This window comes from Lipophrys pholis (assembly GCF_963383615.2).
Source record: "Lipophrys pholis genome assembly, chromosome: 20".
NCBI classification, from domain to species: Eukaryota; Metazoa; Chordata; class Actinopteri; order Blenniiformes; family Blenniidae; genus Lipophrys; species Lipophrys pholis.
Genome location: NC_137648.1, coordinates 22,742,848 through 22,803,965, shown reverse-complemented (window position 1 = coordinate 22,803,965; position 61,118 = coordinate 22,742,848). Strand labels below are relative to the sequence as shown.

At 45.1% G+C, this 61,118-nt stretch overlaps 1 protein-coding gene across 1 annotated transcript; it reads right to left on the bottom strand.

Annotated features, from left to right (window-relative positions):
- Positions 1-13,300: 13,300 nt before the first annotated feature.
- On the bottom strand, positions 13,301-32,871 carry LOC308125301 (uncharacterized protein). The gene is made up of 3 exons (XM_080488951.1): positions 32,618-32,871; positions 26,552-26,848; positions 13,301-14,836 (listed from the first exon to the last, which is right to left on the bottom strand). The coding sequence occupies exons 1-3, from the start codon at positions 32,787-32,789 to the stop codon at positions 13,647-13,649; spliced, it is 1,659 nt and encodes a 552-aa protein (XP_080345077.1). The 5' UTR covers positions 32,790-32,871; the 3' UTR covers positions 13,301-13,646.
- Between the last annotated feature and the right edge of the window lie 28,247 nt (positions 32,872-61,118).

Below are 61,118 nucleotides of genomic sequence, written 5' to 3'. Positions count from 1 at the left end.
GAGGCCACCGCGCCCGGACACCGCCACCCCGGCAGACGGAAGCCCCCCAGGCCCGGGGAGACCCCAGCGAACCACCCCAGAGAGCCCCGCCCCCGCCCAAAAAGCACCCGACGGAGAATGCAGAGAGGAATCCCCCCCAGGCAAGAGGGGCCCACAAGAGAAGGACAAAGGGCACAGGGCCCCAGGCCCCGACCCAAGCCGCCAAACCGAGAAAAGGCCGGAGCAGGGCCCCCGGGCCGAGCGGGCCGAGAGCCCCCCCAACCCCGGCGGCGAGTCCCACCGCACCCCCGGGAACAGGCCCACCCACCGCCCCCCCCAACCCGGCAAGACAGAGACGGCCCCAGCCGCCGCGCCCCGGACCAGCCCCGCCCCCAGACCCAGGAAAGCGAAGTCCGGCGCAGGCCCCGGTCGGAGAACAGTCAACTCTACACCCCCAGGAGCCTCATATTCCACCCGCCCCATAACCCCTCCCCCCGGGTCTTGATTGGGAAACCCAACCCATGACCCACCCCGCACACACACACACACACACACACACACACACACACACACACACACACACACACACACACGGAACGGGGGGGGGAGTGATGACTCTCGCACCCTCAGGCCGCCGGCCGGGCCCCCTCCCGGCCACCGCGGTATCCCAACCTCCACCAATCCAACAGCAAGTGGAGAAGGAGCACCGCACCCCAGCCCCCCCACAAGCGCCACGCCCGAGGGAGCGCGCCCCCCGCACTCCAGCCGCACTCACCCCGGGCCGGGGCGGGACCCCAGCGGGAGGTGCTGGGGGGAGCCACGTCTCCCGCCCTTCCCCTGCCCTATATGTGTGTTGGATGTATGTAAGGGTGTGTTTTTGTGTCTTGAAAAGGTGAATGCGATGTGTGTGTCTATGGTGCGGTTTAAAATTGGGGGGTAGCGGTGCCCGGGCGTTCTACCGCTGACAAGCGGCAGAACCCCGAAAGCGGCTTACCCCTTCAAGACCCTGCATGACTAAGTGTGGTTAAAATTGTGGGTGGTGCAAAGTCGGGGGAGGACCCAGACCGCAATTAAGTAGCCTGGACCCCCCACCTAGGCACCGCCCCACTGTTCCCTATTGTGGGGTAATATAAGGTGAGGTAAGGCAGGGAGGGTTCTGAGGGAGGGGGTCCCCCCGTCGCTAGGACCTTGGCCCAGCTGGACCCCCCGCGCTGCCCCACCCCACCCCCCGAGCGGCCGGCCTAGATAAATTTGGTATTTATGTATTAATAATAAATCGGGGCACCACCAGATAAACTGGAAATAGATAATACCAAACTATCAGTCTCGTTTGTAAAAAGTTTATTTAAGTTAGTTAATATTTCTGCATAAAATATAACAATCTTAAATAAATTGGAAGGTGTGAGATCCGAGCACAGACTGTTACAAACCAGTGAATTGTCAACAATAAATACACAATAATCACCAAGAAGCGTTCAATTCAGCTAACAGGCGTTTATTAACAAAATGTATTAATTCATAAATAATTCTGAAATCATTTCATAAATCAACACATTCAAATAGCAAACGACATCTAACACGGAGATCTAATCTATTAAACAGCAAACACTATGTACAAAGAGTGTGTGTGTGTGTGTGTGTGTGTGTGTGTGTGTGTGTGTGTGTGTGTGTGTGGTGTAATGACCTCGAACGTCCACCAGGTGGAGGCAGACGTCCGCGGGTCAAGGTGGTGACTGTGACGACCACTAGGGGCGTGCGGCGGCGCGCAGAGGGAGAGCGCAATGACTCTATGTGTCCACCAGGTGGATGTCAAGAGGGATTGCGATGACCCACGCGACCACTAGAGAAGTTTGACTCGCTCTTTCTGGGGACGCGGCGCAAGTTAGTTCTGAGCACCGGAGTCCTAAGTGGAGGTCGGGACCTGCAATTAGAACTCTTGTGATCAAGGGAGATCTGCCCTTGCAGCAGGTACCACTTAGGCGTTACATGCAGCAGTGTGTGTCTGTGACCTTATCTTGATCGGTTAAGCTGCGGGTTAGTGAAAGAAAGGGGGAGAATGAGTGAGGATGAAGACAAGAGGAAGACAGAGAATTTTGTGAGGCTCGGTTCTGAACCCTGGTTCCTCCACACAGAGCTCCCAGTGGGCCTGGAGCTCACTTGGACCTCTGGTTCTGAGGTGGAAAACCAGAGTCCTGGACTTGGTTGGTGCGCGTGAACGCGCGTACACAAACATATGAGATGCTGCGGCCTTCTGATTAGCACATTGAAACACATTGCATTTTCAACAGAACATCATTCTACCTTTCTCTGCCCAGACAAAAGCTCTTCGTGGTTTGGTGCTGGACAGCACCATCCGTGGTGCTGTTGGTTCTGGGAGGCTGTGGTAACTGGTTGTTACCGGGTCTGAATTCAGCGTCCTGAATTCAGAGGCCTGGCTTCAGCTGCAGGAGTGGACAGCTGGGAGGATGATTTTGGAGAAGAGGAGATGCTGGCTCTGGTCTCCAGAATCCCCCAAAAAAGCGGGCTGGTGTTGGTTCTGTCTCTTTGTTTCTGCTTGGTGCTCTCTAATACCATCCTGAGGAGGGAAAGAGAAGTCTCTCACTCGATGGTCAGATTGAAAAGCAGAGAGTTTTGGTAGAAAGTGATGATTTTGGAGAAGAGGAGACGCTGGCTCTGGTCTCCAGAATCCCCCCAAAACAGGAAAATTATAGGAAACAGAAGATGTGGTCCAAACTGGGTCCTGCTCGTCCAGCTGGCGAGCGTTGATGTTTCTTTTGTTCCTCTTGGGTGCTCTCTATACCATATTGAGGCAGGAGAGACATGTGTCTCCCTCGATGGTCAGATGAGAAGCAGAGAGATTTGGTAGGAGAAGTTTCACCCAGGCTAGAATTTCGGACCCCTGTAGTGTTCGGGTTGGATTCGAGCATCCTCATTGGCCACTTCCGGGGTCTGGCTCGCTCCCCTGCTGTTTAATGGCCTGATTATTGTTGCTGGTGTTTTCCTTCGGGGGAGAAACTTCTTGGAAGAGTTCAATGGAATCTTCAGCCCCAACACCCCCCCTTTTTTCCGAAGAGTGGGATGCTAATCGCAGTCTTTGGAGCAAACCTGGGCCATATAGTCCATATGATCGTGGAGTCCATGTGAACGTCCAAATGTCCTGGAAAACATCATGTCCACAACAATCCAACAGTTCATACAGTTCATGTGCGAGGCTAATGTCTGGGCAGACAGAGAGACCAGTCTGGGCAGACTTTTAACTTCTTTTCTAACTACCTACAACAACAATACTCATTTCGTACAGTTTGCCAAACATGAATGAAAGTGAAGTACCAGAGTTGAAGAAAGGAAAGGGAAAGGGGGACAGGTGGTTAGAAAATAGTTAGTAGGCTCCTCCCACACCTCCCGGAGGATTGGGATTAGCTCACGACATGTTTGTGGACCAGTTCACAAAAGCGGAGGTATCGGATGTAGGGAATCGAGTCTGATCTGTAGTATTTGGAGGTGGTTGCACCTGGCGTGTGCAACGATATCGGCGATGGTTCACCAGTGAGCAAGCGTCCAAGAGCCACCAGCCGTCTGGGAGGTCCTGGTGCACCTGCTCCGGCTAGGAGTGAGAGAGTGAAGTGTGGTGTGTGGAGGTGTACGTGTGTGTTCCCTTCCAAAACCCAACATTCACTACAGAGACTTCAAACTGTACACATTATTTCAATAATGGCTAAGTTCTGAAGAAATCACAACTCTTGGCTCTGTGGGTCCACAGAGGTAAAAATAGCACTTCAGAGACTATGTCAGATGTATCTGTGAAGGTTTATAACCATGGTGGTGTTAGTCTTGAGAAATTGCTCAACCCGGGTTAGTGGAGCTAAGTAAGGTGGTTCTACCTGTACTGAAGCTGCTAACGGAGGAGCTTATCTCCCTATGATCTCCTGTGAGACCTCTGACTACACACAGGGGTTATTTCTCCTAAACAATACTCGACAGAGGCTAAGCCATGCTAAGTGGTGTTAATAGAGCTGGATATGAGTTTACAGTGACTATATTTCCCTGAACGGTTCAACTCAAGCTTTGTAACTGCTCAGGTTGTCTAAGGAGGCGGAGTTAGATTTCTGATGGTGGCAGAGTTAGTACATGCACCTGATGGGATCTGAGCATGCTGTCACTAAACCCTACTGATAAAAAATCTCCTCTGCTCCTGGGGTGGAGGTTCTCCCCCCTCGCTAGAGGAGGAGTTAACCTTACTCCGAGGGAGTAAATGGATTGAATGGCTCTGCTGTGCAGGCCGTGACAACACTGCCCTCTTCTGGTTGGTCCAGAAGGTGCAGTGAAGGGTAATTTCTCTACCAGTCATTCTTTTGATGGGAGTGAAACCTGTGGGGTGGTGCAAGGTGGACCGAATGGTCACCAGCACCCGTTGGAGGTTCACCTCTTCATCTGTACCACTGCTGTTGCCATACCTGAGTATGTGGGTGGTGCTGTGGTTGACTTGGTCAACCTGAGAAGATGACTGGGAGTGGTTTTGGTAAATGGGGGTTGGTCTCCATTACCAAAATGTCGCACAGAGCAGCCATGACACTGGGTGTGACATGAGTGCTTCTGTCTGAGTCGACGGAAGGTGGGAGGCTCCAGTGACTGAACGCTTGGTTCAGACGGATGACAGCAGCCGTGGTGGCCGTATCAAGGTTGTTGACATAAATGTTAAGCAGGCCCTGACAGACATTTTCATCATGATCATGATGACTGAATGGAACGGCCTGAGTCGTGGTGAAGGCTTTCTCGCAGTGGGAGATCTGCATCTCCACACTGTTAAGCAGTCTGCTAGCATAAGCCACAACTTTGTCTGTGTCATGTGCCTGCGCTGGGGCAGCACTGAGACTATGAGTGGGAAAGTCTGTCTGGAGGAGGGACTCTGTGTCCTGGTCTAGGTGGGCCAGACAGGATGCTGAGCAGAGTTTCTCTTTTGTTAGACAGAAAGAAGTTTCTGCAGGAGTTTCCCACTCCAAGGGCTTGTCTTCATTAAGGAGTTCTCTGGGGGGTCCAGCACTCACTGCACAGTCTCTGGTGGACTGTGAGGAGTGGCTGCAGACCACATGGGGGCTCTTAAGTCCTGACACGTTAGTCGGGGCTCTGAGGTTTTTAATGGCGTGAACTCTCCCTGCTCGGGGTTCAATACCATCAGCGCCACCCTGATGTGTTCAACTCTGGTGCGGCACCCCTGAACTTTGCTGAGAGCAAGTCTGGTTCCAGGTACCAGGAGTTGTAAAAGGTTGTGTCGTGTTTCGGCTAAAAGTTCCTCAAAGGTGCAGTGAGGAAGTCGTCCACATAGATGAGATTGCCGTGAGCGGCAGTGTTGCTCATCGTTGTGTGGAGAAGGATGGTAGATGCCGATGATGGGTCTAAGTAGCCGAACTGGCACCGGTTCCAGGCGGACTGGCGGTTGCCAAAGGAAGAAGTTAGCTGGTACTGGTTAGCGGGGTCCACCTTCGTGGTCCAGAACCGCTTTACCACGTATGCAGCTAGAAAAGATCTGTACTGGTGTACAAAAGATGGCGCTGCCTTTGGGTCAGTGGGGACGCGCACCGGGGGGAGGTTTGTGACCCCCCCTTTCATGCGAGTCCTGCGCGTTTGATAATCGCGGAAGACCTCAATGAATGCATCTCCTCGTTTCTGCGGCGTTAAAGCGTTAGCTTTAGCAGAATGTGGCTCAGTCTTGGACTCGAAACCTGAATAAGGTTCTTCTGGTCCAGACGTGGTCTGTTTACCTGAAGTGTCTGTATTCTCTGGTTGAGTCATCGGAGCGTACACAACCATGTCACCTTCGGTGCTCGGTTTTGTACCATTGAGAACCTGTTCGAGGTTAGCATGGCGAGCGCTGGTGATGGTTTTGGTTGTGACAATGAGGAGAGCGGTGTCATGCATGTCGTCACTGGTGAAGGACGACCACAGGTTGTCAATTACAGGCACCATCAGTTCAAGGTCGTGACATGAACTGTCGGTTAACATCTCAAATGATGAAAATGCGGTTACTTTAATCTGACCGTGTGTCAGATTTTGGACCCGCAGGTTGAATGAATGATTGTTCAGCTCAAGAAGAGATGTGTCACAGATCATCTGGTCGAGATCTGGACGATGAGGCGAGGAAGCGCGTGAACCAGGGACCTTGGTTAAGGTCTGCAGTGACTCTGCTGAAAGTGAGCGGTGGCTCGAAACTTTGAGCAGGTCGGCGTTGGTGACAGATTTCTCTGACCAGGGCGCCAAAGGTGCCTCAGGAACCGTGGTTCCATTCATGTGTGCACCCACCACGGTGTGGTGGGCGTGCAAAGAAGTACTCATGTACAAAGAAGAACTCACGTCCTTCAGTGAAACGAGTAAAGAGTGGTATGCTTGAAACGGGTCTTGGCTCGTCACCTGCAGCGGTTGCTGGCTGTCAGGGAGCTTAGGACTGGATCGGTGTGGGTCAGACTTTGGAAGAGACCCAAGTATTGGTGGGGAACCTCTGGACTGGATGGCAGCGACTCTGCTCTTGGAAGCTGGGTGGCCTGGTTCTGGGCCAAAGGGAGTCGGGCTGGTGACTTGGGACCAAAGGCGCCGTTGGTGGCAGTCAATCAGCACAGCCAGTCGGTTCAGGAGGTCCTGACCAAGGTCCTGACCAATAAGCAGTTCTCTGTGTTCAGGGAAGTGACGTAGATGGGGTGCATCACTGATATGTCCTGGAAAGCGACGTCGACCCAGACACGTTTAGTGATGGGTGACTCGTCCTGAGTGAAGCTTCTGATGTTCATGCTACACTCTTCCACCTGAAGTGGCTTTCCGAGGTCACGCATGGTTCTAGCAACCTGCGTGAAGGTGGCTGAACACATGACGGTGATTTCTGACCCAGAATCAACAGGGCGAGGGTGTCGACACCCCCGACCACCACTGAGGTGTATAAGCGGTTGGCATAGCCATCGCGCACAAGATTACCCAAGAATGTCAAAGGCCTCTCTGTTGGTTCTGGGGGCCTCTTTGACTTCCTGGATCTCCTCCTTTTCCTCCTTACAAAGTGGACTTTGTGTGCGGAGGTGAGGGGCATCCGGCCTAGTCATACGGTCAGGGGCTGGGAGTCCGGTTCCTCTGAGGAGCCGGGTCCCTTCTGACCAGGCGGGTTCAGGTCCTGCACCACCTCTTTAATGCAGGTTTTAATCCACTGTGGGACGCCCAGTGGTTTCTGGTCTGACCTCGGCCTCGGTTGTTAGACTCACTACTCCGTTGGGAGTGGTGAGGTCTTGGCCTACCTGATCTCTTACCTCTGTGCGGTTGTCCACCTCGTGGTCGAGGTTGTGGACGTCTAACGGGCCCCCCATCCGCAGCAGGTGCGGGGGAGGGGACCTCGTGACCTACAGGTGTTGGGTTCATGTTTCTAGTCGCCTGCGTTCTCAGGATCCATGTGTCACCATCATGGTTTTCACCTGAACGGTGGCGCAGCTTCCACACCATCTGCGTGTGTTTGCGGAGGTCTTTCATGGTGGGGTTTGTGGTCCTGCAGAACAGGGCAACATCGAACCCCACACTGTTGTGGAGGTTTTTAACGAAGAGGGACTTGAAAGTCTGGTCTTTGTCCAACCCCGGTACATTGCGGTCTTGGAAGTAGGTGGCCCTTAGATGCCTGTAATACTCTCTGGGAGGCTCCGCCTTTTTCTGAGTGATTGCAAGTGCACCAAAAGTTGCAGAGGCAGGATCATTGTACAGAGAATACTCTTCCCTCAGTGCATGACAGAGGGTGGAGTAATGGTCTCTGATGGCAGGCGGGAGGGATTCCATGTAACATGGACGCTCCTGGATGTCGTCTTCCAGAAAAGCTTCAGCTTCTCCCGTGACGAAGGATGAGGCAGGTCGAGGAGGCAGTGTTCAACCTCCCGGAGGTAGTCCTCTATGCCGACCTCTGGGTTGTTAGGGTCGAAGCGCTCTATGTCCTCTGCAAGGGACTCAAGTCGGCGGGTCCGAAGACCGCGTTCCCTTGGGGGACCGGACTGGTCCGAGTCATCTGAGCTGGACCCCCCTGGTTCTCTCCGGCGGAGAGAGTGAGGGTCGCGATGACCATAAGGGTCTCCAGTGAGTGGAGGACCAAAGCTGATAGCACTGTGAGGTGCTGGAAAATAACTCTTTACTTTCTCCTGAAAAGGAGTGAAAGAGCTGTGAGAGCGCATTGTGGTGCGGCTGAGCACCGATGGATGTGTGTCATAGCACACCAGGACCCTGTGGTCCTCAAAGTGAAAAGCTGGAGGGACTGGGTGTCGGTTCAGTGGGATGCAGTCAATTCCCACAACACTGGGCAGGTGTCTTGTGCCACGCCCCCCTGGCTGTGTGTCAAGCCCCCCCCCTCGCCATGGCTGCGGGGAAGCTTGATGCTGTCTGTCCCCCTGACGGGACAGCTTCAAGTCTGTACTCACCTGTGGTGGGCAGTCCACCTGACTGGACCACTTCAGGACTGTATAGACCTGGAGGAGGCTGCCCACTTGATTGGACAGCTCGAAGAATGCGCATGTCTGGGGTAATTTGTCCATCTGACTGGACATTTCCCAGACTGCGGAGATGTGCAGCGTCTCTGCTGAGAGCTGCACCAGGTTTTACCCCAGTGTGGTTTGGCTCAATGTGCTGAGAGCCATAACCGGACTCATCTTCTGATGAACCATCAGATGATGAGTCTGTTTTAACTTCTCTCTCAGAAGTTTGGGTTTGTGACCCAGTAGGTTCTGTGTACGGAGCCTGATCGTCCCTGGCCTGGACTTCCTGTCGCAGGCGGGAGTTCTCCAGCTTCAGCTGGGCATTGTTAATCCTCAGCTGCGAACTGTAAAGTTGCAGCTGGGAGAGCAGCTCCTGGGTTTCAAGAGCTTTCAGCTCGGCCTTGCGCTGGTAGAGCAGTGCAATGAGGCCTAACACATCCGGAATGGTGAGCTCTACCTGACCAACCGGGTTCCTCACATAGCTTAACAGCTGCCTGATCTTTGCTTCACAGGTCTCTGAGCTGTAGCTGTTGAGGTTTCTTCTCTCCTCTGTGGAGAGGCATAGGAGACCAGCGACCACAGTCTGCAGGGCTGGGCCATGTGGCTCCCGAGGAGTCTCTGCTCCGAGCACGCAGTGTCTCTGACTACTCATGGTAGGAGTCACGCGAAAGCTGTGTTTTGAAAAGTGCCAAAATGTTGTTAATGCACAGGCGATAGTTACACCTGTGGCTTACAACTCTATAGATTGCTGCTGATGCACAGGTGACAGCTGAACCTGTGACTTACACACCTACAGTATATGCTAATTGCTCTAACTGTAACCTCTCAAGTTAACAGGGTGTTTTTAGCACCTTGGGGGAGCAATAGCTGTGTTAGTGTACTTTTCTCTACGCCAGAAACAAGAAAAGCATGAAAATGCAAAAAAAAGGCTCTGACCACTTCACAAACACAAGTGACTTTGCTTAGCAGTGCTGTAACGTGTTCTTTGAAAACTAAGTTCTACCAGAAACAAAGTTATCGGTTGGACAACTAAAAAGACAATTCTGGATAAATTATGCAGATATTGTGACAATACTGGTTTTAAAACAGCCTCACACGGGCGGCACCATTATGTGCAGCCCTCGGGGCACCTTTATGTTGGGATTTATGGTTGGTTATTAGCGTTAAATTACTGTAAGTAATAGATTACTGAAAGTAATAAATCACTGGAAGTAATTTATGAAAAATTGAAATTAATAATGGAAGTAAACGGTCATTTACTCATTAACAACTCCTAAAGTAATTGAGTAATTACTTAAAAAACAAAAAAATTTATAAATTATCAAAAATTATTTATTAATGAAAAAAATTATCAATTTGCATACATTTCTTATTTATGTATTAATAATAAATCGGGGCACCACCAGATAAACTGGAAATAGCTATTACCAAAATATCAGTCTCGTTTGTAAAATGTTTATTTAAGTTAGTTAATATTTCTGTGTAAAATATAACAATCTTAAATAGAATGGAAGGTGTGAGATCCGAGCACAGACTGTTACAAACCAGTGAATTGTCAACAATAAATACACAATAATCACCAAGAAGCGTACAATTCAGCTAACAGGCGTTTATTAATAAAAATTTATTCATTCATACGGAAATCATCTCATAAATCAACACAATCAAATAGCAAACGACATCTAACACGGAGATCTAATCTATTAAACAGCAAACACTATGTACAAAGAGTGTGTGTGTGTGTGTGTGTGTGTGTGTGTGCGTGGTCTGGAGTGACGAGGGGGTGTAATGACCTCGAACGTCCACCAGGTGGAGGCAGACGTCGGCGGGTCAATGCGGTGACTGTGACGACCACTAGGGGCGTGCGGCGCCGCGCAGAGGGAGAGCGCAATGACTTGATGTGTCCACCAGGTGGATGTCAAGAGGGATTGCGATGACCCACGCGACCACTAGAGGCGTTTGACTCGCTCTTTCTGGGGACGCGGCGGTTGCTTAGCGGCCAGGTAAACAAGACGTCCGTCGAGCGCGCATGCGCGAGGGCAGTCTCGGAGTGAGGCAGTCTACCGAGGGCGTAACGAACGGGCGGTTCCGTTGGCCCGGTTCTGAGCGCCGGAGTCCTAAGTGGAAGTCGGGACCTGCAGTTAGGACTCTTGTGATCGAAGCAGATCTGCTCTTGCAGCAGATAACACATAGGTGTTTCATGCAGCACTGTGTGTCTGTGAGCTAATCTTGATCAAGTAAGGGGGGCGCATAGCTGCGGGTTAGTGGAAGAGGGGGAGAGAAGAGAAAGACAGAGAATTCTTGCGAGGCTCGGTTCTGAACCCTGGTTCCTCCACACAGAGCTCCCAGTGGGCCTGGAGCTCACTTGGACCTCTGGTTCTGAGGTGGAAAACCAGAGTCCTGGACTTGGTTGGTGCACGTGAACGCGCGTACACAAACATATGAGATGCTGCGGCCTTCTGAGCGGCACATTGAAACACATTGCATTTTCAACAGAACATCATTCTAACTATTCTCCGCCCAGACAAAAGCTCTCTCACCATCTGGTTCTGCTGTTGGTTCTGGGAGGCTGTGGTAACTGGTTGTTACCGGGTCTGAATTCAGCGTCCTGAATTCAGAGGCCTGGCTTCAGCTGCAGGAGTGGACAGCTGGGAGGATGATTTTGGAGAAGAGGAGATGCTGGCTCTGGTCTCCAGAATCCCCCCAAAAGCGGGCTGGTGTTGGTTCTGTCTCTTTGTTTCTGCTTGGTGCTCTCTAATACCATCCTGAGGAGGGAAAGAGAAGTCTCTCACTCGATGGTCAGATTGAAAAGCAGAGAGTTTTGGTAGAAAGTGAGTCTCACCAACTTCAGTTTTGGACACCTGTGGTGTTCGGGTCGGATTCAAGCATCCTCATTGGCCACTTCCGGGGTCTGGCTTGCTCCCCTGCTGTTTTATGGCTTGTTTATTGTTGCTGGTGTTTTTCCCTCGGGGGAGAAACCTCTGAAGGAGTTCATGGAATCTTCAGCCCCAACACTACTATATTACTATATTACTTGTGTTAGCAGAGTCATTTTCTCAGCGTGGCATAAGACACAGCACAGACACGTATTTCCTCTTTTGTGATCACCCACACCGGGCACACACCATATTTATTTACGCATGTGTTGCAAATCAGCAATTAGATCAGCATTAGTCACATGATCGATCAGCGTTGCCATTGACAACTTGTAAACAAAAACTATAATAAAACACATGTAGCATATAGCAAAGAATAACAAAATGAGAGCATAGCTCAACAACTTGCAGTGATTTGCTACTTTCAGTAATCTATTATTTACAGTGATTGAATGCTCATGACCAATCATAAGCTACCAGTGCTGTCTCAGCAGAGCCCCAAACATTCTCAAAGATTCCACACAGCCTCACCCAGGACTGTTCTCCCTGCTCCCCTCTGGAAGGAGCTTCTGCAGCTCCAGAGCTACAACAGACAGGTTGTGCAATAGTTTCATCTCCCAAGACATCAGACTCTTAAACTCCCAAGAATCCTTCTGGCCAAGGCGGTCATGGTTCACTGTGAGATAGAACTGCTGCCAGTGCATCTTCTGTTTGACAATAAGTGGCTCTTCAATTCTATTCAGTGTTGACAGGTAATATTAGCTTTCATTGTATTAACCTTTTACAGATCCAAAATACAACAAGACACATTGTCAACTGTATTTATATGAATGAAAACCTGAATGATACATGAAAGTCATTTATTAAGATGAATGAATTTCTTTAACTCACCAGTGTGAGTGGTTCCATGGTTGTTGTAGGACAGTCTTGAGCGTATTACAAATTAATAAAAGGACCTAGAATATGTTCAGGTGTCTTTGACCAGCAGGGGGGGTTGTGTGCACATGAAGCCTGGAGAAATGAACCTTTTGTCTGGAAGGCTTCAGGGCTTCAAGAAGCTTCATCTGGCCATCGCTACCTGGCGTTCCCCCAGTTTCACTTTAAATGGATCCAACCGGATGTGTTGATAACCGGCTTGGTGAGGAAGTGGAAGTTGAGTGACGTCACTGTGAAAAGGGTCTATTGGGACAATGAGGACCGTTTCTACTGCTGGAAGCTTGGCCTGTTTATTGTTGTGGAGCTTGGACTCATGAGACTCTTGTCCTGAGTGTTTTATATGTGGCTGATTTTAGGGAAGATTTAAACATTTTTGTTACATTGAGCCATAAATCTCTTCTTGTGCTGTGACATCAAGACAAAATGTGAAGAATTGATGAAATGTGAACCTCTCATCCCTTCTCTGAGCACTACTTTGTTTTCAAAACTTAATTGATACAATGGCATTTTTTATCATTCAGTAATGATTTGCCAAATCTTTTATGTCTCTGACTTTCTCACTAAAATTAGTTTCCCTGTTTACAGCACATTTAACACGTTGCAACAAGTTTGACCAGTTTGGATGAAACCATCTTAATGGAGATTTTGTACCATTTACTGTCAGAATAACTTTGATTTGAGGAATGGATGAAATGTAATGTCTGATGTGATGTCATGTGAAGTCCATTCATTGGAACATCTCCTGTTTCAGTATTACAACTGATGAAGGTGTTTGGATGAACATCAAAACATCTTGCTTGTATGTTTTAGTCCATTGTTTCAAATAAACCTTCATGTTAGAACTGGATGACATGTTTTGATGATTGGAATCAGTTCCAAGACATATTATATTCTATACAAGTGTTCAGACATTGTATTTCAGCATCCATGTGTTGCATGGAAGCAAAAAGTATTTTTTCTGTTGTAACATAAAAAGAGTGACAAGTTATATTATAGTTAATTCATGTTGAATAAAAAACACATTGGATTCATTTCAACATTTTATTTACATTTCTTCAAATTTCACATACAGGTTTTGTAAGTCATGTTTTTTCAAAACTCACTAATAAGCAGTCGTGTTAGAAATAAAAATGAAATGTGTTTCTCTAAGATTCATGAAGCAACCAGGGAACCGTTTGTCAGCCTCTGTGAAGTTCAACACAAATAGAAAACACATTTATTTAAATCTTCTCATTTTTGTGACAAAGCAGAAACCAAACATGTTCCTGAAGCACAGTCTCATCAGAGTTTAAATCAGTAAAGTTTCCTTTCAACTGGACGATACCTTGTGATGTTGGGCTCAAGCTGGACTTCCTGAATGAAATCTCCCAGTCTTTCATGACTTCATCTCTTTGTGAACTTTCATGTGGAGCAACAAAGTACTCTTTTGAGTGAAACTTTTTGCACAAGTTTCACAAGAATACGGCTTCTCACCTGTGTGAGTTTTCATGTGGCATAACATAGTACTCTGTTGAGTGAAACGTTTCCCACATGTTTCACAAGAATACGGCTTCTCCCCCGTGTGAATTCTCATGTGGCCCAACAAATGACTCTGTCGACTGAAACTTTTTGCACAAGTTTCACAAGAATACGGCTTCTCACCTGTGTGAGTTCTCATGTGGCATAACAAAGTACTCTGTTCAGTGAAACATTTCCCACATGTTTCACAAGAATACGGCTTCTCACCTGTGTGAGTTCTCATGTGGCGCAACAAACTACTCTGGCAACTGAAACGTTTTGCACAAGTTTCACAAGAATACGGCTTCTCACCTGTGTGAGTTCTCATGTGGACCAACAAATAACTCCGTTGACTGAAATTTTTCTTACATGTTTCACAAGGATATGGCTTCTCAAATGTGTGAGTTCTCACGTGGCGCAACAAAATACTCTGGCAACTGAAACGTTTCCCACATGTTTCACAAACTTTCATCTTCTTACCAGTGACGGTTCCTAAGTTCTGAGACAATTTCCGTTTTTTCGGGACAATTTCATCAGACGTTTCCTCACAAAGAAGCTTTTCCCCTTCAGCCTGCTGCTCTGACACAGGAACGTCGTCCACATGGTCACTATGAAATATGCTGATTTGTTTCTGCTCTGCATTTAGAGTTGATTCTGAGTCTAGATGTTTTGTCACATCGTGGACTTCAGAGTCATGAGAGAAGAACTGCTCAGTGTCTGGTACTTCTTCTGGTTCACTCAGGGAACGTTGCTCCTCAATAAAAGGAACCCTAAAGGAACCACTTTCCACCTTCAGTAGAAGCTGTTCTCCCTCCTGGCTGGTACCGGGTTCTTGTGAAGGTTCTGGTTCTTCTGGTTCCTCTTTGACCTGTGGAGGTTCTGGTTCATCTGGTTCCTCTTTGACCTGTGGAGGTTCTGGTTCATCTGCTTCCTCTTTGACCTGTGGAGGTTCTGGTTCTTCTGGTTCCTCTTTGACCTGTGGAGGTTCTGGTTCTTCCTGCTCTAGACCGTAGTTTGTTTCCTGTGTAAAGAGCTGCTCCTCCCTACAGTCATGGTGCAGTGGGAGCTCTGGAGGGACAAAAAAGTAAAGATAAAAGGTTAGTTACATTACTTCCACAGTTCCAGCTTTAAAAAAACAACAACCTGTGACTCAAGCAGTGAATTTGAAAACTGTTTACCATGCTACCTGAGATGGAGTGATACTGAAATGTCCTGCTTTTAAATGTTCTCAGGAAATGTCTCTTCAGAAAACATCAATGTCCACAACTTTATTGGGCGGTCCATGTGGGGTAAAGTAATTCCATCAGCCTCCCCCAACCCAAGTCGTCACCATGTCATGTCATGGTCAAATCAAATACAACAGAGACACACTGGTGAATATGGGATTATCACCATACTCCCATTTTTGTCCAAAATTTTGGAGAAAATTGTTTTCATTCAGATGAAGTCATTCTTGGATGAACATGAGATCCCAGAGGTTTTTCAGTCTGGTTTTAAGAACCTCCACAGTACTGAGTCAGCTTTATTAAGGGTTTTTAATGACATTTTAATGTTGAATGATTCTGGCCATACTGTGGCTCTGGTGCTGTTGGACCTAACTGCCGCGTTCGATACAGTCGATCATGAAATCCTCCTGTATCGCCTTGAAAATCTGGTTGGCATTCGAGGATGTGCCTTAAAATGGTTCAGATCCTATTTAACAGGGAGGAGTTTCTGTGTTAAAGTTGGGGATTGTGTTTCCTCCACAGCCCCTCTGTCGTATGGAGTACCGCAAGGGTCCATCCTTGGTCCTCTCCTGTTTTCATTGTACCTGCTCCCGCTAGGATCTGTTCTCCGTAGATTTGGGGTGTCATTTCACTTGTATGCGGATGACAGCCAAATCTATGTGCCCCTGAAGCGTGAGAATGCTTTCAGTGCCACTCAACTTTTGGAGTGTATTGAAGCAATCAAATCCTGGATGTCTGCTAACTTTTTACATTTTAATGACAGAAAGACTGAAGTCCTCCTAGTGGGGCCGAGCGCTTCTGGTACTGCCGCCCCGGTGAACCTAGGATCGCTGACACAGTTTGTCAAACCAACTGTTTCTAATCTGGGAGTAATGATGGATCAACATTTTAAATTTGACAAACAGATCAGTGCTGTGGTGAAGGCGAGTTTTTTCCATCTGAGGCAACTCGCAAAGATAAAATCCTCACTTTCAAAACATCATTTTGAAATCCTGATTCATGCTTTTGTCACGACACGGCTGGACTATTGCAACGCCCTGTACACCGGCATCAGTCAGTCCTTACTGACACGCCTGCAGCTGGTTCAGAACGCTGCAGCGCGCCTTTTGACTGGCTCACGAAAGCATGATCACGTTTCACCTATTCTCTCTTCTCTGCACTGGCTCCCAGTACAATTTAGAATTGATTTTAAAATTCTGTTATTTGTTTTCAAATGTCTTAATGACCTTGCCCCTCGTTACCTGTCCGACCTGCTCGTGTCGTACTCCCCAGCACGTTCACTCAGGTCAGCTGACCAAGCGTTGCTTTCGGTCCCCCAGACGCATCGCAAACTAAGAGGAGACCGAGCGTTTTCTGTGGTTGGTCCCAAACTGTGGAATGAGCTTCCTTTGTTCATTAGACAGGCTGACTCCCTTCATGTTTTTAAATCACATCTCAAAACACGCATGTTCTCCTTGGCTTTTAACCAGTGTTGAAGTTGACTTTTACTGCTATAAGTGTATTCTGTGCTGCCACTGTATTGTTGTATTTATAATTGTATTTTTATATTGTTGTACAGCACTTTCAACTGAGTTGTTTTTAATAGTGCTTTATAAATAAATTGGATTGGATTGGATACTACACAACTTGTACTGCCGATACGTCCTGGTCCAGCCAGATCCTGCGGGGGCCTTCCAACAACAACTAAAGACCCCGGCAGCGTAACAGGCCCCGGGGGAAATGAGCAGCCATCAGGAACAGGCTAAGGCTACAGAAACAACCAGCACTGCCAAGCATCCTGCTGGCTAACGTCCAGTCTCTGGACTACAAGCTGGACGAGCTCAGAGCCAGGATAAGGTACCGAAGGGACACAAGAGACTGCAACATCATCTGTCTCACAGAGACATGGCGGACCCCCACGATCCCAGACCACGCCATTCAACCAGCAGAGTTCTTCACAGTTCACCGAATGGACAGAACAGTTGAGTCGGTAAAGTCTAGAGGTGGAGGTTCTATGGGAGCTTGAAGCAAGGCTGATGTTTCTACGTGTAAAAACCAGGAAAGCTGCAGGACCTGATGGTATAACAAGTCTTGTCCTGAAAACCAGAACCAACCAGTTTGCATTGGAGTTCATGGAAATATTCAACCTCTGGCTCTGTAGTGGCTCCACCCACTCACCCCCTCCACAACAGCTGATTTCTCTAGTGGAGAAGAAAAGTAGTCCGTCCAGGTGATACGTGGAGTCCAGCATGTTGTGGTTCAGCAGGTCTCAGCAGTTCCTCATCTCTTTGTAGAAGTTCAGTCTCAGTCTGAGCAGATGGATCTTGTCCTCCAGGAAGTCGACGTTAGACAGGAACAGACTTGGAAGAGCGAGTCTGTTGTTAGCCATTAGCCTGGTTAGCACGTTGGGCTCACTGCTGCCTCCTTCTGGGCCTCTGTTTCCTAAAGTCTCTGTGTTTTAGTCCAAATCTCCGTCACGCTGTCTTGACATCTGGTTCCAGTCCCGCCTTATGGTTCCTCAGAAGACGAAGGTCATGAGCTCTGTATTTCAGACTCCGTCTGTTGTGCAAAAAGCAGCGGCTTCATCCAAAGTGTGAAACCAGTGGACAAACAAGTGGAGTGAAACCAGTTAAGAGAAATTTCACTGTCTGAAATGTTTCTTGAAACATGTCCTGTACGTTAAAGGAAACAGCAGCAATATGAGCAAACATCTCCAGCGTCAGCACCTGATGTAACGATTTGTGACAGGACTGGAGAAGACAACAACCAGTGAAAAAACTCTGGAACACGGACTGTGACATTGAAGATGTTTTAGTCAGTTTGGTCTTTTAGTTCATATGTTTACACAACCATCATATTTTCATTCCTTTCCTCCACATCAAACATACACAAGGTAATACACATTAAATGTACACCCTACTAATGTGAAACACCCAAACAAAGCAACCACAGTGTAGAGGCCAAAGAACAGTTCATAGTTTTGAATACAGTTAACATGATTAAAATGTGTTAAAAAGATGCATAGTTTAAATTGAAGGTTCATATGATAGTTAAAAACGTTAAAAGCACACTAGAATTCATGTTTTTATATGATTTGGTGCATGTTGATGAAAGAGGGTACTGCCCCTTTAAGACCGCATACGTGCGTGAGGGGAGCTGTTGATTTCAGGAAATGGGGAGACAGTGCTTGAGCGCTACAGGAGCAAACGGTTTTCTTACCTCTTCTTTTTGTCATTGTTAGTTAGTAATTTCAAGTGTTTTAGCCAGCTACATTCCTTTGTAAGTGAGTGGAATTATAACTTTGGAACTGAGTAATTAAACAGAGATTTTTATATTTTTTCTTTAATACAACAACGTTTCTGGAGTGGACTTTTGTGAAGTGTGTAGCTGGGCTAGCTACTGACACTGCCTGTGGAATATCATTTCTAACTGACAGTTGACGAAGGAGTAAGCCATTGCAAATTCTCAAGTCATTTCAAGCCTCTACATTTAGTAAGAAATCCCGCTTCACATTGGAAAAGGAGCCTTTGGAGAGGCTTGTGGAAAGTGGAACACATATTCAGGATTCAAGGAGGGACCCGAATGGACGTTCTCAGGTGGTGTACTGAGGCTGCAGGTGACTCGTGATTAGCTAGTTAGCGAGCTAGCTCTGGCTAACCGGCGGAGAGAACAAACAGGACATGTGTAATTACTGGAAGGACTGACCACAGAACAGTCATGGCGGGTACAGGAACAGAAGATACGGTAAGACCAACAGAGGACAAGGAAAAGAGAGTTGTTAAACCAACACTTAAAGGATTGGAGCATAATCTGCAAATGAAAATAACCTCAAGAAGAGCCATACTTGGTCAACTTATGGAGAAAAGGAAAGATCTGCATGCTTTAATGGATGATGATGCAAATGTAGAAAAAATAGCAAAGGAGCTGTTGACCAAATATAAAGGACTGATGAAGGAATTCAGTGAAGTAAATGTGCTTGTCAAAGACCTATTTTGCAAGATAGGACGTGAGGAGAATATGAACACAGATCAAAAGGACTGGTTTGAGCCAAGAAATAGTGAGCACATAGACTTTGTACAAGAAGTGAATGTATGGATACAAGTGGCTAAGTTACGCCAAGAAGAAGCTAAAAAGGTCAGCAACGAGATACAACCTGAAGATAGTGTATCAGTCACATCCAAGAAATCTAGAAAATCTAAGTTTACCAGCTCAGCTTCAACAACATCGTCAGCTCGTTCTGAACGCTTAAAGGTAGAGTTGGAAAGAGCTGCTCTGCTCGCAAAATCAGCTACTTTGAGAAGAAAACAGGCTTTAGAAGAACATGAACTACAGCTTAAGGCTGAAAGAGAAGAGTTAGAGCTACAAGCTGGACTCGCCACAGCTGATGCGCAATTGGCTGTGTTAAGAAAATATGAAGGTTCAGAAGTGTCAGGCAGAACCAAAGGAAGTAGAGTGGACATTTTAACGTCTACTTCAGTGAAGCAAGATGTCAGCTGCAGTGAGAGCAGCGTGGCCAACAGTGGGAGTCAACAAAGCCACACAATAAGAAGAAATGCAGGCGGCAATGCTACACAAGCTGCTGTATACTCAATGGATGACAGTCTAATTACGGTCATGCAACGCCAAAATGACATCACCGAAAGCCTAATAAAGCAACAGAAGCTCTCTGCATTACCACCACAGAATATTCCTATTTTCAGGGGAGATCCAATAGAATATCGTCTCTTCATGAGAGCGTTTGAACATGGTGTGGAGAGTAAGACTGAAAATAACAAGGATCGTCTTTACTATTTAGAACAACACACAAATGGACAGCCTAATGACTTGGTGCGCAGTTGCTTTCACATGGACTCAGAACAGGGCTATCCTGAAGCAAAGAGACTTCTGAAAGAACGCTTTGGTGATAAATATAAGATATCCATGGCCTACCTTGACAAAGCTTTAAACTGGCCCACCATGAAACCAGACGACACCAAAGCACTCGAATCATATGCCCTCTTTCTCACAAGCTGCAGTAATGCAATGTCAGACCTTGAGTACTTGGATGAGATGGAAAATGCTGCGAACATGCGCACGATCATCGCAAAGCTTCCCTACAGGCTGAGAGAGAGATTCAGGAGTGTCGCAATAGACATTCAGAAAAAGCAAGATCGCCGGACGAAGTTCAAAGATGTCGTAGTGTTCGTCAACACACAGGCTGAAATGGCATCACACCCTGTGTTCGGTGAAATCCCGGGACAAACAAAACGCCAAACAGACAGTAATACAGAAAGGTCAAGTGGAAAGAGAAATATCACAACACTGGCCACCGAAGTAAAAGCACAGAACGCTGAGAAAGGTGCTGCTGCTGAAAACAAGAAAACTCAGGAGAAGGGAACCAATGTGAACAAGGCCTTCAAGAAACCTTGCATCTTCTGTCATGGAGACCATATGATGGAACAATGTAAGAAACTTCAAAGAATGTTGCACAAGGAAAAATTGGAGTTCCTCAAGAGCAAAGGACTTTGCTTCAGCTGTCTTACAGCAGGACACATGAGTAAGGCCTGTGAAGAAAAGAAGAGCTGTCAGATATGTTCAGCCACACACCCTACACTCCTACATATAAAACAGAAACCCAAAGACTCATCAAAGGAAGAGGCTTTAAAAGAGGAGCCGAAGGACGAGTCTCTGAAGGAAGAGCAAACCGTGGTCAGCGGGTTCGTAGGCGCAGGGGACACAAGCACTCAGACTGGGGCTGGGGGCACCGATAGTATCCTCGCCATCGTTCCTGTCAAAGTAAAGGCAAAGAAAGGCAACAAGGTGCTGACTTATTATGCATTCCTGGATCCAGGGAGTAACGCTTCCTTCTGCACTAACAAGCTGGCGAACGACCTTCACCTGCAAGGAAAAAAAGTAAACATCCTACTCACCACTATGGGAGAAGAAAAGACAGTATCCTGCAATGCCGTACCAGACTTAGAAGTGAGCAGCCTAGAAGGCAATGACTTCATTGAGCTCAAAGAGGTTTTTACACAAAGGGTAATCCCAGTGAGTAAAGAGAATATTCCAACTCAAGAAGACATGGATAAGTGGCCACATCTGCAAGGTGTACAAATTCCTTCAATCAATGCAGATGTTGGTCTTCTGATTGGAACTGATGTGGCAAAAGCCTTGGAACCAGAGGTGGTAATCCGCAGTGTCAAGGATGGGCCGTATGCAGTGCGCACAGCCCTGGGATGGACAGTAAACGGACCACTGCGTGATAACATAAGAAGCCGAACGAAACATGGACACACACAGATCAAGATGAATCGCATCTCAGTGGCTCGATTGGAAGAGTTATGGATGCAGCAATTCAAGTGTGATTTTCCTGAGAACGCACAGGGAGAACAGTTGGAAATGTCCAAGGAAGATCAATTGTTCATGGACAGAGTTTCTGAATCAGCCAAGCTAGTCGATGGCCATTACTCTGTTTTCCGTTGAAGAACAAAAATGCAAAAATGCTCAACAACAAACCAGTGGCAGAGCAACGAGCGCTCAACATAAAGAAGAAACTTCAAAGAAACCAAATGTTCAGGGAGGACTACATCTGCTTCATGAACGACATGATAAACAAGGGCTATGCTGCAAAGGTTCCAGATCAAGAACTAAACCGAAGCGACGGAAAGGTGTGGTTTATCCCTCATCACGGCGTCTACCACCCGAAGAAGCAGAAAATACGAGTTGTATTTGACTGTGGAGCTTCATATCAAGGAACCACACTCAACGAACAACTACTGCAAGAACCCGACATGACAAGCAGTCTGATTGGCGTCTTAACAAGGTTTCGTCAAGAGAAAGTCGCAGTAATGGCGGATGTGGAATCAATGTTCCACCAGGTGAAAGTCCCATCAGAAGATGTTGATCTTCTTAGGTTCTTGTGGTGGCCGGAAGGTGACGTCTCACAAGACCTGCAAGAATACAGGATGGAGGTTCATTTGTTTGGCGCTACCTCCTCACCAAGCTGTGCTAGTTATGCGTTGAGAAGGTGTGCAGAAGATAACAAAAACAACTTTGATACATCAGTAGTGGATACAGTCTTACATAATTTTTATGTCGACGACTGTTTGAGATCAGTTGCCTCTGAACAAGAAGCAGTCAAACTATACCAAGACTTGAAGGTTATCTGTCAAACAGGAGGATTTAGACTAACGAAATGGATGACCAACAATCGAGATGTGTTGTCAAGCATTCCACATGAGGACCGGGCAACAGAAGTGAAAGATCTCGACCTTGACCAGGATTCAATCGCGATCGAGAGAGCTCTTGGGGTACAGTGGTGTATCCAGTCAGATCAGTTCAAGTTCCACGTGAACATCCAGCAGAAGCCTCTCACCAGAAGGGGAATCTTGTCAATGATGAGTTCAGTCTACGACCCACTGGGGATGTTGTCTCCAGTCATTCTGCCGGCCAGAAACATCCTGCAAGAACTGTGCAGACTGAGAACAGGATGGGATGACGTTGTGCCAGACTACCTTGGACGACGATGGTCAACGTGGATGGAAGAGCTTCATCAGCTCACTGACTTTGGAGTGGATCGGTGCTTCAAGCCACCAGAGTTTGGAGAAATAGTGGAGGCTCGATTACATCACTTTAGTGACGCGAGTGAAACAGGCTATGGTACTGTTACTTACCTAGTCCAGAAGAACAGCCGCAACCAAATACACTGCTCATTCGTCTTGGGAAAGGCAAGGGTTGCCCCTCTCAAGCCCACAACCATTCCACGTTTGGAGCTGACGGCAGCTGCCTTAGCTGTGAAGGTGGATGTCATGCTAAAGAAAGAACTACAGCTGCCTCTGATAGACTCCAAGTTCTGGACGGACAGCACCGCCGTACTCAAGTACATAGCAAACGAGAACATTAGATTCAAAACATTTGTGGCGAACAGGGTCGCTACAATCTTACAAGCATCAAGTGTGGAGCAATGGAGCTACATCAACACACAGTTGAATCCAGCTGATTACGCTTCTAGAGGACAAAAAGTGAGTGTCTTCACACAGAATGAAGTTTGGATCTCAGGGCCTGCCTTCCTCAGCAAGCCAGAAAAGGAATGGCCAGACAAGTCTGATCTTCTAGAGGAGCTTACAGTCGCAGATCCTGAGGTCAAGAAAGGCATACTTGTTAACGCTACAACAGTAGAAGAAAGTACTGATGTAATGCAACAACTAACAGAATACTTCTCTTCATGGATACGGCTAAAGAAGGCGGTGGCGTGGCTCACTCGAGTCAAAGGAACCCTGGTAAACCTGTCAAAGAAGAGAAAGGAAGTTAATGGATTATACAACGATCAAGAACAAGTGAACAAAGAAATGACAAGCTCCAAGAGGAGTCTCAAACAAACTTTCTTGACCGTGGATGATTTGCTACAAGCAGAACTGGATATCATCCGCCACTGTCAGCATAGGAATTTCCGAGAGGAAATATCTGCTCTTCAGAGAAAAGAGCTCGTCAAGAGAAGTAGTCGGATCTACAGACTGAATCCTCAACTTCAAGAGGGAATCCTTCGTGTTGGAGGGAGGCTCAGTCGCGCATCCATGCCGGTCGAATCGAAACACCCAATGCTTCTGCCAAAAGACCATCGCGTGGCTGGCCTGATTCTTCAGGACGCACATGAGCGGCTGGGACACAGTGGACGCAATCATGTCTTGTCTCACGTGCATCAAAGATACTGGATTGTCGACGCTCCCTCAGCAATCAGGAAAATGCTGTCTCGCTGTACTACCTGTCGGAGACAACATGGTGCAGCAGGCACACAAATGATGGCGGACTTACCAAGAAACAGAGTTGTACCGGACGAACCACCTTTCACTAGAAGTGGAGTGGATCTGTTTGGACCATTCGATGTAAAACGTGGAAGATTGTCTAGAAAAAGGTATGGAGTCATATTTACTTGCCTCGCAAGTCGTGCCGTCCACATCGAAATGGCAACGTCTCTGGAAACAGACTCTTTTATTCACGCTCTGCGTGGCTTCATTGCAAGGAGAGGTCAAGTGAAGGAAATGCGATCTGACAATGGGACGAACTTTGTTGGAGCTGAACGTGAGCTCAGAAAGGCTATAAAAGAGTGGAATACCTCACAAATCGAGAACAGCATGCTCCAACGTGACATCAAATGGATATTCAATCCACCATCCGGATCACACCATGGAGGGGTGTGGGAGAGAATCATCCGCTCCATCAGAAAGATTATGGTTGCTACGTTGAGAGAACAAAGTTTGGATGAGGAAGGTCTTCAAACATTCTTCTGTGAATGTGAGGCTATTCTGAACAGTAGGCCTATTACAATGCCTTCAAACGATATGAATGACCTGGAAGCTCTCACCCCACAGCACTTGCTGCTGCTTAAGACTCAACCTAACTTACCACCGGGACTCTTCCAGAGAGATGACACTTACGCGCGTAAAAGATGGAAGCAAGTTCAGTATATGAGCGATCTATTCTGGAAACGTTGGACCAAAGAGTATCTGCCTCTACTCCAAAAAAGACAGAAATGGAACCATCCATCACGGAACTTCATCCCAGGAGATGTAGTCTTGATCGTCGACGAGTCAGCGCCTAGGGGATCCTGGCTGATGGGAAGGATCATCAAGACTGTGGAGGATGAACATGGAATGGTCCGCAAGGTTCGAGTCAAAACGAAGACTAATGAACTCGAGAGGCCTATCACGAAGCTCTGCTTACTTCAAGAAGCAGCATGAAAAAGACTGTTACTTACCTGAGTGTTACTCAGAAGAAAGACATTCTTCAGCTAAGTTGTAATTGTTTCTACCTTAGAAAGCAATTAGGGGCCGGGTATGTAGAGGTCAAAGAACAGTTCATAGTTTTGAATACAGTTAACATGATTAAAATGTGTTAAAAAAGATGCATAGTTTAAATTGAAAGTTCATATGATAGTTAAAAACGTTAAAAGCACACTAGAATTCATGTTTTTATATGATTTGGTGCATGTTGATGAAAGAGGGTACTGCCCCTTTAAGACCGCATACGTGCGTGAGGGGAGCTGTTGATTTCAGGAAATGGGGAGACAGTGCTTGAGAGCTACAGGAGCAAACGGTTTTCTTACCTCTTCTTTTTGTCATTGTTAGTTAGTAATTTCAAGTGTTTTAGCCAGCTACATTCCTTTGTAAGTGAGTGGAATTATAACTTTGGAACTGAGTAATTAAACAGAGATTTTTATATTTTTTCTTTAATACAACAACGTTTCTGGAGTGGACTTTTGTGAAGTGTGTAGCTGGGCTAGCTACTGACACTGCCTGTGGAATATCATTTCTAACTGACAGTTGACGAAGGAGTAAGCCATTGCAAATTCTCAAGTCATTTCAAGCCTCTACACACAGAACGCTGATTTCAAAAAGAAAAAGGGAGCAAGAGAACAAAAACTGAACTGAAACAGGCTGTTCATCAAAGGTTTAAGACCAGCTGAACAAAGATCCTAATTCTTTCTCGTCAGAGAATAAAACTTTATTCCACCTTTGAACGTCCCATGTTTGCTGCTCCCTTGAAAAGTCCAAACCAACAACTTAGTATTGTTGAAGGAGACGTGGCCTTTGAAGAATTATTTAGTTTTCCAAGTCCTTCCCTCACAGATGCCGTCTGATGGTTCTTGGGCTGCAGTCAGCACCAGTCATGGTCTTAATTTGGGTTGGAGGATCGTCCAGTGTCTGGACAGACAGCCAATCAGATCCTCCGGCTCGATGCTGGTGACATTTTATTGGGTCGACCACTTGACTTTTACGTTCCATAACCCTCAGGATCTTTGAAGAAATTCAAAATGACTGTCTTTCTGCGTCCAACCTCAGCAGCCAGGACTCGTTGTGAGAGGCTTTGCTTCTGCAGCTCAACAATCCTGCCTTGCTCAAAGACACTGAGCCTTTTTACCTCTGCCATCAGGAGGTCTCGACAGTGTGATCACTTGTCAGAAAATGACATGGAATCAACATTTCTGTGCAGATTTTGGCTTTTAAAGACTTTTGATCAGCAGATGAACAAACTGTTTCAGTTAAATTGTTGTTTTCAATAAGTTGTCTGCTTGTGGAGGCAGAGAAGGACGAGACTGACGAAGAAGTCAAGTCGGTTTTTCTTTATTGCCTCCAGCAACATGACCGTTCACCTGTCAAACATTTCTCTCTTGCATCACCGCACTTCCTCTTTTAATGCCTCCCCGTCATTTCTAATCATTGCAGATATGCTGTGCAAGACATTTAGAGTTTAACATAGATTTTACACAGTAAATGTACTTTGTTAAAGTTCTGCTACTATTTACAGTCGAGTTGAGAAGGAATATTTCTTTGAGGAAAAAGGGAGATGTGTTTAATAAAGTGTAACATTGAGCTGTTGCTGTGATTACACTACCACACCAGAGGGGGCGCTGTGTGGCTGAGTTGAACTAGAGAGTGGAGAAGACTGGGTGTATTTGGAGTTACCAGTCTGGTGATTAAAGATTTCAAAAACCATCAGAGACACAAATCCTGCTTCTGTCTGCGGTGGATAAACCAAACAGTCATAACGATGGAGATCCTCCACCCGTCACATTCATGTGTTCATTCACACTTTTCCATACCTGTTCTGTGCAACTTGATTTGAGGGTTCAGGATCATGTCCAGCAGTCTGCGCTGATGATCCCTCTTCTCCTGGTACTGGAGGATAGTTTGTTGAAACAGGGTGAATATTTCCACAGCAGCAGCAGTCAGTCGCTGGGTGGTCCAGTCTCTCACAGAGTCGTGGGAATTGTCACGTTCACCATCAGTAACAGTCTCCTCAACACCACCCTCCTCCTCTTTAATGCGTGGAGCTTCATGTTCCTCCTGCTCCACTCTGGACCTCGTCTTTTGGTGACCAATATGTTGCTGTGGACTCTCTGGAGGGAAACAAGACAAAGGTCACTGATGTGATGATGTGAATATTTTACAGTGAAGGACGGATGAGACAGGACAGGCTACATTTAAAATACAAAGATTTACAAAGTAAAAGTCTGACAGTAGCTGTGGCCTTTTAAGAATAAATGAGAAAACTGTCTGGATGCAACATGAGCTTCTCTGAGCTCAGAAACATTAAGGTTGGTACACACTCCAGGATTCTTCTTAGCTTCACAGATGAAGAGCCACACACTTGATGATGACATAAGACCAGATCTCTTCTGATCTGATAGTGTGTGGTGTGACTACCGAGCTCACCACACTAACTCATTCTTCAGCAGAGTATCAGGCTCTTCACGCTCAATACAGTAAAACCTCTGATGTAGGGACACCCTAAAATCCAAGGGCAAGTGTCCCCCGAAGACAAAGTGTCCTCTATTCGGAGGGACGGGTCAAGAGGACAAATTGTAGGACCTGTTGATATTGAACAAACCAAACACCAAATATGTTTTGGTTATTTAAAAGCACATAACTGAACCAATACAAAGATGTATACAATTGAATTGAATTTGTATAAATCCTCTATAACCTCCTTGCTTGGTGGGACCAGACTGGAGCCTCTTGGTCAGTTTAGGCCCACGGGCCTTATGTTCTCTGCTGTAAAGGGAAAGTGACGCCAAGGCCCATCTATGCTACGCCTGACATCAAAATGGTCATCCACCCTGTGCGCTCGGCTCCGACCCTCTGCGGTCAGACTGCTCATGCTCCAGAGCTACTGGACGCTGGTATGAGATCCTCCGTCTCCCCGTCTGAACAATTCCAATTTAAGAGTAAATAAAGATCCAGAGACTCAGAACTCCTGAAGTGAAACATAAACTACTCGAGGAAAGGTGGAGAACGCCGAGCAGCAGAAGTGGAGATAGTTTCAGGATCGTTACGTTACGGAACGTTAAGGAAGAGAACCAGGACTGGAGTATGGAGGCAATGGTGTAGCACCCGCAACCTGAATATTCCAATAATCTGGTCAAGCCCAAGTATTTAGGCTGCTTCAGTGTCGCTCAGCTTGAAATTCACCAGGAAAACCAGTCCGTTGTCCTGGTCAGGCAGGTTGTCCTCATTGAGGTGTGTTAACAGGTAAATATGTGTCTGTGCTCAGTGACGTGTCCAGTACAGGGTGGAGCTCTTACCGGCTCTTATTTATTTTTTTATGTCACAAAGATCGCTCTAAACACTCCGTCTCCGCTGCTCTGCTCTGACTATCCCACGTGGGCGGAACAATCCAGGCACCAATCAGGATAATCTAACAATAGGGAGGTCATTTTCCAAGAGATCTGATTGGTCCGGAGACGGAGCTTTAATGCTCTGCAGTCAGACGTCAGAGTTCTAGTGATGGGAAACCCGACTCCTGAAACGGACTCAAGGGTTTAGGAGTCGTTCATCCCAGTGAACCGGGTGTCTGAGTCATTGGAGTCATTTGATTCAGTTCACATGCGCATCATTTCCAGCCTCTCCAGGACCTGGAGGCTCAGCTGAACCGCGTCATGAAGCACCAGGCGCCTCATGTGTTAATAGGAAGATGCTGAAACACTTGTGAGGGAAATAAACAATAAGTACACTAGTTTTTAGTGGCACTGGTGTCTTTATTCTACATTATTTGTGGTGTTTTTGAGGTTTATTTGAACCAGGAACTAAGTTAAGTAAAATAATTTAACATAAAGTAAATACCAGGTCCCGTATTCACAAAGCATCCTGAGACTAAAAGAAGCTCTGAGTGACGTCATTCTTAGAAAAACTCTTTGAATTCCTTGAATTTTAAGATTTTTCTTACAATATTTCCTTCCTGAGATAAAAGTAATTCACAAAGTATCTTAAGCCCTAAAAGAGCTCCGGAGGTGGAAAACCGCTAAGAGTAGTGAGGAGGACTTTTAAGAAGACGAAGAGTTTCTTAAAGAGACAAGATGGTGGAAAGACAAAGAAAGGAAAGATGTTCTCCGTTTGTTTAAAGACAAAGATTTAATCTACAGGAAGAATGTTTGTGGTCGACCTCATCAGGGAGGAGCTAACAGCACTGCTCTCCTGTCCAGTTGGGCTTTCTACTTCTTTTTTGGTTTCCATTCCATTTCTTGTTTACATCATTCTGCCAAATCACATCTATTTTTATAAGAACTCCACCATCACAGGACTTGATGACGCTGCGTCTCCTCCACCATTAATATCTTTATAATACATTAAGAGGTCAAAATAACCAGCGTGGACAGAAAAGAGAACAATAATCAAATCAATGTAATAATCAGCATGTGAACAAGGAAAGTTCAATCATTTTAAGATGTGTACAAATTTAATACATTTTTCTAAGTTTCATCATCATGACATAAAGTAATTTTCATGATTCATAATTTTACTCTCCATTCATTACGAGGAGCACAGAGGCTTTTTTTCTTTCTTCCTTTCTCTAACAACCAATCAGCTTTCAGCAGCCGGCATCATACAGAGCAACAGGGTCGACCACTCCTCCTCACTAAGATCAAAGTTGCTTTCAACTCTTTGATCAGAGTTGCTCATAAAAACTTCCTCAATCACTTTGAAGCTGAGATTCCTTACTAGGAACTTTTAGTCTAAGTTAGGAGCTCTGAGACTCTGAGACGCTTCGTTAATACGGGCTCTGATATCCAGAGAGGCAAATATACAGTTTCCTTTTTTTAGATGTATGATTTTAAAGTTTCATTTTTTCCTAAAAAATTCAGATTTTCTTCTTATAAATTTCAAAAATAGTTTTACTAGTAATAATAAATCATGTGACGTTAAATGGGTGGAACTAATTATAGGGGACAGTATTAAACGTCACACATTACATGCTACAGTCGTATTTTAATGATATTTATTATGTACTGATTCATGTATTTATTTCTACAAGCTTTGTGAAACAAACAATGTGTGTTTTTTTCCTCCGCCGTCACTCAGAAACTTTCTGAGTGCCGCTGCAGACTTTCAGGTAAGGGAGGGGCGGAGCAGCTCGCCAAACGACTCTACGTACCAAAGATTCAGAGGAGCTGAACGACTCTACGGACCAACGATTCAGAGGAGCTGAACGACTCTACGGACCATCGATTCAGAGGAGCTGAACGACTCTACGGACCAACGATTCAGAGGAGCTGAACGACTCTACGGACCAACGATTCAGAGGAGCTGAACGACTCTACGAACCAACGATTCAGAGGAGCTGAACGACTCTACGTCCCATCGATTCAGAGGAGCTGAACGAGTCACGAGTTGAAGGAGCCGGTAGCAGCTATTAGCGGTAGCGGTTATTAGTGGTAGCAGCTATTAGCGGTAGCAGCACAGCTGGTTTTCCCACAGGGCGACTAAAGTGAGTAATATGATGTATTTATTATTGCTGTCAATCGATTAAAAAAAAATTACCAATTAATTGCACAATTTTCTGTAATTAATTGCGATTAATCGCATTGTTTTTCTGCTGAAGACTGAAGCTTGTAATGAATATTTATTCAGGGAAAACCACGGAGCTAATGTCGACTCAACACACAGAGACTATATTTAAATTCAAAGACTATTTTTATAAACGTCATTTTAACTTTGGTGAAACTGTTTCTGTCAAAGAAAAGCGAAATAATAAAAACATTAATTAATTAATTAATAAACATCTAACACACACGCACACACACACACACACACACACACACACACACACACACACACACACACACACACACACACACACACACACACACACACACACACACACACACACACACACACACACACACACACACACACACACACACACACACACACACACACACACACACACACACACACACACACACACACTAAACAGGAGAGCCAGGGAAAGAGAGAAAGAAGAGAAATTAGTATTTCCTCCAGTTTTAGCAGTTTGGTGGCTCCTGGTCAGCCGACATGGCAACCTGCTGTTTTGCTGCAGAATTACTTCTGTGGTTAAATTCAGCTTTTCAAAGTAAAGCTAATCACTTTCACTTTCTCAATCCGCAGTCAGGAAACTTTCTGCCTTAATATTATTCCTCTGGGTATTGTGCTGCTCTGGAGTCCCGGTGCTGCGCCCAGAGATGCTGCACGTGCTGCTGGAGTAAGGGAGTAAAAAAACGTTTCAAATCAATTAATTACATTACTGCGTTATTTTTGACAGCACTAATATTTATAAGGTACAGTTGGAGTAGCAGCAGCACAACAGTGACGTTTGTGTTTTCCTCTCTGCAGCTGGACGGCTGGAGCAGGAATGACTCAGTGAACCAGTTAATGAACGTGATGACTCGTGAGTCACCGTTCATTAAAGTGACTCACGGGTTTTGAACGATTCGTTCAAACTGGAACATCACTACAGAGTACTGGGTGATTTATCCTGGTGAGAAGTGAATCTGCTTCGCAGAACTGAAAACCCAGGGTTAATCCTGAAGTTACCTCGATAAGAGAAAATGCTGAGTCATAATAAAGGCCTGATGTTGATTTGTAGCAACATGTTTGTTTACATCTACATGCCGTGTTTTACACTGAAGTCACGTTTGACTCAGTGAGATTTGGAATATTGAGCGTGAGCCCTGAGGGGACGCTAAAATAAAGAAATGGCCACAGATTTGGATTTAAACTCGCTGGAGACCAGAGACTGTACCCAGGGTGCTACAAAACAAGACACCCTGACCTCAAAACATCTCTAATCTTCATTGGACTCCCATGACAACCAGAGGTTGTTTACATTCTCTCCTAGGATAAAGACGCAACAAAGGCTCTGCCCCCCACCTCACCCTTATCTTCACACCCTTTCCCCCCGAGGAACTATCTCTGACCAGAACTTATCCGAGGTCGTCTCACATCATCAGAGGCCGGACTGACTCAGAACGGTCCCCGCCCCCCCCCCCAGCGGTTGAGGGGTCTCTTCGTGGTCGCGCCGGAAACTGGCTGCGTAGCAAATGGGACGCTCGTGATCGACTGGGGGTAACCTCTCTCCTGCAACCCCCACACCCCCCACCCCCCCCCCCCCCCCCACCCACCCGCCCCACCCCATGGAATCCTATGTGCTCTGTCTTGTGACATGTATTATGTTGTAATATGCTGGATGCTAAATGTGCTGAGGTGTTTTTTTCTTATATTCCAGACTTTACTCTAAGGAGTACTGTCTGCAATGTGACTTCTTTTTTCTCCTCCCTCTCCCAATGTTGTCTTCTTCTTTCCATCTGTGCTTGATGTAATTTCGTTGTACTGAAAAGTAGAATGACAATAAAATGAATCTTGATCTTGAAACGTGAAGAGCCTGATACTCTGCTGAAGAACTAGTTAGTGTGGTGAGACCGGTAGTCACACCACACACTATCAGATCAGAAGAGATCTGGTCTTTTGTCATCATCAAGTGTGTGGCTCTTCATCTGTGAAGCTTTGAAGAATCCTGGACTGTGTACCAATACAGGTACTCATGACGTCACACCCCGTGCTGCTCAGCTCCTCTCGGAGTAGAACACACACTTCAGGATTTCTCACAGTAAATATTGAACATGATAATCTAGGATCTCTCCTTCTGAGCCGATCAGACCAGATAGAATCCCTCTCAACACTCCCCACACCACAGGAAAATCAGACTCCAGGTTGTTTCCAGAGTCCAACAATCTGGTCTTTGCTCCCGATGCTCGGGGGGAGATCGGGACAAACATTAGTCCGATTATCCTGAAGTGCGGCTTTAGTGGGAAGTTTCCAGTTTGACCTGGTTCCTTCACACGTTTCCTCACCTGTTCTGTGCAACTTGATTCGAGGTTTCCAGATGTTTTGCAGCAGTTTTCGTTGCCGGTCAATCTCCTCCTCGTGCAGGACGATAGTTTGTTCAAACACGGTGAATATTTCTCCAGCAGCAGCAGTTAGTCGCTCGTTGATAAAGTCTCTCAAAACCTGAACTGAACTCATTGTTGCTGCACGAGATGAAGCTTTTCCTCTCAGACTCCAGACGGCGCGTGTTGATGACGTGTCGTTATCTTGTGCTGCATTCACAGGTAGTCGGACATTAGGCTTTCACACTCTTTAATACCACATTTTCTCCCGCTGTGTGTGTGTGTATAGTGTGTACCACAATATGTATCAGTGTGTATCACAGCGTGTATCAGTGTGTATTACAGTGTGTATCACAGTGTTTATCAGTGTGTATCAGTGTGTTTACAGTGTGCATCAATGTGTATCAGTGTGTATCACAGTGTATTAGTGTGTATTACAGTGTGTATCACAGTGTGTATCCGTGTGTATCACAGTTTGAATCACAGTGTGTATCAGTGTGTATCACAGTGTGTATCAGTGTGTATCAGTGTGTATCACAGTGTGTATCAGTGTGTATCAGTGTGTATCACAGTGTGTATCAGTGTGTATCAGTGTGTATCACAGTGTGTATCAGTTTGAATCACAGTGTGTATCAGTGTGTATCACAGTGCGTATCAGTGTGTCTCACAGTGTGTATCAGTTTGAATCACAGTGTGTATCAGTGTGTATCACAGTGTGTAACTGCAGCAGCAGTTAGTCGCTCGTTCATAAAGTCTCTCAAAGCCTGAACTGAACTCTACAGAAGAGTTTTAGGGCCACTGAAAAACAAAAAATTTCGGAGGCTGAAAAAAAAAACCCCTTAATGCGCTTCAGAAAAAGTTGAAAATGAAAGTCGAGATCTTTTTTTTACGGTGGAATAAAAAGTCCATCCATCCATATGCCAGCGGTGTGACTGTTTCCTCAAAACGCACATCAGGCGGTTTAATGAAGTGATGAAAAGAAGCTTCAGGACAGAATGGAGCTCATAAACACGGTCAGTTATCATCAGGATCAGGACTAGAAGAGACAGAGCAGCCTGCTGCCTGGTTCTGTAGAGGAACAGTTATCATCAGTATCAGGACTAGAAGAGACGGAGCAGCTGCTGCCTGGTTCCGTCGCGGAAGTTTGTCGATATTGACTGAGAGGTGAAGGTTCTACTGGCCATAGTGTTTTGTCTCAATTGCACAAAAGCGTTCTACCCATTATACTGGAGGTTCTACTGGTTCTACTGGAGGTTCTACTGTAAGTTCTACTGGAGGATGCTGAGGATTCAAACTAACACCTTGCACTATTTGAATCCAGGACTACTGAGGAACCTGAAGCCTGGTCCAGTGGAGAAGAGGAACACCTCCAGATGAGGAGTGAGGATTGTTTTTGATGTTTGAATTATTACATGTATATATTTTATTCATACATGAGTTAATAACTTACTGAACTGGTAGTGTGTCATTCTTTTTGTTTTATGTTCTCCTCATAGACCTCATAATTGTTGAAATTCACCCGAGACAATTTCTTCTTTAAAGCAACATTACATTGTTTATCAAATAAAACAGAGAAATGTGTTAAGAGGCACTGATATAATGTGTACTCGTGTTGTGTGTGATGTTACTGTTTTGTTTGAGATGCAGTATATGATGTTCACCACTGTGGGGCGCAGGTATGTTGTATCATTCACATCTCTGTTATAGACATGCCCACTTGTGTTCTATCAGTCCCAGCTCTATGTTAAGTTTTTTTTTTATTACCCTTCTCGTCAACTTCTAGTATAGATGTAAAACTCACGTGGAATAAATAAGCCTCAGAGCTTGAGACCATTTTTATTGCCTCCGTCAAGTTTTTCTTTACTTCTTGAGTTCAACGCTGGTGAGGCTGCGGACCTCAACAGGTTATGGACCCAGGAGCAACTCAGGAAGAGTTTTGATGTTTTTACAGTCGATAGAAAGTCGCGACGGACAGCGTGCTAATGGCTAACGGATAGCATCATGGATCAACGAGGGACAAGCAGGTTGCCTCGACTGATGTTCGACGGAGATGAAACCAAGTATGAACTGTGGGAGACTAAAGTGCTTGGACATTTACATTTATTAGGGTTGAAAAATACGGTCCTGAGAGAAACTTACGGTGAAGCTGAGACAGCAGCGGACGGTAAGAAGAATGCCGACGCGTATGCTGAATTGATCCAACTTTTGGATGATAAGAGCCTCTCGTTAATTATGAGAGATGCACCCGATAATGCGAGGAAGGCATTCCAGATACTGAGGGAGTACTATGCCGGTAAAGGGAAGCCCCGCATCATCAACCTGTATACCATGCTAACATCGCTTCAGAAGGCAAGCATTGAGACGGTTACAGATTACATTATCAGAGCAGAGGCCGCCATTACGGCATTGCGGAACGCGGGAGAAACGTTGGGGGATGGTCTACTGATTGCTATGGTCTTAAAAGGACTGCCTGAAAGTTTTAAACCATTCGCAATACATGTAACGCACAACGAAGACAATATAACATTTGCAGAATTCAAAACAAAACTACGCAGTTTTGAAGACATTGAAAGGTTAACCGCAGCTGAGTCCGGTGACAATGTAATGAAGACTGCTGCGAGGGCTGCATGGAGGCCTGCTAAAACAGGTGCGCAATTCAAGAACAGCGAAGATGCAGACATGATCTGTTTCAAGTGTGGCATGAAGGGCCATCGAGCAAAAGCATGCCGGCGATAGACATGGTGCAGTCACTGTAAAAATGGCACTCACAATGATGCCACTTGTCGGCATAAACCTAAACAAGATGGAGCAAAGAAAGTCGCAGACGAAAGCGGCAACGGATCGGGAGCAACAGCGGCAGATTACGCTTTCAGGATAAAAGATGAAGACATCGGAGTCCAGCAACAACGGGCAGGCAACATCAAGGAGAAGGGCCTGATGCTTGACACCGGAGCTACTTCCCACATCGTTACTGATATAGCCAAGTTCAAGAGCTTCGACAACACATTCAAGCAGGAAGCACACTGTGTGGAGCTGGCCGACGGAACACTGTGCAGAGGCGTTGCGCAATGTAGGGGGAATGCAGAGGTGTCCCTGATTGATAGTACAGGACGGACGTGCAAAGCAACGCTGAAAGACGCCTTGTTTATACCGACATATCCCCAAGACATTTTCTCGGTGAAGTCAGCCACCACTTCTGGGGCAACAGTCACTTTTAAACAAGGACAAGACACGTTGAAACATAAAGACGGCACCAGGTTTGACATTCATGTGTATGGCAAGTTGTATTATTTGCACACTGATGTTGAGGAAAATGATAAATGTAACATCTGTCACGACATGCAGACATGGCATGAAATATTAGGTCACTGCAACTATGAGGATGTACTGAGATTGCAAAATGTGGTTGATGGTATGCAGATTAAGAGCAAGACATCTAGGCCTGATCAAGAATGTGAGGTGTGTATTCAAGGAAAGTTTGCACAAACCCGAAACAGAGATCCTGACTCAAGAGCAGATGCTCCTTTGGAGATGGTCCACACAGACCTAGCAGGTCCAGTAGCTACTGAGTCTATTGATGGATACAAATATGTGCAGTCATTCACAGACGATTATTCAAATGCAGTTTTTGTATACTTTCTTAAGACAAAGAGTGACACGGTGCAGGCAACGGAAAAGTTCCTGGCAGATACAGCTCTTTATGGAAAGGTGAAGTGCATCAGGTCTGACAATGGCAAGGAGTTTATGTGTGGGGATTTCCAGGCCTTGTTAAGGAAGAATGGCATTAAGCATGAGACATCAGCCCCGTATTCACCTCACCAGAACGGTACCGCAGAGAGGGGCTGGCGTACTCTTTTCGAGATGGGCAGGTGTATGCTAATTGAAAGTCAGCTACCAAAATGTCTATGGAACTACGCTGTCCAGACAGCGGCCATAGTACGAAACAGATGCTTTTGCAAACGAACAGGAAAAAACCCTTACCAAATGCTGACAGACAGAAGGCCAAATTTGTCCAAAATGCAGAAGTTTGGTTCTATATGTTACGCATATAAACAGAACAAGGGAAAACTTGATTCCAGATGTGACCACGGACTTTTTGTCGGTTATGATAAGAACAGTCCATCATATTTGGTTTATCACCCAGAGACTGAAAAGGTTCGAAAATACAGGCTTGTCAAATTTGTAAACAAAACAAATGTGGAAAAGCAAACACAGACAGTTCAGTCGGAATCAAATGATGACTGTTACAGAGAGAGACAGCCTATAACTGACAGAGCCACACAGGAGGTTGAAGAGAACACTGAGAACTCTGAACAACTGGAAGTGAGAAACAAAAATCCACAAGGTGGTTCATCTGATGAGAGTAACCAAAATAAAACCATTGAAGAATCTACCAGTCGCAAGTACCCAACAAGAGAGAGGAGAAAGCCGAGTCATTTGAAAGATTTTGTGACTAACATTGATAGTGATGAGATTCATACTACCATTGATTACTGTTACAGATCTGTATGCGGTGTCCCAAATACATTTAAGGAAGCCTTGGAGTCAGTTCACTCAGAAGAATGGGTTAAAGCAATGGATGAGGAAATCCACTCATTAGAAGAGAATAACACATTTACTCTGACTACTTTGCCAAAGGGCAAGAAAACAGTGGGGGGTAAGTGGGTCTATTCTGTGAAGAGTGACATGGGAGGAGAAGACAAGTTCAAGGCAAGGTTTGTTGCAAAGGGATACAGCCAGGTAATGGGAACTGATTATGAAGAAACTTTCTCCCCAACAGCCAATTTAACAAGTGTCAGGGTATTACTCCAGAAGGCAGCACAAGAGAACTTGTTACTCCATCAAATGGATGTAAAAACAGCTTACTTACATGCCCCTCTTGACTTCAAGATCTACACTGATCAACCAGAAGGTTACGAAGAAGGTGAAGGTTTGGTATGGAAGCTGGAAAAATCTTTGTATGGTCTGAAACAATCTGGCCGAAATTGGAACAAGGTTTTAAACGACTGTTTGACTGAAAATGATTTCACACAAAACCCAGCAGATCATTGTGTCTATGCCAAAGAGACAGAACACGGAAAAGTGATAATGATCATTTGGGTGGATGATCTGATAATTGCAGCAAGCAATGAAAGCGTCATGGAGAATGCAAAAAGAATGCTTTCTGAAACATTTAAAATGAAAGATTTGGGTGAACTCAAGCATTTTCTTGGTATTCACTTCACTCAGTCTGATGGTTGTGTAAAGATGTCACAGGAAGCCTATGTCAAGAAGATCTTGGAGAAGTTTGAAATGCAAAACTGTAAGCCCAGAGAGACTCCTTGTGATCAAAAACTGTGTTACACAGAAGATGCAGTCAAGATGTGTAATGTTAGGATGTATCGAGAAGCTGTGGGCAGCCTTATCTATCTTACAACATGTACACGTCCAGACTTAAGTTTTGTGGTAAGTAAACTTTCGCAGTATTTTTGCGAACCAACAGAAGAGCAATGGGTAACTGTGAAGCATGTACTAAGATACCTCAGAGGCACAACAAGCAAAGAACTGTGTTTCAGACGAAACGACAATGAAACGTTAGGCCTAGTGATGCGGACTGGGCAGCAGACAGCTCAGACAGGCGCAGCACCACAGGTTACTGTATAAGCCTAGGTAAAAACAGTTCCTTGGTGTCATGGAAAACAAAGAAACAGCCTACAGTAGCACTCTCAACCTGCGAAGCAGAATATATGGCTCTGGCCTCTACTATGCAAGAGTGTATATATCTAGAACAGCTATTGGAAGGTATTGATGACCACAAATACAACCAAACAGTGGTGTATGAAGACAACCAGGGAGCAATCGCCTTAGCCAAAAACCCTGTAAGCAGGCAGAGATGTAAGCATGTGGACATAAAATATCACTTTGTGAGGTCCATTGTGAATGAGGGGAAAATGAGTCTGATATATTGCGCTACTGAAGAAATGGTAGCAGATGTCATGACTAAACCCGTCACTAAACTGAAACTGAGAAAGTTTGGAAATCTTATGTTTGGTGTCTAAAAGAGTGGAAGACACACCTGTATTGTATTCTAGTGTTCTTCGTGATTTTTGTTTGAATTTCAGCAAACCCGAGTACAAGTGGGGGTGTTAAGAGGCACTGATATGTGTACTCGTGTTGTGTGTGATGTTAGTGTTTTGTTTGAGATGCAGTATATGATGTTCACCACTGTGGGGCGCAGGTATGTTGTATCATTCACATCTCTGTTATAGACATGCCCACTTGTGTTCTATCAGTCCCAGCTCTATGTTAAGTTTTTTTTTTATTACCCTTCTCGTCAACTTCTAGTATAGATGTAAAACTCACGTGGAATAAAAAAGCCTCAGAGCTTGAGACCATTTTTATTGCCTCCGTCAAGTTTTTCTTTACTTCTTGCGTTCAACGCTGGTGAGGCTGCGAACCTCAACAAAATGTTCAGTTCTATATTTTACAGTCATAAACAATCATTTACAGTCACATGGTTAAATTTGTCAAAGCAAGGAGAGCAGAGTTACAAAAGATGAATAACATGTTTACATCTCTCTGTCTTTATCCATCTATTTACACATGACTAGAGAACATGAGTAGAGAACATGACAAGAGAACATGACTAGACAACATGAGTAGACAACATGAGTAGACAACATGACTACAGAGAACATGACTCCATGAGGAGAGCTTCCTGTCTAGATGTAGTTCTCCTCTCTGAGATCTGCAGGTCGTTCTTCATGAGCAGGTAGCTGGACAGTGAGTCTCACTCACACATCACTTCCTGCCAGGTCCCTCTGGGCGTCCTCAGTGTCACCTGGTCGTCTCCATCATCATCCCTGGACCTTCCTCCTCCTCCTCCCTGAACCTCCCTCCATCATCATCCCTGGACTTTCCTCCATCTCCTCCCTGGACCTTCCTCCTCCTCCCTGGACCTTCCTCCACCTCCTCCTCCCTGGACTTTCCTCCTCCACCTCCATGATGTCTCCCGCTGCCACACAGACAGGCAGCAACAAGAGGACGTCTCTCCAGGCTCTCAGAAAGACGGAGCAGCAGCAGGTTTGTCCTGGGGTCTGTTGGGTTTCAACCTGCCTGTCAGTTAAAATTCACATGGAAAACATTTAATATATTTGGATGTAATCATGAATCAGAATTTATTATTTCCTTCGTGTTCCTGATTGTGATTATTGAGATAAAGAAGGTTGCCAGTATAGTGCTATAAAAACAACTGTGTGCTGCAGGCATGGATATAGTACTTCCTCCATCACCCAGCAGAAAGTACCTGGTAGATACAGTACTTCCTCTGTCACCCAGCTGGTACATGGAGGATAAGGACAAGAGGATCCTGCACAGATCCTCAGTTTCCAATGTAAACATCAATAAACCTCATATATTATAGATTCTTTTTTAATGACAGGTAGATACAGGGAAGATTCTACCTTGCTGACATGTTTCAGCTGCATCTGTAGTCTTCCTCAGAGCTTCATCTGTTGCGTGATGACATGTCGTCTTTATCAGCTGACCGGCCAGAAGACGAAAAGGAAGAGGTTCCTCCTCCTCCTCCTCCTCCTCCTCTTCAAGGTCCATCATCCAGCCATGACAGCCACCGCGTCATCAAGTACGCTCGTGTTCCAATTCTCCACGAACGCCGATTCGTCCTCGTAAATTTGCATTTCCGCACTTCCGAGGACGCCTTGCATGTAGTTACTCGTGACGTAGGCGAGTACACACTGGCGCTCTAAGAATTGGAAAACGGCCTGTGTGTCATGGGACGGAACTGAGGCTCAAGTGCAGACAGCAAAACAGGAGACACAGAATTTGATTCACGGATTTATTTAAACTAAAGGAAGAGCGGGAACAAAAAAACCTACTAAGGCAAAAAACTAATACTAAGGAAAAAACAGAAAACGATCGGGGAAACTCCTGACGGAAAAGCTACTAGAAAACAAAGTACAAACGATTGCAGCCAAAGAGGACGGGTGGAGGAGTCTGGCACAGGAGTGGGGAGAATCGGCTGAAGAGTGGGAAGGTTAGAGGGGATCGTAGATCCAGGCAGGCAGAAGGCAGACAGGAATCCAGTGACGCATAGGACCAGAATGCAGTAGATTACGGTTTGGCGTCGGTTCGTGTTCAGCTGGTGTTTATATAGAGGTGCAGGTGGGGAGGCCACTCCCCGCCGCAGCTGGAAGCAGTTGAGTTTATTGGAGGTGAGGTCATGCCCATGAGGCAGGGAGGCCACCAGATGGTGCCAATGGACCAAATTAGGTTTGAGAAGTGGAGGGCATGACACTGTCTATTTATTACATCATTCTGTGCTGAAAATCCCCTCAAAAAAAGCACCAACACAATATGAAAACACAGCATTCCCTGCAGACCGAGAGAACGAGTTCCTCCTCCTACGCCACTCCTCATTCCTCTCCAGTCTCCGACCTCCCAGAGAGGGTTAGGTTTTCAACAGCGCAAAATTTGAAAAAGTGTAAATTCCAGGGGCATCCAATGAAGGCAAATACACGTTCGACTGTTGTTTTTTAAGGGAAAAATTATAATTCAAGTTTCCTGTTTGGAAAAAATTGAATTGTTCCTTTTGGTGCAGAAGACTGTAAAACTGCTTTTTTCCCCTCAAAAAAATACTCAGGAATCGTTAGGAGAATTGATAAGGAATTGGACTGAAAAGCAGAATTGACAATGGCATTGATATTGATTAAATCTTATCAATTCCCACCCCTCCTAATCTACCTGTTTATTCTCCTTAAACCCCCCTGTTGGAATAATCTTATGAAAGGTTATCACATTCATTGTACCAACATTCTTTCTCATCTGCTACGACTTGTATTTCTCCACTGTGAACTTTTATGGTAAGGAGGAATGTGGTCTGCAGATGGGAAGTCCTTGTAATAAGATAAGAGGACCCCTGTGATCTATTATGATAAGGAGAAAGTGGTCAGCAAATGGTGAAGTGTTGTGTTTTCAGATGGGAGGAACCCTAATAAATGGAGAGGAAACGGCAGAGGTTTTTCAGAGCGGGTTGGAGATTTGTACCTGAAACATCTCTCTGTCCGTTTCTCCTCATGAGTAAAACCAAATCTTAACTTGTGTGTGTTCTGTCTTGCAGAATTAATAAATGTTCAGAGGTTGGACCTGACATTTAACTTGGCCCTTCGAGCCGGATGCCAACAACGCCTGAGGATTCCGACAGATGCGGAGATCAGCAGAAAGACCACGGCCGTGGCAGGCTCACTAGGTGAGACCTAAGCTCCTTTTCCGGGACTGATGTTCTCCCCACCTGTCGGAGTCCGACGGCTGACGGCATCCAGGAGCAAGACAGAACCGCACCAAGGGTAAGTTGGTTGTTTTTTAAAAAAAAAAAAAAAAAAAAAAAAAGTAAATAAAATAAAATAAAATAAAATAAAAATAAAAATTAAAAAAATTAAGAAAAGAGAAAAAAAAAAGACTGGCTGACCTGAGAGGGTTGCAGCGCAGTAGTAAAACCCTATAATCCTGGGCACTTATAGGTAAAATTAAGAAAAGACACTGAGGTTGACGGGGCCTGGAAAATACTCGTTGTAATAGGACGGCTGGGTCCGCGGTTGTTGTGTCTCCGAAAATACCAAAAGTGTGAATGATGATGAATGTGTGGATGTACTGAGAACCACTAGGTTTCGGGCATCATTTAAAGCAACAGGAAAGTAAGTAGTGGGCTGACGTGGATGCACAGGCAAGAATTCTCCACCTGAGAGGCTTGAAGCGAGAATTACCGCGTTCAGTTACAAATTAACCACTACCCTGTTGAAGAAGTAATAAAGCGGAACCATAGACTACCCTATGTAGTACGGTCCGTCCAAATTTAATTCAAAATGGGACAGGGACGTTCAAAACCACGTGAAACATTAACATGTAAAGATTAGAAATTTGTTTAAAATCAGGATGCGGACCTGACAAAACATTTAGACAGCTGGATAACTAAACACGGGTTCAACGGGAGCCTCAATACTCAGAAAATTAACCCGGCTGAGAGATTCGATAATAAAAGATACCAAGGGAAATAAAAAAATTAAATTAAAAATTAAAAAAAAAAGGGAGGAAAAGAGAAGGAGAGAGAGAAACAAGCGAAACAAGATTTAATGCTAAATAAAAGAGAAGACGATGAAATAGGATATGTGAGGTCTAACATACTCAGAGCTAGGAGAATGAGACAAAGACAGGAGCAGAGAGAGAAAGAGCAGGACAGTGAAGACAAAGAGGTAACTTCATTAATAAGCCCTAAAAACCCTGAAACACCAGCAGCTCCGCCACAATATCCAGACTCGCCCTCTGGGGGTGCAGTCCGCTCAATATATCCAGAATTAAAGACACCCCCAACAAGGTTTTCACCTCTTACAACCAGAAGCAAGACCAAAAACAAATGTGACTGGAGTAAGAGCTAAAATCCTTCAGATCCTCTGCAGAGTCGTAAACATGTTGAGACTCAGCACGTGTGGATGGCGGTCACAGGAATAGATTGGCATAAGATAGTGGGAGATTGGAATCCTTTTGATGACAATGAAAACGCCCTGACTCACAACGCACAAGATTTAGTACAGCGTGTAAATAATCTTCGAGACAGAGCTACAACTCAGTTTGCTCCAAGAGCAAATTATACAGTTATAGGGAGAACTAAACAGAGAGAGAATGAAACTTTCGAACAATACCAGATCAGGATGACGAACATTTTTAGAATCCACAGTGGGTTGCAACCAGACAATAACCAGCAGGGACCTCATCAACAACAGCTGAAAAATGCTCTACATGCAGGGTCTCTAGACTAAATTAGATTTTGGGTGAATAAACACTTTATTGAGATGGGAAATGCAAAGCAAAAGAAGAGTGCTCAAGTAACAGAGAGACAGACAGCTGCAGGAACATATTATCAGGAAGATGACAGAGAGATAGGGGAAGTGTTTTACGAAGGGCCAGGGGAAAGTTCAGAGGAAGGGCGCAGGCCATTCAGAGGACAAAGAGGCAGATTCAGAGGACAACTAGAAAGTAGAGAAGATGGATGTTGGTCTTGCGGAAAGCTAGGTCACATAGCTAGAAACTGCACAAAGAGATCATATCCAGGTGGAATGAAGGGACAGCAAGTATGACGAGAAAGGGAGAATGTGAAGTGTGACGAAGTGATAGAAGAATTTGATGAGGCACTGATAAGATATCAACAGCAACATGGTTATCAACCTATTCCATTGTATGCAGGGGCAGAACATGAAGGAGATTTCTATGATGACATGAGCGCAGAGAACATAAACACAGAGGTACAATTAAATTTTGAAGAAATAATGTATTCTGCTCACCAATTACCTGAGATAACGTTAATTTGTAATGGAAAACAAATTACTTTTCTCTGCGACACGGGAGCGTGTCGCACAACATTAGAAGAGCCAGTATCTGGCCTTGTACAAACAAATGAAACAGTGTATGTAAGAACAGCTAATGGAGCCACAACTAAGATAAGACTTACAAAGCCTCTACAGATAGTGGATGACCATCCATCTGGTCTTTGGGCCCAGGCACCAGTCCTGTATTATCTAAATTGCCCTGTGAATCTAAAGGGGCGTGACCTCTTGTCTAAACTTCAGTTGGGACTGATTACCCTTAAAGGAAGAAGGTCATAAAACAGCAAAAGTAAACTGCAGTGGTGTCGCCTAGAGGTCAGATATCTAGGTCACTGTCTCAGTGCAGGAGGAAGGACTATCCTAGAAAGCAGAAAACAGGCTGTGTTGCAGGCCCCAAAACCAATTACTAAGAAACAGATGATGTCTTTCTTAGTAATGACCAACTACTGTAGAGCATGGATACCAAATTATGCTGAAGAAACAGCTGAACTTTCAAAATTGATGTACGAATCAGAGCTAAAAATGTCTGACAAACTGACATGGAACAAACCAGCAGAAGATGAATTCTGCAGAATAAAGCAGCTATTGATCTCCACAGTAGCTTTAGCATTACCAGATTATAGCAAACCCTTCGTACAAATGTCTGATTGCAAAGGCAAATTTATGACATCGGTGTTATTACAACAACATGGAATAAAACTAAAACCCATAGCTTACTACTCCTCCAAACTAGACAGTGTGGCATGCGCATTACCAGCATGTGTACGAGCAGTAATAGCGGCATCTATGGCTGTAGAAGCAAGCGCTACAACAGTACTTTTTCATCCGCTGACACTGAAAGTATCACATGCAGTGTCGGCTCTGCTGCTGCAGACAAACATGCGATTTTTATCACCTGCCAGGCACCTGGCGTGCATGGCAACACTTCTTTCGCAACCGCACCTTGTCCTTGAGCGTTGCACAACTTTAAATCCTGCCACGTTGATTCCTGTGAAGGATGACGGGACGCCGCATGATTGTCAAGCACAAGCAGAACAATCATCGCGAGGTAGAAAAGATCTCTTTGACCAACCTTTAAATGAAGGAGAGACACTTTATGTTGATGGTTCATCTAGAAAAAATGAATTTGGAAAAACTGAGACAGGTTTTGCTGTAGTGACGGCAGACAAAGTCTTAAAAGCGGAAGCGTTGCCATCTCATTATTCTGCACAGGCAGCCGAACTAGTTGCATTAACCGAAGCTTGTACACTAATGGCAGGAAAAGCAGTAACAATACATACTGATAGTCAGTATGCTTATGCTACTGCACATACCTTTGTCACATACTGGCATAACAGAGGAATGGTTACATCGACAGGAAAACCGGTCACACATGCAATATTGCTAAAAGAGCTGTTAGTAGCTATCCAGTTACCCTCAAAATTAGCGATATGCAAATGTCCAGCCCACACTAGCGGCACTGACAGCGTTAGCAAAGGAAATGCTTTCGCTGATACAACAGCAAAAGATGCAGCAACAAGGAAAATTCTTGCTGCATCAATACAAAAACACGACCACTTAGATCAAGACTTACTTAGAACTATGCAAAAACAAAGTCCACCAATAGAACAAGATTATTGGAAAAAACAAGGCGCTAAACTAAAAGATAGCATCTATTTCTGATCAGAAAGCAAACCAATCCTACCAAAAAACCTATATAAATGGGCAGCAATATTAAGTCATGGCGTATCGCATGCCTACCTTGATGGTAGGTCAAATACAAGCAATATATACAACATATGGATTTAACTCTTATTCAAAAAACTTTTGTAGAGCGTGTTTAACATGCGCTAAACATAATCCGCAAGGTAACCTCAGGCCAAAACGTGTTAAATTTCCAGAGCCAGAATATCCATTCCAAGTAATCCACATGGACTACATGGAATTAAACAAAAGTGAAGGATATGAATACTGCCTAGTGATAATTGACGCATTCACTAAGTGGATAGAGTTATTTCCGACAAGGACACCAGATTCCTTGACAGTAGCCAAAGCATTATGTAAAGACATAATACCTAGATAGGGAATTCCAGAGATAATCAGAAGCGATAATGCTAGACATTTTGTAAATGCAGTGATTAAAAATATAGGAACTATAGCGAATGAATGGAACAATAAAAAATAGATTAAAAAAATGATTGGGAACCAGATGAGGAAGCTAATTTAGCAGACTATATGAGGAAAATAGCTGAAAGATCCTCGTGGATACATCTGTCCCACGGTAAAAAGATCATTGGTGCAGAGCCACCTGATAAGCCGAGTGAGCTAAAGTCTGATAGTAGGGTGGACTCAGACGAGTAGAGTTTGGGTAGACCCGAAAGTCAGCAGAAGTTGTTTCAAGCCACAACGTTTGATTAGAGGACAAGACTCTGCAGCAATGATATTTACTCTCACTAGCCTGGATTCTCATAATGTACATTCCAGAGACCAAAGTAGTTAGAACTAAATCTAGCAACAAATGGTGGCAAAGTACTGATCCCGAGAATAACTATCAAACTGATGCATGGTACCGCTTTTCTGAATTCACAGCGAGAGGGACTAATCGGACTGATTGTTATGTGTGTAACCAAAATACCTGTGTCAACAGCCAACCCCACGGTCGTAGTTGTACGCCCGTGAATGTCACTGACATCTCCTTTGTGGTGTATGCAGAAAAAGCGCCGCCCCATTCCCCTAAGCGGAGGAGGAGGAGCCTTGAACTCCACGACCATGACGCAGTATGGGGCTTGGATGTCCCTGCTGAGTTTAAGGTTTGGAGTACAGGCCAGAAGATCACCTTGTCGTTGTTCCCGTGGGTGAGAGTGGGTAAACTGCTGCTGCGTTTTGAAGCACAAAACTGGCGAATGGCGCTGTTCATAAATGCAACCACAAGTGCCTTGGAAGGCCTGTCACAGGAGGATGATTCACAGCTCCATCACCACTGCCATAGTGACGCTGACACACCGACCCGAGATGTCCAGGCCCAACAGAGATGAGGTGGAGGCTCTCCTCTCCGTGCCTGGTCTCTTTTTTTTTCATGTTCTGATAACTATGACGTGATGCATATCTAAGAACAATCATTCAAACATTCACCTCCTTGAGTGTAAATCTGTTTGTTTTCATAAACATGACCGTACAACTGAAAATCTTACTGAAGAAGTTGTTAAGTGAATATGAGAAATTGTGCAAATAAGATGATAAACAGGAGGGATGTCCTGTTCATTTTTTTATTGTGTCTTATGGTGCTTCATTGAAGAAAAACGTGATGCGTTTGTTTTGAGCTTTTCATCCTATAGGTGTTGTCTCCCATGTAACTGCTATGACGGTGCTACTTTCATTCATTGTTTCTAAAATTGATTTATGAGGTATTCATTCATGTGATAAACAGGAGGGAAATGTTGGAATAATCTTATGAAAGGTTATCACATTCATTGTACCAACATTCTTTCTCATCTGCTACGACTTGTATTTCTCCACTGTGAACTTTTATGGTAAGGAGGAATGTGGTCTGCAGATGGGAAGTCCTTGTAATAAGATAAGAGGACCCCTGTGATCTATTATGATAAGGAGAAAGTGGTCAGCAAATGGTGAAGTGTTGTGTTTTCAGATGGGAGGAACCCTAATAAATGGAGAGGAAACGGCAGAGGTTTTTCAGAGCGGGTTGGAGATTTGTACCTGAAACATCTCTCTGTCCGTTTCTCCACATGAGTAAAACCAAATCTTAACTTGTGTGTGTTCTGTCTTGCAGAATTAATAAATGTTCAGAGGTTGGACCTGACACCCCCCCCCCCAAATCGATAAGAGAACCGATAAAGTATTGAATCGTTAAACAGAATCGAAAATGGAATCAGAAAAATCGTATCAATTCCCATCCCTAATTGAGACTAATGTGTTATACTTAGCTTCCACTGTGAATAACCCTTTTCTTAAATATTCATGAAAATAAAAACTAGAAAATGTCTAATTCTAAAAATCATTTGTCTGATTGCACGCACGCACACACACGCATACACACACCAGCTGCTGTGTCCTGGCCTTATATTTCCCCTGTGGAAACAGTTCTGTGGGATAGGTCACATACATGCAGTCATGCATGCACGCTCGTCTCTGCACCCGACACACATTTACTGTCCCAAAACACAAATGCAAACACACCCACTCATGCACTTGTGTTCATGCTGGTCTGTCTGGGATTAGGGTGCCGACTCAAACATGTGTCTGCATTCAGTCTGAGCCCAAGGCCACCTTACACATACTCATTAACTCACATATCGCTAGATTAATGTATTTAGTAGGCAGGTTCGTCACATGCAAAAAAGTCCAGTGTGATTTTAAAACATCATTGTAAAAATGAATATAAATCATTTTATCGGATTTTGTTTGTATTTGGTAAAAACTTTTGTATCTTTTATATCTTTCTGTATATTTTCAATATTTTCAATGGACACATTTGCCTTGTCTGCTGTACTTTAATCTCTGCCATGTGTTCATTTTGTGTATTTTGTTACAGATATTGTATATTATTTTATAATATTTTGTTATTATCAATTTATTAGTTTTGTATTTTATCAGTTAATATTTCATTAGTAAGGATGTCTTTTATCACTTTTTTTAATCAACCTAACAATTAAAAATTGTATTTCTTAACTTTAACTTTTTTTTAAGTTACCTATTGCTTGTTATTAATATCAATACATTTGTCTATTTAATTTTTGCAGTTTTCTATGTTCTTTTTCATTCATTCATTCATTTGTTGATTTATTTATTCAGACACCTTTATCTCTCAAATTAATACCTCCATTACATGTCTTAAATTTTTTTTCCCATGTTGTATTCTGTCAATATTTTCATATCTTCCTATACGAGTATTTCATTAAAACTTTTTTACTCCATTATATTTCAATATGTGAATCTACTTTCCATTTTACTAACACTTTGCAGAAGAAATGATAAATGGTGAAAAATCATTGAAACTCTGACTTCGTCCATTGAAGAATAGCTCTTAACTAGAAAAGAAAGTTTTTGTGCCTGCCTCCTGCTGCCGACCGATACCCCCGAAAAACTGCCACTACTATATGTACTTTGACTTTCTTTTGTTTTTGTATTTCAGGCAAAACAAATTGAACTGTTCACATCCAACATAAAATGTGGACTGGAACAGGAAAGAAAAAAAACTCCAGTTTTGCCTGAAATGGAGCGGGAGGAAGAAAACTTATTAAATCCCACCCCCATTTTATATTAATATTTACATTATGAATATCACAGTTACATCTTCCATTTTTCTGTGAGTGTGGATTCAAAACTGAATGGCAATCCTCGATACACATTATTTAATAAATCATAAAGCAAGAGACAATATAAGAATAAACATAAAGACAATACCAGCAATGGTAAGAAAACAAAAAAAAACATAAAATAAACAAGACAATACCAGCAATGGTAAGAAAACAAAATACCAACAATGGTAAGGAAACAAAAAAACCCCATAAAATAAATAAGATCTATATCTATAATAGTAGTTAGAGTATTTATGTAAAGGCCTGATGTTTATAATTTATATATATTTCCAAAAGGGATTAAACAAGAGTCACTCCTCAATCTGAGGCTTCAGACAACAACACAAGGTGTTGCGGATTGTCTTGAAAACTCTCCGGATTGTCGTCCTCACTCTCTTGGACCGACTGGTGGAGGTCGATCGCAGAGGGACGTCTCCAGCTTCAGACGGTTCCTCAGAGGAACCAGAAGCTTCCTCCTCGACATCGACTCGCTGTTCTATGATGGAAATGACGGTGGGTCCCCGAGAGCTGAGAACAGCCCAAGTTGGAGTCCTGGGGGTCCTGGGACGGACCGCCGAGGGGCTCCTCGTTGAGGGGGTCCTCATTGAGGAGGTTCTGAGATGGACCGCTGAGGGGCTCCTCCTTGAGGGTGTCCTCATTGAGGGGGTCCTGAAAGGGACCATCAAGGGGCTCCTCGTTGAGGGGGTCCTCATTGAGGGGGTCCTCATTGAGGGGGTCTTGGGAGGGCTCATTGAGGGGCTCCTCGTTGAGAGGCTCCTCATTGAGGGGGTCCTGAGATGGAGCAAAGAGGGGCTCCTCGTCGAGTGGGTCCTCATTGAGGGGGTCCTGAGATGGACCGTCGAGGGGCTCCTCATTGAAGGAGTCCTGGGGTGGACCACCGAGGAGGTTCTGGGTGACGGGGTCCTCTGAGGGACTGGTGAGGTGCTCGTCATCGAGGGGCACCTGGCTGAGGTAGGACCAGGTGATAAACGGGTGTTGAAGCGCTTCACGAGGGGTCAGTCGCTTCTCTCCCTCCAGATGTAGGAGCCCCTTAAGAAGGTGGACCAGCGCCCCCCTTTCCATCCACTGAGTGTAGTCCTCGACTGGATAGATCTGCAATGACAAACAAAGTCCGGTCAGAGGATCGGATCAGGGACGAGTCACAGACCTGAGTTGCCCGTTTACACGACGGCGCTTCCCGGAGCCACTGGAGATGCAACTTTTCCAGAAAAAAAAGTCTCCGACTCCGTTGTCGTGTTGACGGACAATAAAACAAAACAGCAAACAAGGAACAACTTCAGCTTCCAGCAACTTTGAAACAAGAGCTCAATGTTTAGTGCAAACCTTTTCTTTTAGATATTTAGAATAGTGAGGAGATCCACTGTTAAACTGTGTTGCTGCAAACCAAAATAAAAAATGCATGAAAAGTTTAATGTATAAACATAATTAGCCTGGTTAAATGACCCGCCTTAATATTTGCTGTATTCATAAATTATTGCAATTTCCGGACTATTAAGCGCACATGAATATAAGCCGCCCGCACTTGCCGAAATTAAAAAGAAAAAAAGAAAGACGGAAGTTACGTGATGCGCCTGAACGCCTCACCCAAGTATCTGTGACGTCATTGTTTAAAATGTGTGAAAAAAGCAGCAGCTTATAGTCCTGAAATTACGGTAATATCTCCCTTTTCTAGTTGTCCAAATCGTTGAAATGATTGACTTTGACACCCATAACAAATGTTCTGGAACTCTCCAAAGCATTTCTTTCAGAGATCAAGTTACATGAAAGTTGAATGTGTGACATTTAATGAGCTTTAAACTATAAAGAATGTACAAAATTTACTAATTAAATTGGATGTGAAAAAGTGAAGAAGACAGAAGCCGTGAGAGAGTACTGACATCCATGAGGTCATTCAGGCCGCCGGGGAACTCAAAACAGTCCTCCTCCCTTCGTGCTGGGGTGGCGTTCACCGCAGAGTATTCGTCAGGAGTCTGCAGGAACACAAATATCACAACTGTTTGAGAAATGTTCCCAGTACGATTATTAAACCAAGTCCAAGAGCAAAAAGTTACTTTACCATGAGGCACCATCTTGGGCCTTCATCGCTGACCTCCTCCTTGGTGAACATGGAGTTTGTGTATAGTCACTGTGGCAGCTGGTGGTCTGATGGCTGCCCCAGGATCTGGACAACACTCCTCATATGCAGGCAGAATCACAGACACATCAGCAGAGGTTCTTACACCTTCTTCTGGAAACATGCAGGAACAGGCAGACCTACCATCTGATAATTGCACTTGACAGGGAAGAGGTTTCCGCCGAGGTAGAGGAAGGCGAGGAGACACCCCACCCCCCACACATCCACCGCCTCGTTGAATGGTTGGCCGAGACACACCTCCGGGGCTCTGAGGAGGAAACACAGGAGAGCTGAAGAGCTGACCAACATGGAGCCCGGTAGTGTGGATGGACACCAGGTCGTGAACGTACCTGTACCCAATCGCCTGAACAATCATCCCGGGATAGGCGTCGCTGGTTGGAATCGCTTTCCCGAAATCCACGAGCTTTACTCTCAGCGGCTTCTCCTCTAAACTGACCAGCATGGCATTATCCGGCTTGATATCACCGTGCAGGACAGCCAGTCCTTTTAGAGAGTCAAGGGCCACCAGGAGCTGCATAGAGAAGTGTGAGAGGACAGGTTGGTGAGGACTCACTCACTGTTTCCTGTTACTGATCGGACAAAGAGATTATTGGGGACAATTGGAGACAAACCTGCTCTGCGATGTCACGGATCTTAGTGGGACACAGGGACTTGAAGTCCCCCAGTGCCAGGAACTCAAACAGATCAATGTCCAGCTTCTCAAAAGCCAGACATGTGTGGCCCCTGCCATTGAAGCTCTCCAAGAACCTGACCAGGTTTGTCTGGTCAGGATCCAGAATGCTGATGGTCTTCAACATGGTGAGCTGGAGGGAACAAAGAGGAAGACGTGGTCGGGATTCTGGAACAAACTCTTGACCGTGAAGAATAAATGTGAATATAGAAATATCAGAGGTGTAACTGTTTACCTCATGCTGGGTGTCCATCACCATTTCCTTTTTCAGGACTTTGACTGCAACAGTCTCCAAACTGTCCATGCTCCAGCACTCCAGAACCTTTCCAAAGATGCCCTCTCCAATTAACTCCGTCACTTTATATTTACAGGTGGTGCTGGTGAGGATCTCCCCTTCCTCAAGGTGTAGTTCTGTGTGGAGAAGAGAGATTATTTAGTGTGTGTGTGTGTGTGTGTGTGTGTGTGTGTGTGTGTGTGTGTGTGTGTGTGTGTGTGTGTGTGTGTGTGTGTGTGTGTGTGTGTGTGTGTGTGTGTGTGTGAGAAACCAGGGGTCCTGCCCACGTGTGGATCAACAGGATGGAAGGAAACTTAATGAAACTTAATGGAGACCCGTTTGAACAGAGATGTTCAATTAATAATGTCAATGAATCTTATTTGGTGGTGTTAGTCTTGAGAAATTGCTCAACCCGGGTTAGTGGAGCTAAGTAAGGTGGTTCTACCTGTACTGAAGCTGCTAACGGAGGAGCTCATCTCCCTATGATCTCCTGTGAGATCTCTAACTGTAGCGAACCCCAGCCAGAGAATGGTGAAGCTTACTGATGTTTTAGAGTCTTTATTTATGTTCAGCCTTCATCCTTATTTTGAGCACAAATGTAGTTCTCCATGAAACACCGTAAGAGCTAAAGGATAAAATGATAGCATACAGTTAGCTCTTTTAACACGGAAAGTAAAGCAACGCTAAGGCGCTAAAACCGAGTGCGACCACAATAAACAGAACTTCCAGTTAGCATAACCATATATACAAGCAATACACAATTTAACAGTTCAAGAACATGAAATACCTTGTTCCCGTTCCAGCTAGGCGCTTAATTTACACAATTATCTCCGTTCTCTGCTCCGCTCCATTCATTCATTTCTGTGCTGTCAAGTAGGGCACCTTAAGCTCAACCTTCACTTCCGCCCAGTGATTACCAAAATAAAAGACCCATTTAATTTGAGAATTACACAAATAAAATAACAACTTACAATAATTAGTTACTTAAAGAAAGATTGTAAGTCCTTTACACTCCCACCAATCATGAGTAAATAACGTACCGATACAGATAGCATTATGAGCGAATGATTTTTTGTTTGTTTTAACAAGAACTGACATGCTTTTTAAACAGCACAGTGAACTCATGTCAAAGGTAGAAAACAAAAACTCCTAAGCTGAGAACCTTTATACCTATTTTGAGATAACTCTCTATAGGGAGAAGGAGTTGTGAACCACAGAAAGAGAGAGCTGGATTTAGTCTGTCTCCAGCAGCAGGACAAGCTTCTGGACGGGACGCTCAACTTCAGACATTTTGCGGAGACGCTCCCCTTTCTTGCCAAGCTCCCTGTCGCCGAGGCAGACCTTCACTCTCCTTACTAATCCATCCTTGTCAGCAGTAGTCTCTGAAACTCTGCCCAATTTCCACTCATTTCTGTTTGCATGTTCTCCTTTTATCATCACAATGTCTCCGACTTGCAGATTTCTTCTTCGGGCATGCCAACGTTGTCTGAGAGTGATGTTGGCAAGGTACTCCTTACGCCATCGACTCCAAAACTGTTCCGCAAGGTATTGAACATGTCGCCACCTTTTTCTGCCATATACGTCTTCTCTGACAAATTCACCTGGGGGAGGTAAAGCCTTGACAGATTTCATGGTGAGGAGGTGATTAGGGGTGAGTGGCTAGAGACTATGAGGATCACTGAGGTTGTCAACGGTCAGTGGGCGACTATTGACTATCATCATAGCTTCATAGAGGAAAGCCCGTAGCGAAGCATCATTTAGTCTTCCAGAAGAAAGGGTAAGTGTGGACCTCAAGATGCTTCTCACTGTCCTAATTTGTCTCTCCCACACCCCTCCAACGTGACTTGAGTAGGGTGCGTTCATGCTAAGATCGCATTGCTTCTCTGCAAGAAATACAGCCAGTCGGTCGGCATCGACTTCCTTTAGAGCTTCTTTGAGTTCGTTTTTTGCTCCGACAAAGTTGCTCCTTTGATCTGACTTAATCTGACGAACAGCACCACGTATGGCAATGAAACATCTCAGGCCATTTATAAGAGCATCCGTCGTCATTTCTTCAAGCATCTCTATGTGGACAGCACGGGAGCTAAGGCAAGTGAAGAGAAGCCCATACCTCTTGTTCTCCTTTCTCCCTTGCTTCGTAATGAACGGGCCAAAGCAGTCCATGCCGCAGAAGGTGAAGGGGGGCGACGGTTCCACGCGTTCAGGGGGTAAATCAGCCATTCTCTGTTCTTCCGTTGGTTTCCGGTGTCGTCTGCAGGTGACACATTGACGAATGTGGGATGCTACTGCCCGGTTTACTCCTGGTATCCAGTAGCCACTGGACCTGATCGCATTGATGGTGAGACCTTTACCTTGATGTTTCGTCCTTTCGTGATGATGTGCAATCAACAACTTTGAGATGTGATGATCTTTGGGGATGATTGCAGGGTGCTTGATAGAGTCAGGAAGAGAAGAGTTGTGCAGTCTTCCTCCCACCCTGAGGACACCATCTTTCCCAAGGAAAGCATCAAGAGAGTACAATGAATCATGGGATGGTAGGGGGATCCCTTTGCTCAACAGCTTCAGTTGGTCCTGATACATGTCTTTCTGCAGGTTTTTTATTATGCAGTGTTCTGCCTCTTCTCGCTCTGTTACCGTGGTAAGGCTGTTGGATTTGTTCTTGCTGATGCGTCTGAGAATGCGTGCAATAGCTCGAGTAGCCAGTGACCAGGAGGAGAGTTTAGACAAATGATCAACAAGGCTTCCTCGTTCTGTAGCTCTTGTGCTAAGTACTAGGGCACTTCTGACTTCTGGATCTCCGATCGTTAACTCTGGAATTTCATCTGCTGGCAGCTTAATTTTCTTATTCCATAAAAACTTGGGTCCAGTGAACCAAGTTGATGACAGAAGCTCGCTGGGAGTCAGGCCTCTAGAAGCATGGTCAGCAGGATTCTCAGTGGTGGGGACGTATCTCCATTGTTTTGGGTTTGAACCGAGATGAATCTTCTGAACACGGTTAACCACAAAGGTGTGGAATCGCCGTGCTTCATTTTTTATATATCCTAGGATCACTTTAGAGTCTGTCCAGTAAAACTCCTCAGTGTCGGTTGATCTCAGTTCCTCCTTGAGCATGTTACTTATCTTAATGGAGACAACTGCGGCTGTTAATTCCAATCTTGGAATAGTTGTGAGTTTTGTAGGTGAGACTCGTGATTTTCCTACAACTAGGGCACAGTGAACGTCTCCCTCTTCATTTTGTAGTCTCAGGTACGAACACTGTCCATAACCCTTTGTGCTGGCTTCCGAGAAATGATGCAATTCAGCCTTTGAAACCCTTCCAAAACCAGCAGGTGTGTAAGTGCGGGATATGGTGACATTATCTAGTTGAGCCAAATCATTTCTCCACTGTTCCCATTTTGGGCGAAGCTCGTCAGTGAGTAGATCGTCCCAGCCTGTGCCACGTCTACACATCTCCTGAAGGAAGATCTTCGCTTTAAGCAGGACAGGTGCCACAAACCCGAGAGGATCATACAGGGATGCTACTGTAGAGAGAATGCCTCGGCGTGTGGCAGGCTGCTCCTTGAGGGTGACGTTAAGCCGAAAGTGGTCTGACTCCACATCCCATTGAATCCCGAGAGCTCTCTCGATAGGCAGATCGTCGAACACCATATCCATATTCTTCACATTGGTTGCTCGTTCGGAGAGTAATATACTCTCTAGGACGCCTCTGTCATTTGACACAAACTTGTGTAGTCTGAGACCGCCCATGGCGCAGAGTTCGCGTGCTTCCCTGGCGAGTTGAATAGCATCTTCAGTGCTTTCGACGCTTGTCAGCCCATCGTCTACATAGAAGTCGCGCATGATGAACCTTGATCCTTGAGGGTAGGTGTCGGCATTTTCCTTAGCTACATGTTTTAGCCCGTAGTTTGCACATCCGGGTGAGGAGGCTGCGCCGAACAGGTGCACTTTCATGCGGAAATCACAGGGCTCTGCATTCAAGTCTCCTTGCTTCCACCAAAGAAAGCGCAGATAGTTGCGATCAACTTCATCTACGTGGAATTGATGGAACATTTTTTCGATGTCACATATTAATGCAACGGGATGAAGACGAAAGCGGATGAGGACTCCGTTCAAGTTGTTCAACATGTCAGGCCCAGCGAGGAGGTGATCGTTTAGGCTAGAACCTTTATATCTGGCTGAGCAATCGAATACCACACAAAGTTTATCAGGCTTCTTCTCATGATAGACGCCATGATGGGGAATATACCATTTTTCACCTTCACTCCCACCGTCTTCGATCTGCTCTGCATCTCCCCTTTCGATGACCTCCTCCATGAACTCGACATAATGCGCCTTATACCGTTCATCCCGTTGCAATTTCCTTTTGAGATGATTGAGGCGTATCATGGCAAAGTCTCTGTTGTCAGGCAAGCTGGGTCTCCTTTTGAAAGGTAGCGGCATTTTGTAATGGCCCAGTACATTTTTTCGTATGCCATCATCCAGCTTGTTGAGGAATGTGATATCATCCTGTGACACTGTTTTGTTGTCTTCACTGCCATCTTTAAAGTCTGATTCTAGAATACGGATAACATCTGCTGGAGTAGCTTGAGGTAGCTCTTTAACTGAGATTCTGTGACACAGATGACTTGTGTTTAGCGAGTCATGGCTTTGTGATGAGCGGCCCACAATACTCCATCCCAAATCTGTCCGTACAGCATAGGGTTCTTCATCTGCTCCCAGAATGACTTGCTTTGGTGCCATTGCTCTAGAGCAGTTATAGCCTATGAGGAGACCTACTTCACAGTCCTTCAGGGGTTGGATTTCATCTACTATTTCAGCAAGATGACGCCATTGTTTGGCTGTCTCACAAGTAGGGATGTGAGCACGGTTCAAAGGTATACAGTCTTTTGTGTAGGCAGCTGGAAGATCGACTTGAGTGGTTGAACTGTATCCTCTTATACGAAGGCCGGAAACCCTTTCACTTGTGAGAACTGTGTCTTTTCCGCTCATGGTAGTCAACTTCAGCTTCACTGGATACTTGTCAGCATTGATACCATTGCTCACTTCTTGGTCGATAAATGTAGTGTCGCTTTGTGTATCAAGTAGAGCGTAGACAAGTTTCTCTGCAGTTGGATTATTTTTAGATGACACCCACACTGGTATCACCATCGATGTGTTGGATGAGCCTTCACCTGCTACACTGAGTGACGTAGCAGAGGCACCTTGACTTGTCCTTGTTTCTGATGAGGACCCTTCCCCTCTTTTATAGTTGTGGTCATGGAGAGCTGTAGGATGCTTCCCTTTGCAGGTGTCGCAGGCGTGACGATGACGACAGTCTTTTGCACTGTGGCCAGGTTTAAGGCACCCATAGCAGAGTTTCTTTTCCCTTACGTAGTTCCGTCTATCAACCAGCAACATCTCTGTAAACTTAGAGCATGCGTGAAGCTGATGCCTGTTATCTTGACAAAAAATGCATGAAGTCTTAACCTTTCTCTGATCTGACTTTAGGCAGTCGCTGTTGTCTGCAGCTGTTTGAGTGGTAAGAACGCTAGCCTTATTTCGCTTTGGGTCTCTGAGATTTCTCTTTTCAGGGGTAGAGTCTGAAGGACGAAGGGCGTGAAAAGACGTAATTGGGTTGCACGCAACCTCAGCTTCGGTAGACGTGAATCTAGCAAAGTCCTTGAAGCTTGGAAATTCTTGGTTCTCATTCAGACTTTGTGTGACTTGACGGTTCCAGCGTGAAGCTGCCCAGTCTGGTAGTTTGTGGATGAGCTTCTGGTTCTCTTCACAGTCATTTAATATGTCGAGACCCTTGACATGAGGCATGGCATCGAGACAGGCATTGAGAAAGTCGGAGAAGTTCCTGAGTCCTTCAGCATCCTTTGGTTGAATCCTTGGCCAATTGGTGAGCTTCTCTCTGAATGCTCTCTGAATGGTGAAAGGCTGGCCAAAACGACGATTCAGCTTGTTCCAGGCATCTTGGTAAGCTTCATTGTCAATTCGGTAGAAGGTACCGTCTAAAACCTGGCGGGCTGGGCCACCAACGTATTTCTTCAGATAGAAGAGTTTTTCAGCTGGAGTGATTGTCCGTTGGTCGATGAGCGAGGTAAACAATGACTTCCATTCAATGAATCGTATAGAATCACCATTGAAGACAAAGGGCTCCGGAACCGGCAGCCTATTTAAGGTAAGGCTGTCTTGAAGGACCTGAGCGAGGGAGGAAATGTCTGCATGAGGGGAAGTTGTGACATCTGACAGAGGGACTGCAGTGACAGGGGCGTTTTTTGTTTCCTTGTTCCTTTCAATTTTAACGAAGTTAGCAGCTTCGCGTTCCGTTCCCTTCTCATAGACCTTCAGTTTAGCTTGAGCTGCCCGTACTTCTTTCTCTGCTTGCAATCGCTCTAACTCACGCTTTTGTGCTTCTATGGCTTTCCGTTGTTGTTCCTCCAACTCCCGAATTGATTCCTTTTGTCTTTCTTCCTCAAGCATCATCATGTAATTTGCTTCCTTCACCGCTAGATCGGCTGCTGCATCCATACGCTTGGCTTCAATTGACGAAGCTATGGAGTGGTGATCGGACGTGCTGTGGCTCATCACGGAAGCTGCAGATCCATAGACAGATGCTGCATAGTCACGGCGGCGCAGTTCATGAAGGCGGCGCCTTTCATTTTCTTCATTGAACTCACCTACCTCATCTATTGCTCTGTCGTAAGCAATACTTATTATTTCTTTGGTCACTGACTCGCACGTATCGACTCGTCTTCTCATGTCGGTCGATGGTGCGATGAGATCTCGAATTTCACTGTACATGTTCATTATGTCTCCCCTACCTTTTTTGAGTTCATCAATGAGAGGCCAGAGCTGCTCTTCTGGCATGTACATCTTCAATTGATCTCTTGCTTCGCGCACCTGAAGCTTCCATTGTTCATACATGGACAGCAGCCTTTTCTCTCTTTTCTTGGCTGCTTCCTCTTGAAACTCACGCATCTTCTCAGTGGGATTTCGTTTACGTTCTGAGCGGCGGGGACCTTCAATTTGATCATTTTCTTTCTGAAGGGGATCCTGGACGTCAGTCGAGCTGTGTTGTTTTTCCTCAATAGCTTCCTTAAGATGATGTCTCTCAGATGCATCTGATGCTGTGTGGAGCTCACCTTGTATGTCTCCAACTTCCTGATATTCTCCAGCTGTCTGCTCCTCTAACTCTGTCATGCCTGCTGACTGTGACATTATTAACAAGATTAAGAAGGAGTTTGTAAGTTAAATGAAACCCTTTAGCAGATATGGTTAGCCTTTGCAGTGAACAGCATAAACATAGATATCAGGACAAAATAATAAGCACCAATGCAGAAATGTACATACACTTCAAAAAGGGGAGAGAATATAGGTCAGACAACAGTTTTTTTTTGTTTTGTTTTTTGATAAGCAGGTAGGTTGACTATTGAATGTCCATCTGCTCACATAAACCTGTTCGTCCGTAGCTCAACTTATTTGAGATGCCGTTGTCCTGTAATGAGGTGATGATACTCACAGTTCTGAATCAATATCAGTGAATACGGCTGTACTTGACCATTGCACCGAGTCCATTGTGACCGCTACCAAACCACCGAAGTAGATCAGGCGCCAAGGTGTGGAGACATGCTGCTTGAAGAGTCCACAGGGATGGCGTGGGCGTTGAAGCACCTCCGTAATGGCGACGATCAGTCAGGATCGATGCGGGTCAAGCTCTTACTGTAGCGAACCCCAGCCAGAGAATGGTGAAGCTTACTGATGTTTTAGAGTCTTTATTTATGTTCAGCCTTCATCCTTATTTTGAGCACAAATGTAGTTCTCCATGAAACACCGTAAGAGCTAAAGGATAAAATGATAGCATACAGTTAGCTCTTTTAACACGGAAAGTAAAGCAATGCTAAGGCGCTAAAACCGAGTGCGACCACAATAAACAGAACTTCCAGTTAGCATAACCATATATACAAGCAATACACAATTTAACAGTTCAAGAACATGAAATACCTTGTTCCCGTTCCAGCTAGGCGCTTAATTGACACAATTATCTCCGTTCTCTGCTCCGCTCCATTCATTCATTTCTGTGCTGTCAAGTAGGGCACCTTAAGCTCAACCTTCACTTCCGCCCAGTGATTACCAAAATAAAAGACCCGTTTAATTTGAGAATTACACAAATAAAATAACAACTTACAATAATTAGTTACTTAAAGAAAGATTGTAAGTCCTTTACACTGACTACACACAGGGGTTATTTCTCCTAAATAATACTCGACAGTCTAAGGCATGCTAAGTGGTGTTAATAGAGCCGGATATGAGTTTACAGTGACTATATTTTCCTGAATGGTTCAACTCAAGCTTTGTAACTGCTCAGGTTGTCTACGGAGGCGGAGGTAGATTTCTGATGGTGGCAGGGTTAGTACATGCACCTAATGGGATCTGAGAACGCTGTCACTAAACCCTACTGATAAAAAATCTCCTCTGCTCCTGGGGTGGAGGTTCTCCCCCCTCGCGAGGGGAGGAGTTAACCTTACTCCAAGGGAGTAAATGGATTGAATGGCTCTGCTGTGCAGGCCGTGACAACACTGCCCACTTCTGGTTGGTCCAGGAGGTGCAATGAAAGGTCGTTTCTCCAACAGTCATTCTTTTGATGGGAGTGAAACCTGTGGAGTGGTGCACGGTGGACCGAATGGTCACCAGCACCTGTTGGAGGTTCACCTC

What these genes read in the sequence shown, in the direction of transcription:
- LOC308125301 (XM_080488951.1), bottom strand. Translation starts at nt 32,789, where the DNA reads ATGAGTTCAGTTCAGGTTTTGAGAGACTTTATCAACGAGCGACTAACT. An exon ending in AATCAAGTTGCACAGAACAG is followed by an intron (nt 26,849 to 32,617) that starts GTGAGGAAACGT and finishes GTTTCCCTCCAG; the next exon opens with AGAGTCCACAGCAACATATT. An exon ending in AATCAAGTTGCACAGAACAG is followed by an intron (nt 14,837 to 26,551) that starts GTATGGAAAAGT and finishes TTGTCCCTCCAG; the next exon opens with AGCTCCCACTGCACCATGAC.